Source organism: Uloborus diversus, chromosome 6 (assembly GCF_026930045.1).
Source record: "Uloborus diversus isolate 005 chromosome 6, Udiv.v.3.1, whole genome shotgun sequence".
NCBI lineage: Eukaryota > Metazoa > Arthropoda > Arachnida > Araneae > Uloboridae > Uloborus > Uloborus diversus.
Window position 1 is genome coordinate 129,780,217 of NC_072736.1, and position 72,089 is coordinate 129,852,305.

General features: G+C 34.9%; 1 protein-coding gene across 1 annotated transcript; it reads right to left on the minus strand.

Annotated features, from left to right (window-relative positions):
- Positions 1–6,945: 6,945 nt before the first annotated feature.
- LOC129224980 (uncharacterized) lies at positions 6,946–30,047 on the minus strand. Its single transcript, XM_054859527.1, has 11 exons — positions 29,998–30,047; positions 27,526–27,596; positions 24,450–24,568; positions 22,829–23,010; positions 21,171–21,269; positions 20,400–20,511; positions 12,378–12,462; positions 11,718–11,757; positions 10,401–10,420; positions 7,409–7,478; positions 6,946–7,071 (listed from the first exon to the last, which is right to left on the minus strand). Exons 3-11 carry the CDS (start codon positions 24,487–24,489, stop codon positions 6,946–6,948), a joined length of 774 nt encoding a protein of 257 aa, XP_054715502.1. The 5' UTR covers positions 24,490–24,568; positions 27,526–27,596; positions 29,998–30,047.
- Between the last annotated feature and the right edge of the window lie 42,042 nt (positions 30,048–72,089).

Genomic DNA, 72,089 nt, shown 5'->3' on the forward strand with positions numbered 1-72,089 from the left:
CTCTTGAGACGTAAATTTTTAGATAGGATTACTTGATGAAAGTCCACTGCTCAGTGAAAAAGCTTTGGAACTTCTTCTTCCTTTTTATTCCACTTATCTCTCTGTGAGGCAGCATTTTCAAAATTATGTGTCATCAAGAATAAACACAGAAATAGGTTGCTAAATTTGAATGCTCCTGTGAGACTGGCGTTAACTTCTTTCGAGCCAATTATTGAGAAACTTTCAAGTGAGAAGCAAGACCAAGGGAGTTATTAACGTGTTAATTTGGCGCTATCTATGTCTTTTTATTTTGTTTTTTACATTAATAATATCTATGTAGTCCGCCAAGGATTCTGAAAGGTACAAGTGGTCCTTAGTGGTGAAAAGGTTGAGAACTACTGTTCTATTCGATGTTAGGGGCGCCCCTACGGGAGTTCACGCGAGGTCACTGCACCAAAAATTTCCTTATTCGGCAAATTTAATCTGACAATTCGGCAAAATTGTCATCATTCGGCAGAATTTGGAGTTCTGTTCAAAAATATTATCATCATTCGGCGAAATTTGGAGTTAAATTCGGCAAATTGAGACTTTTAGCCATCACAAAAATTTAAATTCGAGACGCCCCTGTTTGGTGTGAGATCAATCAGAACTAAATCGTTCTTCCAGCTTAGACAAAATGTCACAAATCAATTTGTTCTAGATCAGATAATTATTCTGGTTTAAGTTGAGTCTCAAAGAGCAACAGCGAATTTCCATGTTTGGGGACCGTCGCAATGCATTTTGACGGATCTTTAGATGTGAACAGAGCTAAATAAATTATGTTTTAAGTGCCTTTTTGGATTACCTTCTAGATACCTATGTCGTGGGGCCCTTTGTAATAATCCCAAACTGTCAAACATACATATTTATTATTATAATGTAGCATGGGTCTCCAAGCCGGTTTTTGTTGAATATTAGTCATGCTGAAATCTTCTGGTAGGAGGTAAGTATTTGGTAGATATTTACAAGAAAAATGGAGGGGAAAAGTCTTTTAGTTTGGTATCCTTTTTCATTGATATTCTTTTAGTTTGGATCTTATAGAATCGTGGTTTAATACTTGACCCAATAAACAGATCCATTACTCGAGCATGTAGTTTCGTAACACACTCCCCAACAAATTCATGTGCTCCATATAATTAACTTATAACTTTCTATTCAAAACAAATACATTTTATTGCTTAAAACTGACTTTAATACATTATTTAATTTGTTTTTCACACATCTGGGAACATAATATTACAACGCTATCTTCTAGAAATTAGATCATTTAACTAAATAACTGAAGCTTTAACGCATGCTAAGAAATTTATACTGCTCAAAATATTATAGTTGTATTTGAGATAAATAAAAAAAGATGTGGCCAGAATTAAAAGACTATTTTTATTACTTTCGTTGCAGATTATTTCCTTTTTCTCCCTTTGTTTGTCGTGCTTGGCTACTTATAACTCTGACGCCAACCGAAACCACGGATCTGGATTCAAGCCTATTCTAGAGGGCCAAAAGATTCACGTCGATGACGCCAAGATTCACTTAAATTCACCCAAGATTCTTCTTGACAGGCCAAAGATTCATGTCCAAGATAGCAACCACTCACCACTCCACGAGGATGAACACATCATCTTGGAAAACGAAAGACCACTCTACATCCGCAAGACCTTGCATGGCATTCCTACCTCCCGTGCCATTGGTATTCCTGTCCTTATAAACAGTGCATCGTACGGTGGATACGGAGAGAAAGCTTTGGACCTTGAAGGTAGGTGTCCTGTCTTTCAGTAGAATCTTTTTAAAATGATCTCTGGGGGATAAGCTTGGAGCTCGTTTGTTAAAGTTGGGTTCAAAAAACTAAAGTAGTAGTTGAATGTTGAAATAAATCAATAATTTTTAGAGATTAGTTGAAAATAATTTATGAGTTGCTAGTAAATGAGGTTGAGACATCATTTTGGGGTTAGATTAAAGTAGAAGGTGATGAAATTTGGCCTTTTTTTATTGCTAAATAAGTTCATTAACTTGCTTCGATTACTTAAGGAAAAACTAGATCAGAATGAATTAGTTTGATCTTAATTAAGATTTACAGTTGATTTGTTCAAATTAAATATGAAGGTTTAGGAATATTTTGCGCTTAACTTTTAGAAAGGCAGTTAAAACCCATTCCAGTTTCGAATATTTTATTTAAGTAATCCGAGAATAAAAAGATCAAATCAATGTTCTTCCTTCGCACACTTAATTACAAGTAACATGAGAAGTCTTCTGTTAAAAACTAAAAGTCTCAATCAATTAGCAAGTTTATTTTTCTATTTCCATTTTCCCAATGTCAATGTAATTATGTCTAAGATAACCACTTTTTCGAGTAGTGGTACATTAAAATGTTTATGCAAGACTGGCTTATGAAAAAAATCCTTAAGGTAAATAAATTTTCAATGAGTGCACTTTGTTCGGTTTGGTACCAACTAATCAGAAAGTAGTGAGATCATTAAATTTAGACATTTCAAAATTGATGAGCTTAATAAGAATTATTCTTCCCACAGCATTGGAAAATGTTAAGCGTACCAGCTGCTAGTTTCAGCCGATAAAAAGCCTACCACAACAAAGACATTTTCGAAAAAACGATAACTGTTGATGAATGTTTTTTTTTCCTCTATACCAAAGTAATGTGTTTGGAAGAAAACTAATATAAAACATTTCTTAACAATTTTTCTTCAAATAAAAGAAAATATAAAATTTACACTTATTTAATATTGTTCTATCTAGTTAATTTAAAATATTCACTTTAAATCAATCAAAAACATGTTTAATTAACATGTCGAAAGCAATTACATTTAAACATTAATGAATGCATATTTAATGATATTCATTTTTTTTTAAATTTTTTTTTGTGCAATTCTTCAGTAATAAGTGGGCTTTCGTACAATTTGGTGGATGCGCAATATTACTAACATTAACACATTTTCGTAAATAGACGCAACAGATGAACCTGTAACGATGAGATAATCAACTTGCTCATGATTATTTTAAGCTCTACTAAACACTTTCTTACCTTAGCTCGCGTTGCCATGTGGTCCAATAATTCAAATCTGATCTCAATGCCGAGGTATATCTATGAGTGAAGAGCGTGGAAAAAGAATATAATTCTTGATCTGTAAACATTCAATACTTGCTTGAACAAGTGTTTTAGTAGAAGCCCTTCCCCTTCTTATATTTAAAAACATCATCAGTATTAATATGGAAATTTAATGATTTCTTGTAAGGAAACTTTAAAAGTTATTTTCATGTGAACTTCGACAGTGAAGGCTCTAGATTACATTGATGTCTTTTAGGCAATTTAATAACAATCTGCTTCTTTAGATTCTTCAAATCAAAGTGTCTTCAAAAAACTGGTGCCAACTGATTTTCAAAATAGCTCGTTTTTCTAAAACGCGCAATCAACTTCGTTCCAATTTATACAATTGGTTTCCTGAAATTACAACAAAAATGAACAACTGCATATCGATTCGTATTTGAATGACGTTACTTGTCAAATAAATTACTTATTTCGCTCCCATATATTAGTTTGAATTATATAAAAGCGTCACTGTCTTTTTTTTTTTTTTTGAAATCAAGATTAATAGCAGCACCTGTTAGGTCTACCACTATCATCTCTTACCACAAAACGGGTGGGTGTTTCTCTTATCATTTGCACTAGTATCTCCAAATGTTCAATTTTCTCACTTAATCTCCTTTGTTACTTCCTCAATGATTCTTTGTCACCAATCAACAATAACCCAACAATTGTACTTCTTCCACAGCTCCTGTCGAAGCCGTCAGGGTTGTCCAACATCCCACAGTCATCCACGAGCAACCCATCCTCATCCGAAGACCTGTTGTCGTCACCAGGGATCTTATTGCAACCCAAGACCATCTAGAAAAATCTCACTACGACCAGCTGAGATACGGACAGGCTGGTTTCGTACATGCTGGGTTGGTGCATGGTTTGTCTGGACTCCACGGCCTGCAAGCTATTCCTGTCTCCAAGGGCCTTCATGAGAGAACCTTGATCTATGGAGATCTTGGACATGGATTGACCCATGCTCACGGTTTGACCCACGGAGCCGCCATTCCAGTCTCTGCTTACAATGTACCCCTCATCACTCAACAAAAGTCTCTCGGGGGACACTCAGCCATTCGTTATGGAACAGGAAAAGAAGTCTATAGCAGTGGAAACCTCAAGAAGTACTAAACAAAAGTACTAAACATTGGTAAGTAAAATTTTAGTTCAGATTATTTCGTTTCCTTCGGAAGCAGAATCGGAATTGAATTTTGAATCAACATTCTTTTAAAATAGAAATATTAAAGCTATAGGAAGGGAAGGGGGGGGGGGATTCACAGTCCTCGGTTTTGCGCAGTATTTTCAATCTCAATATGTAAATATTTTAACACCAAGACGATTTTTATGAGCAACTCTCTCTTCCTCCATCCAAAGCAAATTCCGTCACAGAAGTGAATGTTTAAAAGTAATAAATAGATAAAGAAGCTTTTTTTTTCATACAAATCTTGAAGTAATTATCGATGTTTTGAAGAAATGTCAAAAAATTTAGGTCTAAAATATGAGTAACAAAATGTCTCAATATAATTAAAATTCTAAATGAAAATGACAAAAAAAAAAAAAAAAAAAAAAAAGAGACGAAAAATTCGCAAGCAGCCAAAGGCCAACATATCGAATCTTTTCATCAGGTGTAAAACGGAAAGGTTCTCAATAACCCAGAACGGACAAATGAGTCAGATGAGCTGTGATAATAATAATAATAGTAAAATAATAATAAAATAATAATAATAAGGCAACAGAGAGGTAAGTAATATTACAGTTAAGAAGATTAATATAATGTTACAAAATTATGTTAATACAATCGAACAATCGAAAAATTAATCGATGGAATCAAACACCGATCAGTAAAAAACAAAGCAATACAAAGAATCAAACGGCTCAAAATATTATTAAAATTTATTAAACGAAATTGTGATAAAAAAGAAGCTGCAGTCTCTCGAGTTTCCTAACCAGGCTGTTAGTAGATTGCATGTAGTTTTGCCTTAGCCCTGGCGTAGGTGCAGCAAACTACTGCATATGAAATTATGCTTACTAATTAGTGGACAAACAGATGTTGGGTGACATTTTGAATCATATAACAATGTGTCGAACTGCAACTTGTTATTTATTCATTTATTTTTACTTTAACAATACGGTAGCCGTTAGTGTTCACAAAGAATTATTAAAGTTGCATGAAAGTAAAATAAACAAAATTACCGATATTTTGAATATCAAAGATTGAAGGTAATATAAAAGTAGAAAAAAACAAATTACAATAACAAAAAGGTAAATTAAATTAAACAGTCTCGCGTATCTCTCAGATGCAAACAGCAGATGTGGAGACTGCTATTGGTTCTAGACAAACTCTATTGATGATTAAGAGGAGGTCTGTTTAGGATAGGAACAAATAACTGAAGTCAGACGCTCGTAGCACTAACTGGTCTAAAGCTATAAAACGAAATTACCTCTAAGTGTATCTCTCAGACACATGCACCGCTGGAATGCTAGACTAGTGTACACAGCGTTTATACCCCACAGCGTTATTCCCCGCCCCACCCATTCAAATGCCGCGCAGTACCTCACCCCCAGAGCAAGAGCCCTCCCCCCAAATGAGATCAAAGATCTCTGCTAATTTAAACCTCCTTTTAATGGCACAGCTTGCGCCCCCTCCCCCACTGGTGGGTACTCCCTGCCTTTTAATACATTTATCAAACGAAGCGTGCTACCTGGTTATCTGTTCCACATTTTCTTGTAACTTTTTTTATACCAATTAATGTTCTCGAAATTTATTTTTAGCTATGATTAAACGATGTTTCTCTGCAACTAAACATAACATAAACACGCATCCAGTTACATCCCTACGGGTAGTTGAAAACACAACGCCTTAAGTGCAAACAAAACTGAAAAAGACAAACATTTTTTTTTTAATCTCTCACCCAATATTACATCCGAATGTCGGTCAGTCTTATTATTTTTGAAACTTAATTAAGTTTTTTTTTTTTGTGAACTTAGACTGTTTTAGTTCTAGAATTACGATTTTTAGCCGAGTTTAACTGTTTTGTTTCGTTTCAGGAAGCTTCCTAAATCTTCGGGAGATGGCAGCACCATCAGAAACACTCAAGGAAAATTTCTGCATTCCCAACTGGTATCTGTAAACAAGAGCTTAATGTAAATATTCGCGGGTTATCATCTGACTGTAAATACTGTACCGGAAAAATAAACACACAAGTTCACTTAATAACAAGTGTTTTTATGTAACACAATAAAAAAGGAAAACATGATTTGATTCCTTGACTGTCACAGAGAAGGCAGATTAAAAAAAAATTAATTACATATTGCTGAAATATTCGATTCAAATTCAAAATCATGAAATTATTCATCAACAATCAATTTTCATGTCAGTACACGAGAAACATGACCCGTAAAGAAATTCTTTTTGATTTACAGTTAAACTGGAGTATCTCAAAACAAAAATGGAAGTGAAAAGGAGAAAAAAATGTATTAGCCTAAAATTTTTTAAAATTCCACAGAAATGGAGATTTTCAAAATCCCAATTTTTAAAGAAAAACCCATCCCCCCCCTCTTTTTTTTTTTTTTTTAAATCCCTATCCCTCCAAAACCTCCATTTTTTGGGAAACTTTTAAACTGCTTAGATTATTCAGGTTAAACATCTTTTAGCAAGCTTCAATAAACAGTGAAAAACGATAATAGATGTTAAATTGTAACATATTACTGTCGTCGTCGTGAGATTTTAGATTATCAGATGCTTTCTCGCATTGTACTAAAAACATAATGCCTGGGTGGAAAGCCCTCACTAGTCAATATAGTATAATAAATACCATTTTATTTTTTATTTAAGAAGAATTTTATTAAGGTCTGTTAGATTGTTTACAACTTGTTTTAAACAGTGAAAGTAGGAAATCAGCCAGAGAGATCGTACAAAATCCCAGCCAAAATGCTAGATATCCACCAATGCAGCTAACGATTTCAGTCAGCTGAAAGTAAAAACATTTATTTATAACCACTAAATAAATTTATTCGACAATTTATTTTTTGTTTGACAATGTCCACCGCTTATTTAAATCACATTCGTTCTGAAGAGATTTGATTTTAAAATTCGGCTGATTTTATAAACCAGCATATGCACGCTTAAAAAGAAGTTTTAAAGTTTAAATACATTTGAAAGGAAATGAATTACTATGTTTATATTTTTCATAACAGTGTAGGCATTTTAAATAAATGTGAGATATCTATTTTTTTTTACATTTTCACAAAGATCTTCACCCCTCTTTAGTAACTCCCTCTTTAGTGTACCGGTTTATAAACACTTACCTCATACTTCGGCTTGTAAGACATAACAGTGAGTGACGATTCTTTGAGGCGTAAAACAACACCAGTGATTCTACAGGAGAAAAATCAATTAATGATCTGTCAAATACTCATCAGCTTCTCTAGAAGTACTTTTTGTATGCAATTCTCCTAAAAATTAGTCTTACCAGTAAAACCATCAAGTTACCGGATCCAGTTCAGCCTCGTCAAAATAAAGCATTTCCCTGCATGTCAAACATTGCCAAGAGAAATTATCAGATTATCATGCTATGGCGTGAGTTTCATTGTTGGTGACGCCAACGTTACTCGATCAGTCAATTCGCTACTATATATATAAGGATGAGAGGCCCAAAGTAAAGTCAAAACTGCAATCTCTGGATTTTGTAACTCGCTGTTCGGTACTTGAAGACAATTCAGCTCCTATGCTTTGGAGAAGTTGACGGCAGTAGTAAACTGTTATATAGCAATATAGTATATTTTCATTTTGAAGTGTGAGATAATCCAGCATATTTACAAAACGGTTCTATTTTGTCTGAATAAATGTCTCCCAAGAGGCTAGATTTCTTTTTGCTTTCCACAAAACAAGTAAATCGTTGTCAATAGAGAATACAAGGAAAATTCTATGTACATATTACAAAACAAATTTATACATGACTTCCTTTTCCGCCAATTTAATGATATTAGTACCTTGGAGTCAGCAAAGAAACACTTTAAATATTTTCCCCCCGAGTTTGTTGCGAACAAAAGCAAAAAAATGTTTTATACAGATCCCAATATTGGCAATTTTAATGTAATTCAATGGTTAACTCGCTAAATATCGCCAATAGTGGCCAGATTGAAACTAGATTTCAAAAAAAAAAAAAAAACGCGAAGGCGACCAATAAGCATAGCGATATATCACCAAGTGTTTGCCAAATTATAACAAGACTTGTGTTTTCATTGAAATTAACAATCATTTCCCCCGAAAAAAGTGTAAAAGACCCTTTTTTGAACATCCGAATGCAACCAAAAGGGGAGGTGCACAACTAGACCCCACTAGAAGTCTACGTGCCAAATTTCAAATTTCTAGGACATACCATTTTTGAGTTATGCGAGATACATACGCACATACACATGTACATATGGATGTCACGAGAAAACTCGTTGTAATTAACTCAAGGATGGCCAAAATGGATATTTCGGGTGTCTATACATTCTTAGGCACATATCCTCGTGTGATCGGGTTGAAAAAAAAAACTCAATATTCATTCGGGGGGGGGGGGGGGGCTGAGCAAAATGGAAATTAAGGCCAATTTTTCAGTGAACATTTTTTTTGCGAATACTATACTTTCTTTAGTATGTATTTCCGAATCCAACCTGGAACCTTTCTCAAGAATTCAGAAACCTTCCCAATAAAACCCAGCCATGTTTCTGGTATAAATCAAGAACCTTCCCACTTAGATATGTTCATTATAGTAATAGCTTGACACCATCGAGATTTATCAAAAAAGATCCTAAAACAAATACATGAACAAAGCTAAGGCAGAAGACCAGCGACACCAAAGCTAAGACTCCACAATTGCGAACTATTTGCACATTAAACGCCCTGATCCTCAAGAAAACGTGTAAAAATGATCTAAAACGGTATGAATAATTATGTTCTTTTTGTAAAATATAGATATTATACTTTTAGAAAGAGTCATCTTTACTACTTTTAGTATTTTCTATTTGATTTTTTCCTTTCGCAGCATTTTACGTTTTTTAACCCAGTTAACTGAGAAACGCAAAAAACGGGGTTTCATTGTACAGTAAACTCTCGATTATCCGCGAACGGATTTTCCGCGAGTCGATCAACAGTCAGAAACATGTATTTTCGCAGGAAAAAAGCAAACACCAATGACTTCTTTTTTTCGAAAAATTGTAAATTTTTAACTCAATTATTTTTGTTTTATTTATTTATTTACTTTTTAGCTTTCTTCATCGTACATGCACTTGTTCTTTATTTATGTTAAGTTTGGGGTCTTCTAGTCATCGGGTACAAACAAAGAAACAAAGAAACACCGTCACTTATATATATATATATATATATAAAATTAAGCAAACAGAATTACAAATATTAAGCAAATTATAAATAATAAATGATGATAAAAAGGAAAAATGCAAACAGCTATTAAGTAGGAATAGATAAAGAGTGAATCCAGAGCTCATCAGCCGTGGAGGATTCATTAATTATGGTCAAAAGGCCAAAATTTTAACTATGAACTAGAAGAGAATGTTTAAGCTCCAGTATATGTAATATAGAGTAACAGTGGGCAAACGCACCACTTGCTAAGCTAAAAACAATGAACTAGAGCTCAAACCTAAAACTAAAAGCAGGGGGTTTCGCCTCGACTAATTAGGAAAACAAGTTCCGATAATTAGCCTTCCACGGGACAGTACCTGCCTATAACAAAATACTTAACTATAAACTTCTAGTTTATAGTTAAAATTTTGGTCTTTTGACCATAATTAATGAATCCTCCACGGCTGATGAGCTCTGGATTCACTCTTTATCTATTCCTACTTAATAGCTGTTTGCATTTTTCCTTTTTATCATCATTTGTTATTTATAATTTGTTTAATATTTGTAATTCTGTTTGCTTAATTTTATATTTACTTGGCTTTTTAGTTTTGCTGCGTTGCGCATCTATGGGCTCTTGGTGTGGTCTTTTCAATATTTTTCACTTTTATTATATATATATATATATATATATATAGAAAATCCAAATTAATATATATAAATATAAAATATATATATATATATATATAGAAAATCCAAATTAATATATTCGCACCAAAGGATCTCTCCTCGGGGTGTTAAAACTTCTTGGCGACAATATATATACAAGTTTATTTTGATAAAATTAAGAAAAATCAACCTTTTTTTAAAAAAATATTTGTCTTGAATATAGTAGTAATTAAGTAGTTAAAAGTGTTCAAAATACTATACTAATAAATGAAATTAGTTAATACTTACGAATAATCCTCAATGAAAGTCTGTAAAGAAAATATGAATTCATATTTTAAAAGCGAGTCACAGAAAAGAATATTTTCGTCCTGCTAACAAAAATGTGAATTAACAAGATATCTTTTGCATTGAACAAACTATGATTTACTTTCCATTCAGTGGCGCATCCAGAAAATTTTTCTGGGAGGGATTTTCAAAATCGAAAATTGTTGCTTTCTTTCCCATTCATTTACAATGCGTTGTTATTGAATATCAAAGAATTTCTACAGATTAGTAATTATTCATTCAAAGTAACTGCTTAAAAACAATTAGTAATTCGTATTGATATCACTACGAAATGAAGAAAGCGGGGAAAAGCAGAGAATATTTATTATTAGTTTTACTTTAATCATACTTTTTTTTGTGTGAGTGTGTTTCTCTCGAGATCATTTAAAAAACCTCCTCCTCAAATACATTCATGTCTTTATGAATGTCAAATGCTAGCAAATAGAAAATCCGGTGCGGTAGGCTTCCCTCTCTCTAGATGTCCCTGAAAAAGATTTGTGCAGTGATGGAAGTTCTGAGGGACCATGATACCCTGTAGAGCTTTATTGACACCATTTTAGCTATCTTATACCAGTGGGGACGTGGGGTGCTCATCATGAAATACAATTATATAATTTCTTGTAAAAGCATACCAAAACACCAATAAAAGTATTGAAATATTCTTAAAAGTTATTTAAAAGATTGTATGTTTAGTTAGTCTAAAGTAACTTTTCTTTGGTGTTACTTTTGTTAAACAATAGTCTAACGTAGCAAGCAATTGTATCGAAATATACTAACACCAAGGTCAACGAGTATTTCGTTAATCATTTTTATTATTACTATTATTATTATCAGCATTATTATTATTATTATTATTATTATTATTATTATCATTATTTTTATTACTATTATTATCATTATTATTATTATTATTATCATTACTATTATTATTATTATTATTAGTAAACAATAGTATTACTATTACTACTACTACTATCATTATTATTACTATTATAATTATTATTTATTTATTTATTGTTTAATTCATTTTTTTATTTCTTTTTTCAAAGTTTTGTGTTTGAATTCAATTTTTCCTGTTAACGCATTTATTTTCATTCGGGTTTTTTCAGTGTTCCACTAATTTCTTTGAATGGCGCTCCGACCTTCCAAGAAAATAAATTATTTTCACCGGAAAATTTTCTTTTTTTCTTCCTTTCTTTCTTTAGTTCTGATTCTTTATTATTCTTCTGAATTATTTAGAAATCATTACAAAGATGTAACTTAACAAAAAATGTATCTTACCTGCATTCTTTCTACGACATCTGCGTAGTAAACCCATTTCCTGTAAAATTATTTGTTTTAAATATTTAATCGAAGTTAGACGTAAATGTCAAAGAATGAAGTGGTGTCTGAAATGTATTTCAATTTACCTGCAAAATTTTAGTATTAAGCTTTAGCTATCGTATGTTATGTGCTCAAACATATTTTAAGACCGTCATAGTTATATAGAAAGAGTTCGTATTTTACTTTTATAGTGCAGAAACAACAAAAGGTGCAACTACTTTTATATTTGCAACTTTTAAACTACTACTTTAAAAAATATATTAGACAAATCATGTCTTATCTATTTTAAAACATGGTCACTTTGATAATATTTTTAAAATACTAAGAGAATGTATTCAGGGGCGATTTTGGGGAAGTAAAAAATTCCAGTTTTAAGAACATTTTACCGAGCCAATTATCCAAACATGGACGAGCAAATTACGATAACGTGGACTAGCAAATTAACGTAGCAAATTGACGAGAAATTAGTCACCCATTATTTGTGAACATACAGGCGTAGCAATTGACATTTTAATATTCTACTACGGGCAAAACCGTGCGAGTACCACTAGTAAAAAATACAGAAGGAATGTTTGGTTTAGTGTAGACAATTATTTATTTGCAGAATTAGTGACTTACACGCAGTCGTTTTTGCAGCTGAAGTAGCATTTGTCTCTTTCCTCAGTGATCACACTAACATTAGATGAGCATATGTACTCTTCATCTGAAACAGTAAATTATTATAGAAATCAAGGAATCTTGCATTTTTTGCTATTCAGTAACTCAGCTTCTGTTCGATAAAGTTTTAATGTTTCTTCTTTTTGTAATCTTTAAATCCTTATACATATAATAGGCAAAATCACTGATCGAGTAACACACTGACAATAACCAAAAGTGAAACTCACTATAAAATGCATGTACTTATGCCCGTCAATTTCTATCTCAGTACGAAACCATAGGTTATAAATGATTGGCGTGTAGGCATTATTTCATCGTTATTGCACCTAAAATCCGTTTATTTAATTATAAAAAAGTAGTACCCTGAAAACTAGTCGATGCGTCCATTTCCGCCTGTAAACCGGATGTTAACCTTTCCATCTCATCAGTAGTCAGAATGTATGAATAGGTTCCTATTCCGCACTAAACCATAACAATGTAATTTTGTAAAATAAAAAAAATAAAGAAAAGAAGACAAAAGAAAATTAATTTGAATTCTGAAATTTTGAATCCAAATTATGTTTTTCGCAATCACGAACTGAGACAGGACCCTACTCATTGGAGTTATTGTTTCTCGAAACGGCTCCTGTCCCCCCCAAGCCTGCCTCTCCTCCTGGGCGGTTACGTGTACATAGTTGTGTGTGTGCGTAGACCTGTGTGTATGCACGTAGGCGTGTGTGAGTGTATGTGTGTGAAGTCGTGTATGTGTTTGAAAGTGCGTGTGTGTAGGACATGGACGCCTCCGACCAGGAGATCGGATAGCTCAAAACCGGAGCAGCCGCGCCGCGCCACCAGCAGAGGACGGTGGGCGGTGGTGCTGCAAAGGCTTCTGGTCCAAGTTGAAAAAGGCACGGACACCAAAAACGGTCAAATGAGAACAAAGGGCAATCGTGATTGCTCAAAAAAAAAAAACGTTTTTACGCTGTCCCAAAAAAGTAGTGAAAATGTGACTTACGTTAGTCTGGATTTGTGGTACAGACACATTTATTGGAACACATCAAATTTGAAGGTTAGCCTCTCTGATAAAAAGGCAGTTTACCCCGTCATACCATGACGGGTTGTTTTCTAGTAGTCTCATATCTGTCAACAATATCCCTAACGGAAATTGAATACATTATTGTGTGGTGAAATTCATTTAATTACCGAAAATGGGGACTATTCTACACTTTGAAAGATTTCTTTGATTTTTCCGTTTTCTCATGAATGTTTCAAAGTTGAAAAAAGTAGAATGTGCTTAGGAGAAAATTCTAAAAAGGTATTAAGTTTACAGTGCATGCTCCTTTCGTGAGAAGGAAAAAGTTCCTGTTCTCCAAGTGAAAACTCTCTTTGTTTTGTAAGGTAGTCTTACCACCGATGGTTTGGAAAAGTAAACATCCGGTTCAAAGGCGGAAATGGACGCGTCTATTAGTTTACAGGGGTATTAATACGTTGCAGATGTGCGCTTCCGCCTCTCAATCATTTAGACGCAGTTTTGTAAAAATGACAATTTGTTCAAGGCAATATTTTTCATATCTAAACTATATTCGATCTATATTCTCCCTACAAATAATGTTTTATAGTTTTACAACATAATTTTGGGATTACTATTTTGATTTTACATTTCCGGTCGAAATGAAAATATTTTATTTTATTTTGGTTGTTTCCATGAAAACTCTTTTCGTTTCCCCTCATTTTCAACTTAGAGAAATAAATAAATTAAAAAGTCCCTAGTAACCGTGCATCAAAATCTCATCGTTATTTCTCTTCTCCCCTACTAGATTCATCGAGATGGGATCGTCCTAATTAGCAGCTTGCCAAATACTATGCCCTTTGTGGTTAGACTGCAAGTATTCAGTGCTGCTCTAAATCGTCGTCGAGAATAACAGAGTAGTTTCATTCTGCCCTCGTAGTTCCACTCCGTTCTGCCTTCTTTATTAATAAGGAGATCCCTCTTCCCTTATTAATAAGGAGAGTAACTTTGAGCAGCCTAGAACTACATTTTGAGCTCTTAATATATATAATAATTTAAATTGATACTAAATAACATAATGTTTTAGCGATATTTATTATTTAGGATGGTTTTTTACTGCATGATTTACTGAACTAAACAGCGTGATCTTACCACGACCTGCTAAAGGCCTGCAATAGCGCGGATTTTACTCTGATCTCTTTTAGTACTTTGAATATAAGAAATACGTGTAATAAAATCTTTACTAATATTATAAAGAGAGAGGGCGGATTTTTGTGTGTTTATATGTTCGAGGTAATCTCCGGAACCCCTGCACTTATTTGAAAAATTCTTTCACTATATGAAAGGTGCTTTCTTACTGAGCAACATAGGCTATAGTTCGAAAAAATTCGATTAATAGTTCTTTTTTTTAATTCCAATTTAGGCCCAAATTTCACGTAAATTGCCTATTATTGGCTATTAAAGGGGTGAAAAATTACTTGCACATATTAATATTTTATATCGTTGAAAAGGGTAGAATTTTTTGCGTTCCAAGCAATTTGTTTCAATGCTCTAACTTCATTACGACGGGAGTAATTTGCGTTTTTAGCTCGAACTTTTTTAGGCTTAGCTGAAATTTTGGCAATACTTTCTTCATTAAATTTATCAATAAAAAGTGAAGGAATTGTCCCACAGTTTTCTTTTTGACACCGTTGGAAAATGCGACATTTTTTACTCCAGAAATATCTCGACCTGGTCGAAAAAATAATCTTCTATCTCCAAAGGAAAAAAAGTTACAAGCCATTAAAAATAAACTTCGAATAAATCTAATCTCCATTAAAATTGCTGCTGTTTTGTTTTGCATTGCCATGGTTACATCTTTTAGCTTCGCTTCATTTTAATTTCTTAAAGGTCCACAAACTTGGTGCCACGGAATTATAAGCAATGCAGAGCATTTTTTAACATAGGGACTACGCGACACCAATGTCGCGTAGTGAAAAAATTCTGTCGCCTAGAAGATGCAAAATCAAACCACTGGGCGACATAGGAAAATCCAATATTGGTTCACTCATAACTCATTTTTGTAAACGGTTTTCAAATCTTTGTAAAACCTTAGGAAGCCCCTCGTCTTCTTTAAAACCGCTGACTCATACTTGCCGAAAGAAAGTTTTTTTTCCTTGTGGAAAGGCCTTGCCCGTAAACGGGCCACCCAGGGTCACCTCGTACTCGGCGACAGATTAAACAATCGATTAGCACCCCACCTCAGCCGATAAGCTTTTCGCGCTTGTGTAAGGAACGCTGACTTGGGACAGCATAAGTAGTTTGGTTTCAGACCCTGGTTTGGTTTGCTTATCTTTTTCTCAACACCCATGGCTTTCTCCGATCAGTCTGTTCCCCTGAGGGAAGCGCGAAAGTTTCATTCGTCAACAATGATGAGTAGCCATTATAAACCTTTCTCGAAATCGTCCCACTCTCATTTGTAGGAATGGTTTTGAGGGAAGGCCATATCAAGGTCCTGGGCCATATAGCGAAAGGAAAGTGACACGGTGACACCTTGGGATAATCAGGGAAAGGGCTGTCCGCAGCGGAGCCACTGTAGACAGCACCACATTTTTAGATGGTGCCAGGGGCTCCTACAGGAGGCTTGTGAGTCTCTGAGGTTGCACAACGCATATCTATTATTGGTGTCCATAGCAAAATTTTCTTCTTCAAATTAGGGAAAATATTTTTCAAAAAATTGAAATACAGAAAAAAGAAATTCAACGCACTCCAAAACTGATCGGTAGGTTGTATTGAATTTTTTTGAAATGGGTTTTATTTTTGCAATTTTGTACCTTACATCTTATTTTGGTATCCCATCTAAATATAACGTTTAGACAAAAATAGCATCGAATAAATAACATATTGTCATTCTGCACACTCTTTGTGTTTGTGCCGTTTGTCATAGGGTTATTGAGCAATCACGAATAGCATATTATCCTCATTTCAACAAAACTGATGCTGCTCTGGTTTTTCAGATTTCTGTGACGACAATAGTTTTTAATATTTATTTAGAGAGTGAAATTTTCTTCGTCATAGTTACAAATCTTCTGTGGTTTAATTTCATTCATATTTGTTTCAGGCCTTAACTCAAGCAAACTTTATATTTACAACAAAGTTTTTTTTTTTGTGTGTAAAATTATGTTTTTTTCATTAAAAAACGCCTATATAAATTAACTTAAACAGCGAAACGTCATCTAATCGTCTTTAATATTTACAGATTACTAATACCCATCTTTAAGTTTGATAAGAAATTAAAATGCATAACGTTACACGCTGTAAATAATCTTTATGCTTAATGTGCTGGTGGATATCGGCCATAAAAATCTTAATCTTTATTACCGGAACCTAATTACCATTTCTTTTTTTATGGATATGCCTCGTGCTACCTATTGTAAAAAATTACCAGTACCACCACGGGTAAAAACATTGCTTTTAAGTAAGCTACAAATTTTAATCGAGTTATTATGCATTTCTTTTGTTTTTTTGAATTGAATTTTAGAACTTGTTTACTAGGTAACACTCACGACACATATGGTTAAACTTTGTTAAGATGTGCCGTTTCCGTTAATAATCGTGGTTTTTCCAAGAAACTGCTATATGATTTCTTTCATTTCAACTACACATTAAAGAAAAAAAATAATAATAATATTAATTCCATCTTGGAAAAATTAGTGAACGAATCGCGATAATACGTTACTTTGAGTTCGAAACCAGTGAGTGATTTAAATGTATTCTGCCACTCTGGGCATCTGACTCCAGCATTGCTTCTTTAGCAAACAAAACTGCTTTTGTTCAAAATATGCAGTGTGTTTTGTGTTCTTTTTAATTATCTATATCCCTAATCTTACCAAAGATAGTCTAGAATGCGATTTTAAGTTTACAAATTGGAAAATTTTCCTGAGATGGGAAATCTTCTGGGATGGGAGGCCTTTCAATCTCTCCTCCTCTTAAATCACCATAAATCGTTTAAAACAGCATTTTCAGAGTTACAATTTCAAACAATTTTTGAGGGCAGGAACCGACTAACTAAAAGTGAGGCCCAAGGCCCACAATAATTTAGAGGGCCCCTGAAGGCTATTATTTTAAAAATGTGTGTATTTTTTGTATAGTTGCAATGCTATGCATAATTCTTTTAGTAATTCGGGGCACCTTAGGAAGAGGGGGCCCCAGGCCCAGGCGGCCTGTGTGGTAATCAGGCCCTGTCTGAGGGAGCTTCCAAACCTCTTCTCCTCTACCATTACCAAAGATGAATAGAATGCGTTTTTAGGGAGCAAGTTAGAAAAATTTCCTGTTGTGGGGCTTCGAGACTTTCCTTCACGTAATATCATGAAAATATGGTATTAACCTGCGTTTTTAGCACTACAATTTCAAAACAATTCCGTCGGAAAACCCCCGAACCTCCCTCTTCTTTACATAATTGGAGATAATATTTGCGTTTTTAAAAGGTTTCAATTTTGAAAAATGAGCGAGAGAGGAATGGGGGGTGGGTCCTCCGACCCATTAATATTACGAAAGACAGTTAGAATGCATTTCTAAGATTACAAATGAGAAACATTTCTTGGGAAGGGCCTTGAAATCTCTCCATAGACAGGGGAGCGCCACCAAGCCACTTCTCCCCTAACATTACCAAAGATCGTCTAAAATGCGTTTTTAAGACTACAAATTTGAAAATTTTCCGGGGGAGAAACCCCCGGACCCCCTTAATTCAGAGTTAATATTATAAACCAAGATATTCTCTTTTCCCGGTAATCTAATAAGCGAGCTCGACTGCTTACAATCAGATTCTTTTTATCAATATTTAGATCTATTAAAGATTTACTCATAAACCAGAAGCTGAAACTATTCTCTTTGTATATATTTAAGATACGCCTGAAATAACTAAAGGGCCGCCAGTTCCATATGTCACCTATGTTTTTGATCTCACGACGGATATAAGAAGATATATATAGCAACAGTTAGACATTTAATTATTTTTAACTTATGTCGCCTAGTGAAAATTCCTTAAAAAATGCTCTGAAGCAATGGGGAAATGTTTTCGCCAATTCTGCATATTTTACCATCTACGTTATCATAATTCCCCCAGACAATGTAAAAATTGCGGGAAGAGTTTGAAAACTAGGAGTCTTAGCAATTTTCCCAATTGTCGCCAAATTTGTGGACGCCAAAGACCAAGGGCTAATGTACTCCGGCAATGGCCTTGCTGATAGTGACAGAAGCAAATATTTTTATCCCATAATTGACGATAGCGCCAAACCCCCAGTTATCGAAATAACTTCGAAATTACTAATGAAAAGAAACCAGAGCATCGTAAAAGCCGGGAGGATGGAAGTTGTATTTGTGCATGCTTTTACCTTTAATTCTAAAGAAGGAATTTACTATGATTTAGCTTTCGAAACTTAATGATATCCAAACAAAATATCAATGTGAAAAGTAGCCAAGTTCGATCGAAATGAGGTTCTGGATAGACGGTGTCACCGACAAGATTCAGATCTCAACGGATAACAAGTTCCATAGCAGTTCCTCATGGAAATTGGATTGCCCCGTGTTCTTCAATTCATTTTGAAAACAATTTTTTACTTTCTTTGATCCCGGATTTAAACTTGGCAAGTTACTGTATAATTAGAGTGGGCACATGTTTTGGAAATTGTTTTTTGACGACCAAAACTTGCCGCAAGTTTAAAATCCGGAATCCAAGAAAACAAAAAATAAAAAAAATGTTTTCTGAATGACTTGGAAAACATGGGACAGTCCAACTTCTGAGGAACAGCTATGGAACTTGGTACCCGTTTAGATCTGAATTTTTTTATCGGTGACGCCGTCTACCCAGGGCCTCATTTTGATCGAACTTGGCTCTTTTTCACATTTATGTTTTGTTCGGATTAATTTTACAGCGATCCATAGCGTACGGTAATGCCCACAGCCCCGCTATTTTAATTACGATATAGAAAATAATGCCTTTTAGTTCAAAGCAATTTCATGTGTAACGGAAAGACAGTTTTTTTTTTTTTTTTTTAAGTTTTAAGCGATTACAGTGAAATTATTTTCATTTCAGCTGACTTTTTTTCTCTGCACTTCATTGTTAAAATATGAAAAACGAGACAGAGAAGAGAAATTCTATTCCTTTTTCCTCACTGTTTGTGCTCTTTTCTGCTCCGTGTTGAAATGACAATTTTCTGAACCAAGTTTTTGGACTTTTTGGATATTTGTGTGACATTGTGTATTAATTCAATCTTTTAACTGACGAATACTTTCGTGATAGAGAAGTAACAATAAGAAACTGTTAATTTAAATAATTTTTCATGCACTAGGTTGATAAAATTCAAATTTATGCGTTTTGACGGAATAACTGTGGTGGAGTGGCTTTTAAAGTCCATTCATTGCTATAAAAAAGACCTTTTTTCTTAATTAAGTTAAAAATTGTTGCCTTTAACTTATATGACACTACTGTTGTTGTTTACGTGTCCATGGTTAATAACCATGAAAGGATTGAGGGCTATTCCCTCGAGATTTTTGACATTTTTATTTATTCACACATAGACAACATGAGAAAGATTTTCAGCGTTAAGAAAGGAAATACACCACTCAGAGCATCCGAGGTTATCGGACCCACGTTTACCGGCATTGGAAGCAAAGTTTCTACCACAAAGCCACGAAGGCCCCCAACGCATAATGAATGAGGCATAATGAGTGATATAGTTTACAAAATCATTCCAATAAATTAATGAAAAAAAATTCTTTCGAGAGAATTTTGACGGACAGGTGTAATCTTTATATCAGGATTTTTCTTAAAATTACTTTATGGACTATGTTTAGAGCTCAGACAAAATTATGTGTGCACATTTTAACTAACGAAACAGGAATTTCAGAGTGGAAAGAGAAATTTACACTTGCTCTAATTTTTTTTAAATTTAGTTTTATAGCACGAGCAGAGCCGTGCGGGTACTCCTAGTGTTAAATAAAGACGTTACATTTACCAGTTTGGCAAAGTAAATCAAAAGGCAACATTTTCCCGTTGTTAAGCAGCTTCAAAGGAAAGCATCCACATGCATCGAAATATGGCTGAATGTTGCAAAGTTGCAGACAAATCTGAAATGAAGAAGCAGTTCTAGTTAATCTTTAGTGAAAATAACTTGGTGATTGAAAGAACTTATTCATTATCCTGTCCCTTACGTTTGGCAGAAACGAAATTTCCTTCCCCCCTTAACTTTCAATTTTGCCTTTCGGTATATTTAGGAATTTAATGTCGGCGAAACTGTGCGGAAAGTAGGAAAAAATGAAGAAATGAAATTTTGCGTCGGGAAAATGGCTAAAAATCTCTATTTTCTCTTATATTAAGTCTTGGTTTGCCCTTACTATAGGTTTCCTAACTATAGCTAATTTCTCAGTACGAAATCAGGTCACAGATCTGAGTTACGCTCAAAAATGTTACTTTGTATCGTTGCCTACGAGCTTTGAAAATGTATCCACCATTTTCAACTTTTCTCATCTTAAAACATCTCAACTCTGCCTTTGAGGGCTTTACCTCAAACTATGTTACTGCCATTCCAGACTGACCGTCCATAACAAGGGAGAAACAGCAGTCTTTGGATGCCGTAATGAGCTGTTTAGCATTTGTTTGTTGATCCTTCATAATGTCTGGTTGCGGGGCATTAGCTTTAAGTTTGTTACTTTATCTCTGCCCTTCGTAGCTTTGAAAACATAAAAATAATTTATGGATGAGAAGTTCATTAGAAACTTAGGAATACCTGTTTTGACCATGGTCCGGTGAAGTTGTTAGATGCGAATTCATGGAGATAATCTCTGCAATCTGTTGTATAAGGGCTCGAAAGCAATCTATGTTGCTCCTGAAAAAGGGATGCCAATGATAATACCCACACACATGCATACTCGGACATTCATTTCTCCATGCATTTTCATTCAGATGCAACTTTTTCAGAATTTTTTTAAAAATACTTCTCATTCACAAGTGACCATAAAACATTGTATTTAAGTAAAACATGAGACAAAGAATCACTTGGTGCCCGCAACTCAATTTGGAGAAAAAGTGCAGATACGACAATTTGTGCGCTTATCACGGCAGTATACAGCTTTCATGAGAAAATCAAGTGGATTGAGGGTGGTTAAAATTAAACTGACAGTACGTATACATATACTTCAAACTATCAAAGATGATGGAACGACTCCGACATGACATATTTAAGAGCATATTTGTATGCAATTTGATTAATCTTCTTTACTAATAATAAAGCTGAAAGTCTCTCTGTCCGGAGGATGTCTGGATGTCTGGATGTCTGTAGGATGTCTGTAGGATGTCTGTGACGCGCATAGCGCCTAAACCGTTCCTCCGATTTTCCTGAAATTTGGCACAAAGTTAGTATGTAGCATGGGGGTGTGCACCTCGAAGCGATTTTTCGAAAATTCGATGTGGTTCTTTTTCTATTCCAATTTTAGAAAAAAACTATCATAAATTACGAAATTATCATAACGTGGAACCGTAACATGGGCACAAACCAATTGGCGAGATACGAAATTATCATAACGTGAAACTGTAACGTCGGTACAAGCCAATTGGCGAGAAAATTCACCATACATTATTTGTAAATATACAAGCGAACCAAAAGACCTTTAATTTTTCTATTACGGGCGAAGCCGTGCGGGTGCCACTAGTAGTGAATAATGCTCGTGTATATCAAACAAACCTCGTTGACGAATCACTGGGGGTAAAACGAAATTTAGCACTGTGTTAACAACTGGTAACCTTTTCCAAAAACCTTTTCTAAAAAAATTCTGTACGGAGACCTATATCTGCTAACGATCCCACTTTTTTTTTTTTTAATGCTTCTTGTTAATACTATTGATTAATTAAATATTATTATTTTTACATTTAGTGTTTTTTCATGTTTTTATTATTGTAAATTTTATCGTTACGTATTTTTATTTGTCTAATAATTTTCTGTTTAAATTTTCTCAATATGTCTACTGCATCTATCATCCATTCCATCTAAAGTTTTGCGTGAAAGAAGCAGAAAACTAAACATAAGACAGTGGGGCAAGCAAAGGGATGTAAGGGGCAAAGCTAAAAATTTAGAGTTAACCAGTACAAATGGTAGGGGAATCTCTCCTCTGTTGTGGGGGCAAGAGAGAGATAGTACTAGTAGCCCTGGTTGGTGCTGTTATACAGCAAGATTTAGAAAATCTTTTCTATGAAAGCCTACCTAGGACCTTATATTTAAAAGAGTTTTACTCAAATCTTGAAAATACCCACTTACATCCCTTTGCTTTTCACTACCTCATATAAGAGAAAAGAGAGAATAATGCAAATTTAGCTCAGACAAATTTTCGACCTAACTTTAATTAAAAGAACTTACAAGCGAAAATACTAAATAAATACCAAACAACTCACCACTCTAATTTGAACTTCATACTTTTTTCCCAACTCCAATTCAATCTCAGAAAATTGTGCGTCAAATGGAGAGTGAATGCCCAAAATAGTTACTGGAGCAAAATTTGGGTTTAAAATATCCTGTAAGTCATAGCTTATGTAAAATTCAGCTCCAACATCATAATGAGGACTAATGAAAACACCTGAAATGAAATTTAAGTAAAGTATTTTCTCCTTTATTACTCATCCAAACTAAGCTTTAAATAACTAAAAACGTGAGGAATATTTGAGATTTTGCTTAGAATTTTTTGTAATTACTTTTGTGCTTATTTATTCGTTTTTTTTTTTTTTTTCATTCAAAGGGTTTTAAGCTCCTTTAGTCCTGAAGGTAGTTTTGAATAGCAAATTCAGGTGGATTTTTTTTTTTTTTTAATTGTGAGAACGTTAGTCAAATGAAACCAAAAGAAATTAAGCAAAACTTTGAAATGTTTTTAATAACCTACTATTTTAAATTTATTTTGTACTATTTGCTCTTTGTTTTGGTTAAAATCAACACGTCCAAGCAATATGATTTTAAAAAAAATAAACCTCACATTGTCTCAGTGTTACAAAGAGCTCATTCGTGAAAATGAGCCATGTGATCATATAGTTCTGCGTTTAGATACTGAAATCTTGAGTACCCTTGTAGCTCTGAACATGTATGAAATCATAGTGGCTATTTGTACATCGTTGCTATTTTGTAAGTTGTCCTTATCGAGTTCAAATTCAAAGATACGATAGGTAAAAGCAACGATTTCCCAGAACGTTTTTGAGTTTTACACTTCCTGTAGAAAATTATTACTATTATGATTGTTATAAATTATTATTATTGTTATTTATTATTATTATTGTTGTTGTTGTTTATTATTGTTATTATATTATTATTATTATTATTATTATTGTTATTTATTATTATTATTGTTGTTGTTGTTTATTATTGTTATTATATTATTATTATTATTATTATATATTATTATTATTGTTGTTGTTGTTTATTATTGTTATTATTATATTATTATTATTATTGTTGTTATTTATTATTATTGCATTTTATTATTATTATTATTACTATTGTTGTTATCATTAGTATTATTATTGCTATTATAATCATTATTACGTCTGTAGGAACGATACTGGGAGGCAAGAGACCGAATGGGTCGATAGACGTTTTCTACTGTCATTTTTTTGTTATTCCTTGTTGTTTCTTTGTTCATTAGTTAGTTTGTTTTGGATGTCAATATTGTCTTTTGTACCCGCCATTGAAAAAAATCATCACCATTATTATTACTATTATTATTATTATTCTCATTATTATAATTATTATTATTGTTATTATAATTATTATTTTTATTGCTGTTATTACTATTATTAATATTATTGTTATTATTATTACTATCATCATTGTTGTTTTTACTATTCTTAGTATTATTGTTATTATTATTAATGTCATTATTGTTATAAGAATTATTATTTTTGGGAATATTATTATTGTTGTTATTACTGTTATTATTACTGTTATTACTATCATTATTACCATAATTTTTTTATTATACTGAAAAAGGAATTTTAGAAATTGCTGTACATCAACACATTTGCTACTCACTTGTAATTTTTTCTGTTTCTCTACCACCGTATCCATACATGTTTGTAGAAGAACAGGGCAAGTATTCCAGACCTTTGTTATAAACACTATGGATAAATACGGAAGTCTCATTTCCTTGGCTAAAAGGGTAAAATTTTTATTGACAAATTTGTTATGCTTAAATTTAACAATAAAAAATTGAAAAATGAACTTTTCGCTACTTTTTCAAATAAGAAGAAAACAACTTTAAAAGAAGATTTAAAATCTGCATTATTTTCCGGTTTTTTGTTCGACCAATCTTAGGTTCAAATAACAGAATTTTTAAAAAATAATAAGCACTTTTCATAATACACTCAAAAGGATAACATAACTTTTCTGGGTCAGAAAGGACAGTTTCAGTATTTCTGTAGTTTTCAATCATTCCAAGAAAATGATACCACAAACGAAGAAAAGTGCGGTTCAAGTCATGTACAGAATTTTTTTTATCATTATCTAGCTTTCAATTATAAATTTGAGTGTTGAATTATGCATATTTTTCTTAACGGGAAAGTTTGGTTTCAAATGACTTGAGCTGCACTTTTCTTCGTTTGTGGTGTCATTTTCTTGGAATTTTCGAAAACTACAGAAATACTGAAACTGTCCTTTCTGATCCAGAAAAGTTATTTTATCCTTTTGAGTGCATTATGAAAAGTGCTTATTATTTTTTTAAAAATCTGTTATTTTATTCTTTTTAGTGTAAATGTATTTCAGAAATAGAATAATGTTACCAACACGAAATTTCACCTTATTTTTTTCAAACAAATGCTCCTTACTGAAAGAAAACGAATCCTTTATACGTGTCTAAAACTTTAAACAATTGGCCCTAAAAATTTATCCTTGTTCCTCTCTAAGATTTTTTTGTGTGCTAAATTAATTAGAACCATTTAAATATTAAAAGATTTCGCCAAACTATTTTATGTTTCACAACGTGCAAAGTTACTGATAAACATCTTAACAGGATGGATCTCTTGGATGAGGATAAAAATCCTAAGAAAGCAATCATATTGAATAAATTTCATGCTTTCTCCAGAGAAACCTTGATTCAAAATTTTCATTATGATTGATTTTAACCTTAATGTTGCAAGGCAACACAATTTGTGACAATGGGTTTCATATTTAAACATTTAATGGGGATATTCATAGATTAATAATAAGAATAGACCGAGCTATGGCAACCCTTTTGCTGCTCATAAACCAAACCATGTGACTGGTGGATATCCTAAGAATAGCAGGCAGCAGACGATCAACGCCCGCGAGAAATAAAATAAATTGAAATTGATGGAACACGGAAGAATGATCTTTTATGGAGTCCGATTTGTAAATTTGTTATTCTAAGTTGTAAATATTTTGTTAATATAGTGAGTTTTTCGTTTAGATTTTTGTGCATTTTCTTTAGTCAATTTCAATACCTCTCTAAGCAATTAAAGATGCAAGCGCCCAAAACGAATCGGCAAACGGTAAGATTTTTACCTACAATTTCAATTTAAGATACCGATTAGTTCATTTTTGCGTTAACGCAAAGCGTTTACGCCATTACGTTTACGCCAACGCTAACGTAGCAGTTCCGAATGAAATAAAAGTTACTGAAAGCTGTGATCAAAAACTAATTACTAATGTCAAAATAATGCATAACTAAAAGAAAAACAGTTTAATCTCTGCACCTGGAAAAAAATTATAATGAAAACACATTACGTCTTAAAATACATGTCGAGTGCCAAACTATAGATAATGTTGCTATCTAGCAACCATGCTGCCAAAGCTTTCGCCAAGCCTCCCACCAGTCACATGATGTATCCATGAACCAATTTTTTCATCAGCAAGTCTGGGAAAGCTCGGTCTACTCTTATTATTAGTCTATGGTGAAATTACATGAAATTTGCTGTTTTCCATCCTAACCGAAATAATGATTTTATTTCAGAATTTCAATTTTTCAGCGTTAAGTTGTACCTAAAAATTAAGCAAATCATTTAGTGAAGTCCAGAAGTCTCTAAGTGATTTAGTTGCTGAAATATAAGCAAAAGCAAGCCTCAGATTACTCCGTGACAAACAGGTCAAGTATAACAAAAGTGCTTAAACAACAAAATATACAGGTTACACAAATAAAATCCTTTTTTTTCTTTCTCTTTTTTTATATGAATAGGACAATAAAGTTTTCAAAAACGACAGAAGCATCGAGGGAGCACGCGTGAAATTTTGACAGAAAGAATTTTTTTCAAAAAGATGATTACTGGTCACAAGCAATCAATAGCAATTAAACCAAAATAAGCTAGTAATCATCTTTACTAATAATAAAGCTGAAAGGCAGAATAGAAATAAATAAGTAATCTAACAAATGCACTAGCTACCAGTGCAACTGCTTTACTTCAGAACGAGTTGAGAAAAAGGTGTAATGAATATTGCGGTCTCATAAAATTATATGGTGCCCACAGCAGACTTGATTTAGATAAAAGAAACATGTACGGGATATACCGGCATATGACATCCAGAGACTGCAAATTCGTCCTTGTTATGTACTCATCAGTCCGGAGCAGTCAATAATCGAACTGGAGGCAGATGTCATCTCACTGAAACTCAGAGAGCCTACAAAGTGGTAGCTAAAATGAATTCAGCGCACTAGCGAGCGTCATTGTTGCGGTTTTTACTAGTGATTTGAAAGCAAAGTTTCGGTAATAAGCAGTACCGTTAAACACCCGGACTTGTCCCCTCCCCCCCCCCCCCGTTTTTCTTCCAGAATCCAGACTGATGAGTCCATAATAAAAACAAAGCTGCATTCTATAGATGTCATTACCGGGCTGTCGCTATGGTAATGGTAACATACAGTTCAGATTTAGCTCTGGTTTAAGGGCGGTTACTTACTGCTTATTATGAAGATATATCTTTGATTATAGAGTTAGGAGAGCGCGCATGTCTGATTTGTCCTGCCACAAATATCAAATTTTGGTTTTCCGCTTCGTAAAAATTCTCAGAATGCATAAATCATTTCTCAATATGTTTTCATCACATGACATTTTATCTAAATAGATATTTTTACGAATAAACAGTAAAAGTGGATACTTACAAAAAGAGTTCCGGAGGGGTGAAAGCGTTCAAGAAATCTCTCTCACCAAAGTCTTCTCTCGATTGGGGAAACTGAAGAGAAAAATGTAATAATAAATGTATCAAACTTGTTCGGTGTATTAAAACAGACAGGGATCAGTAGGTTCAATATTTTAAAATGATTAGTTAGTTAAACCGTATTTAAGCTCACTTCATCAATGACCAAGAAAGAAGTTTTCGATGCCGAATTTGATTCGGTTAACTACTATCTCACTGATTTAAAAGCTGACTCATAGTCACTTGGGCCAACCTGCCTGGATTATGGAGTAAATTGATCCACGTTACTTATGTAGTGTTCAGATCAGGGCTGCGTAGTCGGAGTCAAAGATTCGGAGTCGGACTGATTTTGGGGTAAAGGAGTCGGAATTGGGAGTAGAGGGCTTAAAGTTCCAAGCGTCGGAGTCTGTCTTTTATCCTCAAAGTCCACAACTGTGCCAGTAATTGTGGAGTCGAACTGATTTTGGGGCAAAGTAGTCAGAGTCGAAAGTTCTAAAATTTCTGGATTCTGAGTCGGTCATTTTCCCTCTGACTCTGCAGCCTTGGTTCTGAAAATTCAGAAGTTGATCAAAAGACACTATTCTGTGCTTAAAATACACCGCCAGCTCAGTTATTCCATCCGAGGACTGCAGTTTCGTACTTTTTAGCACTCATCAGCCCGGAATAGGAATCACATGAGCTGAAGGCGAAAAATCTTTTAAGGGAGTCAAGAGAGCCAAACAAACTGCTAGCTAATGCAGAATTAGCAAACCAGATGAGCGTCCGCAGCAATGGTGCGGTTCAACTCAAAGATTGATTGCAAAGCTAAAGTTAACCTTTAAGGTGCCTTAACCCTGGCTTTAGGGCTGTAACTTACTACAAGACTCCATTCTGTGTTTGGGGAGTCAAGTTTTTAAGCTGTGATATATTTTTCATTTCTTTTCCAAGGTACTCAGAGTTGAGTATTTCAATGAATACATATTCTGAAATGAGAAACCTGAGGGTAAATGTTAAAAGGTTAAGTCTTAAGTACGAAACCATTTCATTTGGATCTTCGTTGAAAAACATAAACAGTTAACAAACTGTTGGCTTCACTTGCTCAAACTAAACCCCCTTCAGTTGCCTAAACTTTGTGTTTCATGTTTAAAGTATCTGTATTAAGACACTTTTATTCTTATAATTCCATTTCAGATCCCAAAAGAATAATGGGGAATATGTAGGGCCTGACTAACTAGAAGAGAGGTCCTAGGCCCACAATAATTTGGATGCCCCTTACAGACTCTACAGCGGAATTTAGAGGTTTGGGGATCGTTGGAATGCATTTCTGGGGGCCTCTTTGTCTATCACATTACTATAATAATCAATTATCATGTGAGTGCATTTATAAATCCCTTTCTGGGCCCCCCATAGTTGTGACAAGGTAAATTTGCTACTGGCAGAATGAAAAAAAAGTTATATGTTAAGGAAGGTTTTTTTTTTTTTAATGTATGTATTTTTCAGATATTGTCATGATATGTTTTTACAATTAGTACTTTGGAGCTCCCTGAGAAAATGTTGTCCCAGTTCCAGGCCAAGTTGGTCTGTGTGATAATCAGTCCCTGGGAGTATTGTAACCGGAGTCCTTTTTGGGGAAAGAAGATGGGTTATGAGGAGGTAAATAATTTTTGATCAATTGAAAAAAGGCTAAAAATATATGCTAAATGTGATTTAATACCTTTTCTAATTTTGTTTATTACTGCGTCAATTTTATTTTTATAAGAGTTACCAACATTTTTAATCAAATTCTCCAAAAGTCAAGTAGAAATATTAGCAAACATAAAGTAATTGTTACATCTTTCAAAACATAGATTTTTATTTATCTATGTATGTGTATATTCATTGTTTATTGATATATTTATTCATCTATCTATCTATCTATTAATATATCTATTTATTTATGTATTTATGTATGTATGTATTTAATTATTTATTTAATTTGATCAAAAACAAAATGAAGGGCCAAATTTTGACTCTTTTCTCTACATGTTTTAAATATTAAAAACACCTACTGCGGATCAACAAAGCAATTTTTTTTTAATTTTATGAAAACTGTTTAGAGGATTTCACGGAACATATTGGCAAGCTCGGCCAACGTGACTCAAGCGAAATAGGCCGACAAACCCTACACCACCATATTCATTTCTCAATAGTGTACTAAATTACTCTTTAAGCATTTAAAAAAAATGATCCTACAATAACTATGAACAATTATCTTAGTCAAACTGAAAATCTAATCTATTACTAAATAAAAATGAATTGTAAAAGACAAAACTTACTAACTTAAAAAAAAAAAATCCAAAATCCTTGCTGGTTTGCTTATAAAGATTGTTTTTTCGATGATGTTTATGTGAAAAAAATGAGGAGTGAGAACTTAGAACAATATTTGTATAATTACTTAACAACTATCAATAAAACTTACCGAAACAGAACTTCCGTTTTCACAAAAATTTGGATTGTTAAGGCAAAACATTTCTCCCTCGAAAGGTTTACAGCGTGATGGTTTTGCGTCACAATATTTCCTTCGGCTTCCACTACAAAGCAAAATGAGAGAATTTTTAAACATAAAAGTAGTTCGGCTAAGGCAAGTTAAAGTCATACCTTGTGAGACTTCATTATTTCGAGATAGTTCAGTGAAATAAGGAATTGTTACTCTTGTGGATTTGAGTTGGACTAGCTTATCAGTACTGTTGCGGAAGTATTCCTAATCAACATCATGCCAATAATCTCTCCCCTTTATCTCTAAGTCCCCAGAGGAAAAATAAACTCTCTCAAGGTAAGACTTTTTCTTATTCGAGCCGAAATGTAGAGCAATGGTTATATAATGTCGCATAAGACTGCTAATTTAATGCAGGCTACATTTGTGATGTTAGTATACTAATGCAGTACTGTAGTTTAATTACCTTAAAAACTTGAAAGACTAGTGAATTAAAATTTTAAAATTAACTATTTTGATGCGAGTAGAAAATTTTAATCTTTATATGAAAGTATTAAACTCAGTTGGTGAAATTATATGAATTGCGATTTCTCAAAACGACATCCGCCTAGGAAACAAAGTTTTGAAAACGACTAAAAAAAATTGATTAGAATGAAAAAGAACAGAAATTTTAGAACGTTTTGAGTCTTAATGATAAGTGGCTTATTAACAAATAAAAAATATTCTAACTGGCAAATAAAAAATATTCTAACTAATAAATTTACTTGCTAGGGGGCCATTCATTAATTACGTAAGGGTCCCGAGGGGGAGGGGAGGGGTGGAAAAATCTCTACATACTCTTACTTTGGGGGGGGGGAGGTTCAACCCCATTCTTACGTAATATTTTTCAAGTCGATATTTTACATTTGAAATCGCGCGGTCAAGTAGTTTCACAGGTATTATATTTCACTTGCGTCTGGAAGGTAAAAAACGTATTAGGATGAGCTGTTTTTTTATTTGTTTTACAAAGAATGAAGTTTGAAATACAATAAAAGAATTGCCCTATCTATGGCATGTTTTATTTTTAATTAGTATCGCAACATATAAAAAAAAGTTGAAAAAACAGGCAGTCTAGATTCCAACTTTTTTGTAAACATTTCTTTACACAAAAAAAAATTTAATTTAATAATAGTGAATTTATTTTCGATTCCAGTGATTATTGATTCGTTATTTTTTTATTTTGAAAAACTAAATGGAATCTTACGTAAGAATAGGGGGAGGGGTTTGAAAAATCGTACCCTTACATGGGGGGAGGGGGTAAAAAATGTCCAAAATCATCCTTACGTAATTAATGAATGGCCCGTAAAACCATTTAATTGTCATTGACTCACGCGCTTTTAACCAAATAGATATTTCGAAAAATTAAAGCTCCTTATTTGAATTTTTTCGATTAAAACCAAAGCTTCTCAAGGGGGACCATATGACCTCCTTGGGGGCCCCAGAACAAACCAAGAAAGCTTGCAGGGGGAAATATGAAAATATGGGAGCTATGAGTCAAGCGAAGGGGTTCTGTGACCTTCCAAAAAGTCCTCACTAACTGCTTTATTAAAAAAAATCGGTAAAAAGTGAAAAAAATGTTCAAGTTTTCTTATTGACACCATTCGAAAAAGTAGTGTAACGGATTCGGTGCGACTTCCACTTTCTTGAAATGAAGACACAGTTCTTGATAAAAACACAGGAAATTTATTTACACTATGTACAGGAAAGATCTTCAACAACTGCTAAATTATTCATCAGCAATTATCACACAACACCGTAAACTCAACGTTTACACGCGTATTTACTTCCAAATACGAAAACAACACAGCGAAATGCCTCGCTATAAACAGAGCAAATACACACGCTCAGTTCGAAATCCTCAATCGAAACTCTCCGTTTATCCATCGCTAACGGCTTTTATAAACATCCAAGAATTTTCCACAACATTCTTTCTGCTTCGAGAAATGCGTAGACCGTTATCAATGAAAAGAAAGAAAATAGGGGTCGTATACTTTAGCCGAATGAAAAATTGGTTGTATATTCATTACGGGAAACTATTTACAGGTTACGTTCCTACAATAATTACTATTTACAGAATTTGTAACATTGCCCCCTTCCTAAGGACTGCACGTCCCGGGCAGTACAATCCCCAGAAAGGGTGCCAAACTTCTATCACAAGTTTACAAATATACACATTAATTAATAACTAACAGATACAGAAAACACAATAATAACAAGAAATGTTACTAAACATTAAAAGCAAAAATTATCTACAACTTTTATGTTATCAACCATGGTTGTTTACGTAATACTCATGAACTATGGCCATAGTATGGGGCTAACCGATCATAATGTACAACCCTAGGCTTTGCATTAGGTGATTTTTGGATCCTCACTACGACGTCATTCAGTCGGTTAAGGACTTTGTAGGGTCCATCCCAATGCGACTGCAATTTGGGTGAAAGACCTTTCCGTCGGATGGGATTCCATAACCAAACCTTGTCGCCTTCGTTGAATTCATGTCCAGTAGACCTTGTGTCGTATCTGGTCTTCATCTTCTCCGCCGCGATGTTGATTCGCTCTCGTGCGAAGTTATGAACGTCTTCCAACCGGGCCTGGAGATCCTGGATGTACTCCTCAGGCGATGAAGGCGCATCCGGAGGACGACCGAAGACGAGATCACAAGGTAGCCGAAGCTCTCGTCCGAAGAGCATCTGAGATGAGGCAAATCCAGTAGTCTCGTGGACAGCACTGCGGTAGGCCAGCAGGAACAAAGGTAGCTTCTTGTCCCAATCCTGTTGATTTCTGGATACCATAAGCGAGAGATTATTTAGGATTGTGCGGTTAAATCTCTCCACCATGCCGTCCGATTGTGGATGTAGTGGTGTTGTCCTAGTTTTCTCAATTCCGAGAATTTGACATAGGCCCTTAAACACAGCAGAGATGAAATTCCTCCCTTGATCGGAATGAATCTGCAAAGGTGTTCCATATCTCGAGATCCAATGTTGGACTAGAGTCTCTGCTACGGTGGAAGCCTCTTGATCTGGAATGGGATATACTTCCGGCCATTTGGTGAAGTAGTCGATGGAAACAAGAATGTATTTGTTCCCATCAGCAGTTCTTGGTAGAGGACCCAGGATGTCGATCCCAATTCGTTCGAAAGGAGCTCCAACGTTGTACAGATGTAGCTTCCCTCTGCTTCTCTTCTTCGGTCCTTTACGAGCAGCACAGGCGTCACAAGAATGGCACCACTTCTCCACGTCATCCTTCGCCTTGCTCCAGAAGAAGCGCTCCCGAACTTTATTGAGGGTTTTCAAGACACGAAAATGTCCTCCAGTCGCACTACTATGTATTTCTTTCAAAACATCTGAAATCCTTGATCGGGGAAGTAGTAACTGCCACCTAGATGTTTTACCGTCGTCAGATTCCCATTTCCGGTGTAGCACGCCGTTCCGTAAATGGAGTGAGTTCCATAAAGCCCAGTATCTTTTTGTTGCAGGACTGAAGATGGAAACGTCCTGCCAGCTAGGGCGTCGACTGTCACTTTCCATGAACTCTAAAATTGGTTTTATGTCGGGGTCTTCAAGTTGATCTTTTCGAACTTGGTCATCACTCCATGGATCAGGTTCTGATGATGTTGGAGTCACTGTCACCTGATAGGCGGTAGGGCTAGTCGTTCCATACTGTTTCTCGATTCGGGAACAATAGTGGCAGTTCTCAGGACAGGGTCTCCTTGATAAAGCGTCAGCATTACCGTGAGATAACCCTTTTCGATGCTTGATCTCCATGTCATATTCCTGGAGCCGCTGTATCCATCTGGCTATCTGGCCTTCCGGATTTTTGAAGTTCAAAAGCCAAGTTAATGAGGCATGATCTGTCCGAAGCAGAAATTTTCGGCCGTAGAGGTAATGATGGAAGTGTTCTACAGCTTTCACTATGGCCAGTAACTCCTTTCTGGTGACGCAGTAATTTCGCTCCGACTTTGATAAGCATTTGCTCCAGTAAGCGATGACATGTTCATTTCCGTCAATTTCTTGGGATAAAACAGCTCCGATGCCCTCGTTGCTCGCATCAGTGTCTAGGATGAAGGATTTTTCAGGCTGAGGATAGGCGAGGATAGGCGTTGATGTTAAAGCCTCCTTCAGTCGTAGAAAGGCATCTTCGCATTCTTTGGACCATTCAAACTTTTGCTTGCTCTCCGTCAGCTTATGCAAAGGTCGTGCAATGTTGGAAAAACCTTTTACAAACTTCCTGTAGTACGTGCAGAGCCCCAGGAAACTTCGCAGCTGATGGATGTTTTCGGGACGACTCCAACTCTTGACCGCAGATACCTTTTCTGGATCGGTTTGTACACCTTCAGAAGAGATGATGTGACCAAGGTAGTTCACTTCCCGGCGGAACAAATTACATTTGGACGGGCTTAACTTCAGATTGGCTTCCTTAAGCTTTTGCAGCACCTTCCTAAGATTTGCCAGATGTTCTTCGAAACTGCGTCCCACGATGATAATATCGTCTAAGTAGACCAGACAGGATTCGTAGGAAAGTCCTCTTAACACTGTCTCCATAAGACGCTCGAACGTAGCTGGTGCATTGCAGAGGCCGAAGGGCATCACTTTAAACTGCCATAAGCCTTGTCCAGTTGTAAATGCTGTCTTTTCTCGGTCATCAGGTTGTATCTCAACCTGCCAGTAGCCGCTCTTCAAGTCCAGGGTCGAAAACCACTTGTGTCCGGAAAGAGTGTCCAAGGTGTCGTCTATCCGTGGAAGAGGGTAACTGTCTTTCTTGGTGATTTCATTCAGCCGTCGGTAATCAACACAAAATCTGGTGGAGCCATCTTTCTTTCGGACCAAGACGATGGGAGAGGCCCAAGGACTGGATGAGGGTTCGATTACATCATTCTCCTTCATCTCTTTCAGGAGGGTCTCAACCTCTTCCTTCTTGGCGAACGGTAGTCGTCTTGGATGCTGTTTAATAGGGGGGTGTTCTCCAGTGTAGATCCTATGCTGTGTTAAATTCGTACGGCCAACATCCTCCGATGTAGATGAAAACAGATGCTTGAAGTCATCCACCAATTGTTCCGCAGCAGTTCTTTGATCTTTCGATAATGGCGCACTCCCAATTAACTTCGATGTCAAGGACTCAGAAGACACAGTCTCGTGGGAATTGATTCTTCTAATGATGCAGTTTACTGGAGTACAAGTTGCCAGCACTTCACCTTTCCGGATATTCCTTGGCCTTTCACTCACGTTGACGACTCGCACAGGAATTACATTTTTAGAAAGGTCCACCAGCGTAGATGCTACCAGCACTCCTTTTGGGCTATTGCTTAAGTTTGGGTATTCAATGAGTCCAAATCGAAAACTATTGCTTTCTTCAATGGAGCCAGGTATTAATGATTCTGACCTTGAGGGAATCGATAAATCTGTTTGGGCTATTATTTGATGAGCGGATTTTACATCACTTTCTGCGGGGAAAACGGCTATGTCTTCTCTCATCGAGTGCAGCTCATTTGTCTTGAAGTCGAGGTTGAAGTCATACTTCTTTAAAAAGTCCAATCCGAGAATGAAGGGGTCTGTGATAGCAGCAACGAATGCCGTATGATGGTAAGTGGCATTTCCAAACACAATTTCTAAGTTTACTTTACCTTCAATCTCGATCTTGTCACCTGTCACAGTTTGGAGGGTAACGCAGGGCGGCGTCCATAGAATGTTGAGTCCAAATTGACGAGCCACATCTGTTCTAATAATTGTAACATTGGCTCCAGTGTCAATAATCAGTTCGCAGGGAAACCCGTTTACGTATGCGTAAACAAACAGTCCATTACTGCCGCCACTCGTCGATGAAATCTGGAAAACTTTAAGATGGGGCTCATTCCAATTTGGCGACCTCCGCCCCGCGAGATTGCCATGGCTTAGTTTTCCTGGACCTGGGAGGGAGAGGTGTTCTTCCCTCTGGTTTCTTGGCGAGCTTCACAGTTTCTACGTAAGTGACCCTCGCCGCCACATTTCCAGCACTTAAGTGATTGTCCATTTTGGTACTTGGGAGCCGAAGTCCTTTTGAGGATTCCTGCAATTTCTTTTATTTGCTTTTCCAGTTCAGCAAAGCGTGACGAAACCGGATCAGGCTCATCAGTTTTCACGCCGCGGATTGAATGGCGATCCTTGCGGGTTGCTTGCTGGGCGGCCTCCAACTTCATCGCATACACAACAGCAGAACTCAGGTCTTTGACATCCGCCATCCGTAGAGCTTTCTGGATTTCCGGATCTCGAACCCCGTCGATGTAGTAGTTGAGTGCCAGGTTGTCTCGAACATCCGCAGGACAGTCGCAAAAAGCAAGATGAGACAGTCTCTCGACGTCCGCCGCTAGCTCTTGTAGGGTTTCCCCGGTTTTCTGGAAACGGGACTTCAACTGGAGTCGGCTGAAATCTTTCTGGCACTTCTCACCGAAGCGAAGCTCCAACGCAGATGTGAGGGCGGCGAAATCCAGGCGCTGGCTGTCCGGAAGGGTCTGAAGAATGTCCGCTGCGTCACCTCTCAGGGATGCTGCAAGATGGCAGGCCTTGGTAGCAGAGTCCCATCCGTTCGCTTCCGCCACTATCATGAATTGGGTTTTGTACACCTGCCACGAACTTTTCCCATCAAATGTGGCCAGTTTAATGGACGGTCGAGCAACAGATGTGGGAGCGCAAAACTGTACAGAGCTGCTTTCCGCGGTCGCCAATCTCCTTTCCATGTCTTTAATTTTCTCATCCACATGATTCTCAACTGTTGCGATACGGTTTTCTACTGTTTCAAATTTTTCATCAAAAGCATCAACTCGATGCTCTATCTCATTAAATTTATTTTCCATCACAGTCTTTACCGAAGTAAGGTCGTTTTTAATTTCCTCTTGGTTAGAAGCTAAATCCTTTTTCAGCACCATTAAATCACTTTTCCATTGTTCTTGATTAGCCGCCATATCATTTTTTAATTGTTCTTGTTTAGCCGCCATATCATTTTTTAATTGTTCTTGATTAGCCGCCATATCATTTTTTAATTGTTCTTGATTAGCCGCCATATCACTCTTCCCAGAGTTGATTGCATCAAGCAGTTGTTTTAATTGTTCATCCATTGCGCGAGTAATCACCATAAAATTAAAGTCCAAATTTAAAAAGTCTTTATGAAAAAATGTCCAAAGTCACACTTACTGCAAGAAAGTCCTGAAGTGGCCCCACGTTGGGCGCCAATTGTAACGGATTCGGTGCGACTTCCACTTTCTTGAAATGAAGACACAGTTCTTGATAAAAACACAGGAAATTTATTTACACTATGTACAGGAAAGATCTTCAACAACTGCTAAATTATTCATCAGCAATTATCACACAACACCGTAAACTCAACGTTTACACACGTATTTACTTCCAAATACGATAACAACACAGCGAAATGCCTCGCTATAAACAGAGCAAATACACACGCTCAGTTCGAAATCCTCAATCGAAACTCTCCGTTTATCCATCGCTAACGGCTTTTATAAACATCCAAGAATTTTCCACAACATTCTTTCTGCTTCGAGAAATGCGTAGACCGTTATCAATGAAAAGAAAGAAAATAGGGGTCGTATACTTTAGCCGAATGAAAAAGGGGTTGTATATTCATTACGGGAAACTATTTACAGGTTACGTTCCTACAATAATTACTATTTACAGAATTTGTAACAGTAGCTTCTTTCATCTCACATCTAATATGATTGATAGAAGCTCAACATGTCTATTTCAATTAGAGAAAAGAGCTATAAAGGGTTTTAATTGAGTTCGAAAATCTTCCCTTTATTCAAGTTATCAACATTTGATTTTGTTGCCATTGTTATAAGTTACGTCATTTTGCTCTTCGTTTGTTTCTTTTTTCTTATTTTTATTTCTTACAAGTATTTTGTTTTACAGCGATCCAAGCCAATCTGTGTTGATTATAACAGGTATAATAATGCCTTTTAGTTCAGAAGCAAATGTTTAACAGATTTGTGAAACTGTTTTCATTAAAACTATCGTTTTTTCTCTCCACTTCATCATTAACAATTAAAATATGAAAAAAAAATTATGGTACCTTTTGCCTTTTGTATTTTTATCACAAGCTCATTTCTTTTACTTTGAAAAGGGCGGTCCTTATACTGCGGAAACACGTGTCTGCGTTTGTGAGCAATTAAACAGTTATTTCTTATTTTACTCTTATTTTACCGATTGACATACTTTGCTGTTTCGGTACCAAAGGACTTGGTGTACTACCACATTAGCATGTAAGTTAGGCATTTTTATTGCATAAACGGCAGGTAATTGTTATTTTGTGACGGAAAAGTGTCATGTAACATAATTGCATAGAATGTGTTTTGTTGATTCTGCTATGAAGTGTTGATCATGGTTTAGAAAACGTGCCAATAATGGTATGAAATCTGAAACCACAATCTATAAAGAGTGACGTCACCAATTTAATTTGCATTTCTGTGAACGAGCTACATCAGAAGGACGACGATGTTTTAGAGGTTTCGTGAGCAATGCAAAAACAAGCAATTACGAATATATTCACCACAAAGAAAAGGAGTACTTACGGACTTCTTGCGCACGTAGTGAACACAGGAAACATTAAATTTCCCACGTCTGTAACAGTTGTTTCAGTATAAACTTCAAATGCGTGGTAAAGAAAGAACTGCAGCATGTGGTAAAAGAATCCCATTATACAGGTTATCAGTACGGTAATTCGTATCAACTTAAATAAGCCACTTTTTTCCTTGCTGATTATCGGAAGTCCAGTAAGTAGAGAATTTTGCAAAGTTTCATCGGTAATGATTGAACAAGTGATTGACCGTTGGTGACGGATGGTTTCAGATTGGGGCAGAGGATATGTTCCCTCCATGTTTCATCTAAGAAAAGAAAAAGAATAATCTAAGCATTTTTACTCGCCATCTTAAAAATTCAGACACGCACAAAGTTGTCAAGTGATTGCGAAGTGTCTTTTATACTACTTTATTTGTCACTGTCACCTGGTAATACATATCTTCGCCTCAGAGCAACCGTAAAACATCTAATTCCTGGTATAACAGGAAGTTATCCAACTGTTGCTTTGAGTCGACGATATATTGTCCGTTTTTCACAAGAAGGAACTTCGCCGTGCCTTCTCCAACGGAGAGTTCTATTTTAAGCGGGGGTGATCCGTAAACGTATCCACGCGTTTCTAAATGAGACAACTAAACAATTTTTAACTTAAAGTATATTTAATGTGCAAAAAAGTCTTAGTGTCTTTTACATCACTTGCTTTTGTTGCTGTTTGTTGCCATTTTAGTTATTCTTACATTTTAAAAACTGCTGCTTTTACAACAAAATGCTATGATCCGAATATACCATCTGCCGAAAACAGCGAAATAGAATCATCGGATACCACGTGATGAAGGAGAAGTCAAGTGCTTTCTCATGGAAAACGGACAATACTTTAACCTTAAGAGAATCATAAGAAACCAAGTGAGTATTGAAAGTAAAATTACACCATCTTCGAGATATATGGATTAGGGTGTATGTGTGTCCCCCCCCCCCAAAAAAAAACCGAAAGTCGATGCTTTAATCACACACCCTCTTATATTTTTCTTTTTAGGTTAAATTAATTGTAAAAAAAAAGTTTCATACAATTTGAACAACGGCAACCCGTGCCGACTTGTACTTGAAAGTGTATATGTACTACGCCGAATTTTTTTTTTTTTTTTTTGGAAGTTTGAAATTTTACGTTGATAAAACGTTGCTCTTATAGCCCCACGTGTACCACAAAAATATTTATCAAAAAAAAAAAAAAAATAGGTGTCCAGCAGGAGGCCTAAGACTTGTAATTTTCTTTAAAAAATTGATTTCTTTCTGTACATTTTTATAAAAAGGTGAGATATATTTTAAGAAGAAAAATATAAACAGTAAACTCGGTAATTAGCACCAAATCGAAACTTCAGCTATATTGCAATATTTAAGTCTCCCACATAGTACTCAAAATGATTTTTTCAAATTTAAGTTAAATTTTTCATTTTAAATACATTATTTATTTATTATTCATTTGCAAATGTTCATTTGAAAATGTGTTCACTAATAATTTTTGAAATTGATATTTTATTGAAATGTATATGTAATTTTTTTAAAGATAAATCGAAAAAAAAATCCATTTTTTGAAGAAAATCATAAATTTAGGCGTCCTCATGGACACCTAATTATTTTTTCATTTTGATAAATATTTTTGTGGTATATGTGGGGCTATAGGGGCAACGTTCAAAATGAAATTTTGAACTTACAAAATATTTCTTTTTAATTCGGCCTTGTTAACAGGGTCGGTTTACACTTTCGGGGGCAAGTCGACACGGGCTGCCCATTGCTCAAATTATATGAAACTTTTTTTACAATTGTTTTGACCTAAAAGGTAAAATATTAGAGGGTGTGCGACTTGAAGCATCGACTTGCGTTTTTTTAAGGACACCATAACATGGATTCCGAAATAGTGATCCGAGGATGAGGGTCGGATATAGACTTAAAGGGGCCCGAAACTATTTCAGGTATGGGACCGATTTTGTAGTCCAGACAACTTAAGTTGACTGTAAAACAGGTCACTTTTTAAGTTATTAGGTTTTTGACTGTGTCATTTTTCTCTGGTACCTTAAGACTTGATTATCAAGAGAGAGAGAGTGGGGTATAGAATATCTTCGAGTCTGGAGGGTCCAAGGGTTTCTCTCACAAGAAAAATTTTTAAATATCTATCCAAACTTCTGCATTTTGTCGCCTTATAAGAGGTAATTGGAACTGCAGAAATATCAGGAAGACAAAAACTTTTAGAGTTATAGATTCTTTCGTAAATTAAGATAAAACGAAATGACAATTGTTTTTGGTTCAACGTTGACAGAAATCGACAGGGAGGAAGAGCAAGGGATGAGAAAAGATAACGCATCGTCCTTTGTTTACTTCCGCTCTCAGTATAGTAGTTAATTTTTTGATCATCAACTCAACTCACCGACACACGCAACACTGAATTAAATAAAAATAATCAATAGTAAATAAAACGCATAAAATGCTTTTAGTTAAATAGTGAAGAGATTTAGAAAATAGGCAACAAGAGAATGACATCCTGGTCATTCGGACAACTCATAGTTTATACACTTGATTAAAAAAACTAAACAAAATTGAACCATAATTTAATAAGTTTAAAGCACCTTTTTATTGTTTTTTTCAATGACTTACTTAAGGCACTTCATTTGCATTTTTATACTTAAATGTGCAGTTTTACAACTTTGTAAGATACACCAATTTTAAGTATAAAAAAAGTAAATCAACTATAGATTTCTCATTACAACATATTTTTTTTTCCAATTACAAGTAGTGCAGAAAACGAAAAAGAGTAGAGGTAGGGTAACATTTTCCTCGCACTAAACACATTGATAGAGGCAGTATAAATAATAAATTCTTCAAAAATACTGAATTTAGAGTCAATCAAATATCAGGATAGAAACATGTGAGTCACAAAAATCCATCTAGTCTTCCCTCACCAACACTTTGATTTACACTTACCATAAAGCAAGAAAACTCTTACCACCAACAGAGTTTGTTTACATTTAGCTCACCTTTCCTTTTACCCTACCTGACACTTTATTATCCAATAGCAAAGAAAATATTGACATACAACCACATACCTCTTTAAAAGCATTCAAAACATCAACTGGGATCTGAATAGGCACCAAGTTGATTCTAAGCACATCTAATAGCTTGATTATAATAACTTTTTGCGTTTTAGGTGAGCTTCATATTCTGTAAATAAATGATATACAAAGTAATTAAACTATGCATTTGCTTTTTGTTTCATTGTTTTTAGTCGTCATTTTGTTAATAACTTCATAAGTTATTTCACTAAGTGCAGAAAGCGTTAAACAAACTGAATGTGTGCTGGGACATTTTTTTCTTCTTTTGATAGCATGAATGGAGAATAATGCATGAAGGTAACAGTTCCACCCATTACATAAGCAAAATAGATTAATTTAAGTAAGTATACTCTTCGTTTATACGAAATTCAAATAAATAATTCTTGAGAGAGTTACAAAATATTTCCTGTAGGATATTAATCACATTTTTACGCCGTTTCATATTTAATAGTGTTTTTTTTTCTTTTTTTGCGTATTTTGCTACTGTTTCTTTCAACTGCAGTTTTTCATACTGAAAATGATGCATTAACCACTACAAGTTGTATCGCTTTTTGCCTCCAGTAAGTAAAGTGTGCTGTATTTTTTCAATTTTGTTTAAAGTTTAACATTCAAATTTATAATTTCACTTTGAGAACTTTTTACATTTTTTCCATTTAAATTCTTTTCAAATCCAAGCTCAGAATTTCCAGACAATTTTTTTTAGTGATTCTTAAATTTTCATTGTTTCAAACATCTGGGGTTTGTATTTTTTCTTAAGCATTCCAAATTCATTAATTGAAGCCGCATATCATACTGCTCTCTCTTCTTGTTATTTGATGCATCACATTTTATACATGTTCGCCCCTCTTCAAATTCTCTCTGTAAAGAGCTGATGTGTGCATCACATGTCTTCCTTTTACTCCAATTTAATGTCATTTCCCCATTATTGGCAATTTTAATGTGATTCAATAGTTTACTCCCTAAATATGTCGCAGTGACCAAATTGAAACCAGACTTAAAATTAAAAAAAAAATTGCTAAATTTATCGCCAAGTTGGCGACAAAGTTTGGCGACCTAAATACTGGCGATATATCGCCAAGTGTCCGACAAATTATAACACCACTTGAGTTTACATCGAAATTAACAATGATTTCCCCCCAAAAGAGGACAAAAGACCCCCTTAGGAACATCCGAATGCAACTCAAAGGAAAGGTGCGCTACTAGGCCCCACTAGGAGTCTACGTACCAAATTTCAACTTTCTAGGACATACCGTTTTTGAGTTATGCGAGATAATTACACACATACACACATACATACGTACGTCACGAGAAAAATCGTTGTAATTAACTCGGGGTCGTCAAAATGGGTATTTCGGGTGCTTGTAGGTTCCTAGCCATATATCCACGTGTGGTCGGGTCGGAAAAAAAACTCAACATTCATTCGGTTGTGAGAAAAATGGAAATTAAGGCCGATTTTTGAGTGAAAATTTTTTTGCGAATACAATACTTCCTTTTTTTGTAAAAGGAAGTAAAAAAGGTGGAAACAAAATAATTTGAGTGCGTTTATTTATTTTTTCCGTGCGGTTTTGCTTATTTATTTATTTTTCAAATGAAACAACGCCCTCACCGTCGACAATAACAGCACTATAGTCCAGGATCTGACAGCACTTCTGTAGGAAAGTTCGAGTAGGGAGAGTTTCTTTTCAAAAATGTTTAGTAGGTGTCCTAGAAAGTATTTTGGACTCGGGTGGACATCCGCCACCTGGTCACTTCTCCTGCTATGACGTCATCAAAGATGGCGGCCGCTCGCTCTCATAAATACTTAGTACTTCGATGGAAAGATTGAGTACGGAGAATTTTGCTTCAAAAATGTTTAGTAGGTGTCCTAAAAAGTATTTAGAGCTTATGTGGACATCTGCCATTTCGTACATTTTTTAGCTATGACGTCATCAAAGATGGCGGGCCCGCACTTTCGTCCCCATATAAGCCCAAATTTATGTTAATAGTACTTAACCAACAAAAATGAAAATTTGGCCAGTAAGTTACAGTTAGTGTTTTTAAGGCGAATAGCAATGTATTTTTACTGCTGCTATTAATAATTATTTTTTTATTTTTTTGTTGCACTTAATAAAATTATATTTAAAAGGGGTTGTTACAAGTTGGTTTCAAACCAAGGGCGCCCATATGCAAAATAGTAGGGGGGAACTCAGATATTTTCCCCATGGGTTAGGAGGGTATTTTCTCCATGGAAACCGATTTAGGACAGATTAGAGTCATTAAAATATTTCATTTTTAATAACTTATTCATTAATGGATGGAGAATAAATGTTTTTACATTTTTGCAAAGCAAAAAGTGCCGAAAAAAAGGAAGTTCTAATTTTAAAGGGAGGGGGGCAAGCCTCCCTTGCCCCCTATGTGGGTGCCCTTGTTGCAAACCCGTACTATTACACTTACAGAAAGAGCAACAGGTTACTTCATTTGCTCTACAAGTACAGGAAGATTTGACACATTTCAAGCAATTGCATGCTTCAATAAAATCGGTTGGAAATCTCTGTAAGTTCTTTTCTGGCATCAAATCATCATCTACCACTGCAAAACCAAATTCACAAGGATCTAAGTCAACAGCAACATCGTCAATACAATGTCGTTGTAGGTATGTGTAAAAATATGATTTTAATAAGTGGCTCTTAGCACTTCTGCTAGTAGGCGGCAAGTTATCAGTGTCAATATTTTTCGCATGATGATACAGCCATAACCTAAGTTCATCTAAAGATTTATAGAATGACCCTTTCCGCAGTACTTGCACTAAGTATTTTTCTGCTGATTTAAGGCTTTGCTCTATATAAATCCAGTCAGATGATATGCCAAAACTCTCCAAATACTCTACACATGCACAATGAAGAGCAGATTTTTTGGTGCGAAATTTACTTGTTTAATTTGATCCAGATAGTGCGTGGATGGCAGGAAGCAACGAACATAAGTTTTCACCTTTTTTCAGTGAATATCATTAACAGATAAGAATCGTGTAAAATCACCAACTCCAGTACGCACCCAAAGTTTCTGAACACCAAATCGTTGAAGAGTAAGATAGTGAAACAAAGTTAACACCATTATATCAGTGTCGGCGCTAGCAATAATGATTTTAGTGAACACACACAGGGATGCATGTTTTGAAGGAATCGACATTCTGACTTCCTCTACTTTCAGACAGTTTAATTCTGGGTTATTTATCTGTTTTCCACTTTGCACAGATGTACAGTTAAATATTACATCATCCTCTTCATCACCATGAAAGGCACTAAAAGTGTGGTTGGTATTATGTGGTGTTTGGAGTCAAAGAAGCTGTCACTGTATCGGCAATGAACTTTTGCAACATCAGTTTGTTTCTTGAAGATCCCCAAAAGCTGCCGAGTCGGACAGGCAATGGAATATATCTTCTGAGATTTTGACCACATCTATAACGATGCTGCTACCTTGTCTTTGCACCCTTTCAGACTTTTTAGGAGAAAATTTGCAATAACTGTAAAAAATGTAATGTACTCTTCCACAGTTCTTGGTGATGCTCCCGATGTATGACAAAAAAGCTGAAATAGCTGTACCAAAAGTTTTATTTTCATTTGTCATAATTTTTCGTGCAGAGTTCATGACGTCAACTATAAAACAGGTTTTATCGTCAGACTTGAACCAGGTATCATCACTGGTGCTACCATGTTTCCAGCTCTTTTAACAATGCACTTTTTTTGTTATTTTACCATTAGCCCTTGGTCATTGAACAATGAACAGTTTTCAGATAGCTCATAACGAAAGAGCTCTTGCATGTCATACGAACGAGCCTGAGCTATTTGTATCATTCGGTGAGATGACTTGTTCGATATCTTTTTAGTAACTTTCCTTGTAGCACCTATACTTTGCGCTTTGGTGCAATGAAATGGTGGCAACATGGCTTTATGGAAGGTGCTTGATATTCTTACTGTTTTGTCCTTGTATCGTGTTTTCTGTAATGTACAATACATCTCTTCGCCGGTCTTAAATAATTTTAATATTTTTTCCTTTGTATCTTGGGAAACCAGTGCTTTTGTTAACAGATTGTGCAATGGATTAGGAAGCATATGCATATAAAACAGATTATCTTTGCTCCTCTTCATGAACATTTCATGCACCTCTGGGGCTGTCTTGGTTAGTCTCCTCATGTCTTCTAAATACAGAGAAAACCATTGCTGATAGTTGACACAGTCAAATACGGCAAATACTGGTTGAAGTTTCTGCACTGTATTTAAATGTAATTCCAAAGACCTTGTCTATCGAACGAATCAAATTTCTGAGAAGTTGGACGAGTTTCATAAAATTGTCCCAGTACAAAAATTGCTCTGACATTTTCCTTCCTCGGCTGACAAATCTCTTAAAGTCCGAGAAGAGTTTTTCCACATTACCATCTACATCTATATGATCTGATTTTTTTCCCAAGTCAAAGAAATATTCTGCTGAATGTTCTGTAAGTTTTCAAACTCTGTAGCGCATGACTCAATGGAACGTTCTTCAAAAAAGATTTCGCTTGCAATCTGAACATGGTTTCTCCCAACATGAACATCCCCTTGACACCTCTCACATAATTCTTTCCATGTAAAACCGATTGTAGCACATTTACTCCAAAGACTAAACATTCAATAAACACATCGGATATTCCACTTCCTCGAAGATATTTACCTAAACAACATAGCACATTTTTAGCCATATGGAATGCACCCAACACCAGTACAATATTTGAAAATTTATCAGGATTGCTAAGTTGCACTTGACGTGCAATAGCGTATACACCTTTGTCACAGGTTACTGGTAAATAATTTATCAGTAACTAGCCATCTTCACCTTTTGATTTTTCCTTCTCATTTTGAAGCTGTAAAAGAGGTTTCTGATGACAGTATTGCTTATAGCATGCATTATTCATATGGTAGTACAACAACTCTTCCTCACTTAACGTGTTCAAACGCTTAGTAACTACGTCATTTCGCAATGGCCCTTATTTTTTCACGACCATTTTCTGTACTTATCACACTCTTGTTGCTTTTATTACATATAATGCAAGTCTTTTCAACTGGTTTAAGGTCTCCTATGCTGTCTTTTGACACTCTCGACAATTTAATAATATCCATATCTCAATTTTATTTCGATAAATCTCGAACAAAAGAATCATTTAGATTAACAGCGTTTCATCATCTCAAAAACCACTCTCAGTCTCACTCATAACACATCATATAATTCAATGGCTGCTAACTTACTACTTCGAAGAATAACAACGCGCTCGAATGTTATCTCTGCGCCGCCTATAGTGGCGCGCTTAAGTGGAGCGACTAATGAACATTCTGATTGATTAGTCACACCAGGTGAAAATGGCAAAAAAAAAAAACATTTTTTTTACGTAAATAGTTTCTGAGTATAATTTTATACGGTTATTCAACGATTGACAGTTAAAAAAAATAATTTTAAAGAATGAATTTTAAAAAAGGAAAATAAATAAAAAACAATAAAATAAATTTTTTTTAAACTACGTTTTCAGGAAAACTTTAACACTGTAACTGAAAAGCAAACTAGTTGGAAAATCCGTATAAAAATGTGCAAGAAGTACGCAAAAAAGTCAAGTATTAAAATAAATATGAGCATTTATGTGATCGAGATGCCGCCATCTTTGATGACGTCATAGCAGGAGAAGTGACCAGGTGGCGGATGTCCACCCGAGTCCAAAACACTTTCTAGGACACCTACTAAGCATTTTTGAAAAGAAACTCTCCCTACTCGAACTTTCCTACAGAAGTGCTGTCAGATCCAGGACTACTACTCAAGAAAAGAAAAATAAAATAAATTTGAGTTTTTGACATCTTGCACTCAAATCTTTTTTTCGTTATCACGGATTGCGATAAGATCCAAGTCGTTGTGTTTCTTGTTTCTAAAAATGGAATGGAATGGAAATGGCAAGAAATTTGCATCCGTCATATTATGACTGGTGATTTTCTGGAATAGGTAATAGGAGGCATATCCATAAAAAAAAAAGAAATATCATTAGGATGCGGTAATAAAGATAAAGGTTTTATGGTCGACATCCACTAGTTAACTCATCATAAAGATTATTTACAGTGTATAACGTTATGTATTTTTATTTCTGATCTATCTTAAATGATGGGAATTAGTAATCGAGAAATTTGTATACATATGTATTTTTGCTATTCGAGTTTATCTATACAGATGTTTTTTCCTAAAAAAGTAATTTTGCACAAAAAAAACCCCTTTTTTTTAATGTAAAGAAATATCAACTAAATCAAGCCACAGACGATTAGTTTCTATGACCACGAAAATTTCGCTCTCTAAATAAATATTTAAAACAACAGCGGACTGGCTCAAAGATACCCTAAATGACTGTATGTTTTTTAGTAGTATTGATTTGTACCACTATTGTAATCTGTAAGTGAAATGATTTTCTTTCACGTCATGTATAATTTTCTGTCCATAAAATAACAAAAGCATCTTCCAGGAATGGGACACTACTAGTCTCAACTTGGAAATGTTGTTGAAGACTACTTGCAAAGATTCTCTCGTCCCTGGACTTTCTAAAACAATCTACGAAGAAGATGGGTGCTGCAAATTCCTACGTGTTTGCATTTTTATAGTTTGCTTGACTGGATTTTCCTATCAGACGTGGCAATTCCTCTCCTTTTACTTTTCGAATCCGACGTACACAGAAACAGTTATTACGGACACTGGAAATCTGATAGTTCCTGCCTTCACTTTCTGCAACAGAAGTCCGTAAGTTCAATCTTTTTAGCTTAGCTCAGAATTTATTGTGAGTTTCACTTCCCGATGCGTGGACATTTTGCATCGAATTTTAACTTGAAACTAACTGCGCCGCGCTGCTTTGTACGGTCTACCTCGAAAATAAAAGTTATGTCAAGTGACGCGTGTTCAACAATCAGGCTTGATAGAAAAAAATCTATAATTTTGCGGCAGATTGCGAAAAAATAACCAAAAAGGAAACATTTTAAATTCCCCGATGACAGGAAAAGTCTCAAAACAAAGGCCAGAATTTTATTTCTTAATATTCGAGAAAAAAATTTTTCAACAGATCTTTCGTCTCAATGATTTTCTTCACGCTATAAATTTTAACTAGCTGCGTCGCCCGGCTTTGCACGGTGCACCTCGAAAATAATAGTTATGTCTAGTGACGCGTGTTAAACAATCAGCTTGAAAAAAAAAATCAGCAAAATTTTGCGGCAGATTGCGGGAAAATAACCAAAAAGTAGACATTTTAAAAACCCCGATTGCAGGAAAAGCCTCAAAACAAAAAACAATTTTTTTTTTTTTTTTGTTTATATTCGAGGAAAAAAATGGCAACAAATCTTTAACACACACACACACATTTAACGATTTTCCTCAAGCTACAACTACAAATTTTAATAAAAGCATTGTTACGGAAAGTTGAGATGAAGCACTGAATAATAATTTGAATGCAGGAAAGCCTTCGAAAAATAGGAATTTTATGTCGAAATCAAAGTGTCATAATTAACAGTTTTTAATTGATATCTCCGCTAATTATTATCGGAGGATTATGTTAAATAGCCAAACATAAGAACGGGAAGATTACAAATAATTCAATACCTGGTTCGATGGTCAGTTCACTGTCGTTCGGGAGAAGAAACTTGAACATAGATACATAGGTACATACGTAAGTATATACATAGATACATACTGTCGAACCACAGATTGCATAGAATTTTCAAATGTCCAGATAAGACGAATCTATGTGAATAAGGGGGAAAAGTAAAAATTTGATGAGCGTATTCCGCAAATTTGAATGAGACTCTGCTTCTGCAAAAGCTGAATCGGTAAAAAATAATAGATTCGTCCATTTCCAGCTGTAAAACGGATGTTTGTCTTTCCATACAATCCGTGGTCAGACAGTGCGCTCAGTTTTTGATTGTATGAGATGAACAAGGGCGGATTTATGGGGGGTCAGAGGGGGGCAATGCCCCCCCCCCAGTTTTGGGAGGACTTTATGTAGTAACAACACATCTTCCAAAAATTAAAAAAAAAACATTATTTTTTTGTTTTTGAATAGTTCAGAAGAGCATGGGTGGATTTATAGGGGGGGGGGCAAAGGGGACAATGCTACCCAGTTTTGGGAAGAGTTTATGTAGTAACAACTTATCTTCCAAAATCTTACAACAAAAAAAAAATCATGATTTTTTTAAATTTTTTGAATAGGAAATTAAAGTTTATTTTTTCTTTTGAACTTAAAATAGCCGTTTCTTGCAAAGATTGAACACTACTGTACAAGTGTATAATCTACTACTTAATTTCAGAGGCTGGAAAGTGCAAATTATTGATAGGTTCTAAAATCCCTGAAAAGAATTGGCGCAGTATAGCCTACAAGGGCTCTTGAATGAAAAACCCAATCTAACCAACCAAACCTTGAAAATAATTGGACAAGTCTTTGAAACTCCTAAGCAAAGTGTGCTTCAATTTTATTTCTTATCAAGTGTATAAATTAAGAATTGTTCAAATGGGTAGTATGTTACTCTCTTGATACCTATTCTCTAAATCTGTGCATCATTTCTTTTAAAGTATTAACTTGCATCACAAAGCACTTTTAAAGCGTATATCTTTAAAAAAAAAATTATTTGCCTATTATTTCCAATTAACCCTTATAAGACTTCAAAATGCAGAATTTTATATCCATTTTAGATAATTTCCTCCGGGGGAATAACCCCCGGGCCCCCCAAAACTGGAGATATTCTATATCCCACTTAAAAGGGAGCACTGCGTTACTCTCTTAATACCAGCCCCCTCTCTTTTAAGGTCAATTTAAAAAGGACAGCATGATTACACACAGTACTGAAAACGACACATAAAAAGTAAGGAATGACCTTACGCATCGCAGAAAACAGACAAAAACATGGGAGGGGGGGAGAATTAAAAATGTTGCTCCAAAAAAAAAATCCTGCCCCCCCAGGAACTCAGTCCTAAATCCGCCTATGGAGATGAAAGGTGCACCGTATATCTTAATATCCTATTTGGTTAATTTTTGAGAAATTTTATACAGCTAAATAAGGCACATTGCCTCACATGTACAGTCATAGAAAAAAAAACGGAACACTCGATCGTATTCAAAGACTATTGACACTAGAGACACGTGTAAGGTGTCATTGTTTCAGGAATAAAAAATTCTACATAATTATGGAAAAAAATTGTTGTTAAAGGGTCGTCTTCATATCAAAACGAGCATCAACTTCAAATTTTTCAATAAGAACCCCCCTTTTTTATCACATATTTGTGATCAGCATCCTTTTTTAACTTTGTACACAAAGTTTTGTTTAATTCGATCCAGCCGTTACTTCAGAATCGAGTTTTGAAAAATTCCTCTCGTAATGTTAAAACGTATTTTGATATTTTTACTCATAACACAAAAACTATATTAGGCACCGCAAAAATTGTTTTTTTATATCAAAATATGAATCGACCCAATAATAAAAACATAATTTACAATACCTAAAATGTAATTTTAGTTTTTTTATGAATTATTTTAATATTTTTTGAAAAAAATATGATCTGAAACCATATTAAATTTTATCAGAAAAACAATCTTGAAGAGCTTTTATGTGGGAATCCAAAATTTTAGCTCGAAATATTCAGTAGTTTTTGCGCTATGCTTAAAAATTCATATTTTCCTACTTTAGGGGACCGTATACTTTTTTAAAACAGAAATTATGAAAGTTGGTTTCTTCGTAAAAAAAAAGAAAAAAATTGTTCAACAAAATAAGCAAACCAATTATAACGTGGATTTTTTACATTATTGTTCGTCTATGAATTTTTTAAATGCATAAATTTATTCGCTGTCTCTGCAGAAGAACAACACAATATTACAACCATCAGTTTTTTTGTGGATATCGTTCAGACGTCAATGTGTAAATAATGCGAAACACTACTTCATTGTCTAATAAAAGAATATTTTATAGAACTTTTTAAATTAAAAGCTACACTTAAAATACTTCTGTTTTTTTTTTTTTTTTTTTTTTTCCTTTCTTTCTGCGTTTAGCCATTGCCTTTTGTAAAACAATAACTCAAATAAATAAATAAATAAATAAATAAACATGCACAATTTTTTCACAGAAACATACAACAAAACCTCATTGTCTTGCTAGTCATGTTGCAATAGACAGTGTAGAATTAATGGCTCTTTTCGGTGATAATTTACTAAAAGGAAAAATTATTGCCTTGCCTAAATCGGGAAAAAGTACTCGAAAAATAGCCGACAGTGTAAAGTTTCGCCTTTAACAGTATCCAGATGGGTCAAAAAGTAATATTTGATCTTAGATAAGTTTGCTGGTTTTTATGATTTTTTTTTTTTTTTTTTTTTTGTATAGTGTTTGAACAATTTTCAATGTGTTAAGATGTGGGAGAGGAAATGTCAGTCGCAATAGTGGGCCGCGTGCTTTGAGCTGTATTCTGCACAAAAGTAGTAGCTGTGACTGATTGTGAACTTTTTTTTTTTTTTGACTTCGTCAAAGATTTAACAAAACATTAATTTGCGTGTTAGATTAAGTTGAGTTTTTGTCTATTCTTAATTATAATTAAAACTTATTTTTCTATTTACTTTCTCGGTCATTGTCCGTGCATTTCCATTAAAATCATTCTTGCAAGAGAAAGATAAAATGTCAAATTATTTTCTTTTTTGAATAACATGGAAAAATATCGACGAAAAAAGAGTTACATAATAAATTATTGTTATCAACTACTAGATGCCTATCTTATTAAATGCATGTTTCTCAGAATACAATTTCTGAATATTCGGCTCCAACTTTATGACACTGGAATTAATTCTACTTTCTGATCTTAATCTTTATGGAAACAACGGGCCACACGCACCAGCTTCTAGGACTCAATGTGGCCCGCGTCTCTACTGTGATATAATTGCGGTTTGATTTTCCTACTCGATGACTGCTGTGATTCCTAATAATGAGCGCAACAGTCTTGAACTAGATTTAACAGAACAATGAAGCAGGTGTGATGTCATTGAAGCTGAGAGTGCCTAAAAACTGGTGGATGAAGAAAATTTATCTGACCAGTGAGATGCCGTAAACATACAGCAGATAAATTTACTTTACCTACCAGTTTATTCAAACTCTCAGCTTCAATAATATGACTTCTGCAACCAGTACGATTAGTTCCGATTCCAGTCTGGAATGTCGACAACGAGGACGAAATTGAAGTCTCTGGATAGATCAATCCGCCTGTCGGGTATGCCGCGTATAGTATTGCTATAGGTGCGCCAGCCTGACACTATAGGAAATGTTAGTTTGCAGGTATATAGTGCGCGAAAAAAAATCAAATAATGCTAAGTTTTGTTTGTAATGTTACAAAATCGGAGAAATGACAAGAAGTCAGATTTCGGTTCACCTTGGTTTAAGCTTAAATAACTTTTATCTTTTTAAATTACGGGTTGGACCATCTCGAATCTCGTTGCTAGAAACAGCATTGAGAAATTACTTTCCTAAATTGCTTTTAAGAGCCATTACATGTTTAACTAAAACCGCCGTTTTTTTTTATAATACCACGCATTATGATCTTTCGCATCAAATTTGGATTTGAAACAAATTCTCTTTTTTTTTAATTAAAAAAGCCGCTAGAACAATTACTGTGTTTGTCCACTGTGTTAATTCAAATAACCAAATTTTTCCCCAATACAGTTCGAGTGTGAACTGTTTGCTCATTAACAGGTATTTATGTTCTCCTGATTCTGTTCTATTTTTTAGATTGATACTTCGTTCATTTTATGCATTCAGAGCAAATTTTCACGGAATAAATTGACCTTGCTTCGCTCGCGTCTCCAATCTATTTAATGCTGCGTCTTCCCACGTAGTGCGGTATATTTTTTATATTTTTGTGTGCGATGACCCAAACTTATGCCGATGTTCTGCGAAATTAAAAATCATTTTACATCAAAAGACTTTCTATTCATTCCAAAATAAACCTGCAACATAAATGCAATACATTTATCAAACATATTCACATCATGATTCTAGGTATCAGGTTGGATATTTACATTTCTATGAGGCTAATTTGCTGAATGATTATCCAATAGGTTCATATTAAAAAAGGCAAAAAGTTCCATTACTTTTAAATTTTCATTATTCGATTTACTAAACAACGATCTATATGATGGACGAGCCAAACCCCATACGTCTTTCTTGGGTTAATCCAGATAAACAAAAATCAGTAAATATTTTTACTCTTTTTTTCAAAAAAAAAAAAAAAAAATTCGACCGTAAATCGCTTTTTGCCGCAACATAATCGGCTAAAAAGTATCGAATTACGGAAAAAAAAAGAGAACTTCAAAAAATCATGAATTGAGATGGATAATCTCGATTTTTTCTTTGTTTACATTCCATTTAAGCCGTGCCCTTGAAAGAAGAGTTTTCAATGTGGTGACGGTCCCTAAAACGTTTTTCGTTAATAACTCCTGTTCTACTGCACGGAATGCAGTGAAATTTCGTACCCTGGCTGTATTTTGCGGTCTAAACATAATTATGTAGCAAAAACTAGGGGTTCCTATTTGAAAATCAATAGTTGGTGCTCGTTTTGCTTTGTATATGGTCCCTTATCAAAATTTTACCTACGAAGTTTTAAAGAAGACTTTAAACCAAGTCGGATGACACCTTTCTTTCCTTTCTAGCATGTTTAATGGCCGAATAATTAAAAGTGTTTCGTTTTTTTTTCTATGACTGTACAGAGGCTCTTACAGATGGACAGAGATATTTTGAAGCCCCTGCACGCATTGAAGGTAGGAAATACGCCTCAAATATTTATTTAAGCACATTTCCACTTAATCCTCGTGTATATAATAGCGAATTCACTGATCGAGTAATGCTGACGCCATCAGCAATGAAACTCGCTCCACGGCAGGATAATTTCATAATATTTTTTGGTAATGCTTGAAATGCAAGAAAATGCTTCATTTTGACAAGGCTGAACTGGATCCGTTAACTTAACTGTTTTACTGGTAAGAATGTCATTTTAGAACAATGAAGAAACGAAAAGTGATCAACAATTAACCCTGTCAACTGGAGTTCATGGCTAATCCACTGGAGTTAGGGTTAAATTTTCAACCATCAAAATCTCACCATATAGGTAACTGATTCGTTCAAATATAGAAGCAATTTTCGCCCGTCATACCTTGATGGGTGATTTTCTAGTAATTTAAAGAAAATTTTATCATCGGGAAAAATAGGGGGGAGCAACTGAATTTTTTTCACATAATTCTTTTTTTTAATTTAATTTAAAATGTCAATCACTCAAAGTGTTAAAAATCAAAATATTACGCATTTCTTCTTTCCCTGTTACTTAGAATTTCATCCTTTAGTTCATCCTCAGAAAGTGAGTTTTCTACGAAACTGTTCATTGATATGCCTTAACTGTTTTCGTGTATTTCGCTCTTCTAAACTTAATTTCAACCCTCTAAAAAATGCAAAGGAGTATTTTCACGACTTGGCAAAAAAAACTAACTCAGGTTTAAAAAAATCAGTAATCCAACGTCATTAAGCACAAAAATTGCAAAAAATTGCAGACACGTTGTTTCTGTGTTACAAGGAACACCTTTTTCAATGCAAAGAGGTGTGAGCTTCTGGATGAAAAGTCATCCGAGAAAAGCAACACGGTGGAACAAGGAGATAGTATAAATATCAAAAAAACGAAATTAAACGAAACAAAAAAGATAAATGACACCTGGAGGCAAAATTTATTATATAATTCCATCAGGAAAAAACCGCTAAGTAATAAATTTTCCAAGAAAACCCATAAACAATGCGAGAATTCCAAAAATGAAACCACTCTGAATAAATTAACAATAAATTTACCAGCGGGAAAAACTATGTATGGAAGCAATGTATGAAATGGAGAAATGCAGGAAAAAACAAAGTGAAGGATAAACATATTGGAATTAATCACAAAAACAAAATAAGCAAGCAAAAAATGAAAACAATAAAAGTAAGAAATGTACGACGTTTACATAAAAATAATAGAAAAACTAAACCAACTTTAACAAAGGAGTCCGCACAGAAGAAAAATAGGGAATTGCAGTAAGATCGTTAACTAAATTAGAACGGTTCCTCAGGATGTGGAAAGATTCCCAAAAATCAAGATCTAACGGATTGGGACATTTTTGGATAATTTGATAAGAGTTAAAATCAAAAGAGTGATTCGATTCCCAACAGTGTTGGGCAATACTGGATTTATTCAGCTGTTGTTTTCTCACATAGCTTTGATGTTCTTTTAACCGAAATTTCAAAGAACGGCGGGTCTGTCCGATGTATCCGAGTCCGCAATTGCAAACAATTTTATAGATCCCACAACAATTAAGAGGTTGAATAGAATCTTTAAGAGAAGAGAAAGAAAGTTTATTAATAGGAGAAAATACCACTTGGAATTGGAATCGCTTCAGAATCTTAGCAACCTGAAAACTAATACCAGGGAAGAAAGGCAGAACAACTAAATTCTTAGTGTTAAAAGTTCTATTAAGAGCAATATTTTGAGATTTTTTGCAAAGTTTTTTATAAATGGAATCAACTAAGGTGGGCGGATAGTATCTATCAACAGCCACAGCTCTTAAATAGTTAAGTTCCGCATTAAGAAGCTCAGGTGAAGAACAAATATTCATTGCACGGTAAACAAATGTGTTGAAAGCTGAATATTTTTGATTAGGAGGGTGAGACGATAATCTATGCGGGGATAATGAAACAGCAAAAGGTTTGCGATAAACTGTAGTTTCAAAACCGGACTCAGTTCGAGAAACGAGAACATCCAGAAATGGAAGGCAATTATTCTGTTCTTTTTCACAAGAGAATTGAATATGAGGATCAATGGAATTTAAAATAGATAAAGCATCATCAATGCTTAGTTGATCGTAATTCATAAGAACAAAACAGTCATCAACATAGCGAACATAGAAATGAAACTGTAGTTTCTGAAACAACTTGAGCTCAAAGTAATGCATGTAAATATCACTAAGGATGGGGCTAAGTGGGTTTCCCATTGCCAAACCATTCGACATTGTATAAAATTTACCATTAAAAACAAAGGAACATTGCTTTAGACAAGTATGAGTAAGGAAAACTAAATCCTCAATTTCCTTAGAGGTAAAATGAAATTCAGACAGTCTACTCTGAAGGCATGATAATGAACCCTCGACCGGAACGTTCGTAAATAATGAGTTCACATCAAAAGAAGCCATAAAAGAATTATTTGGAACGCAATTCTGAATTTTTTTGACAAAATCGATAGAGTTTTTTACAGTGAATACATTATGACTCATAAGAGGAGAAAACACAGAGACTAAATATTTTGCAAGTTTATAAGAAGCCGTACCAATATTGGAAACAATTGGCCTGAATGGAATGCCAGCTACCTTAGGTAGAGCATAAAATCTAGCGCAATTAGCTATAGAAGGAATAACAGAGCGTTTAACATTTAATGGAATAGACTGAACAGACTTGACAGCAGAAGAAATAGCCTTTAACTCATTTTCACCAGGATCTTTAGAAATCTCTAAGTATGGACCAGAAGAAATCAAATCATTAGTTTTGTCAACATAAGATGATTTATCAAGAACAACAATTTGACCACCCTTGTCAGCTTTGGTAACAACAATATCTGAATTTGAAATTAAATTTTTTACAGTACGACTAACAGTATTAGTAAAGACGGGATTGGAAATTCTAGAATTAAAGTCCACATTAGAAGCAATAAGATGCCTAACGCAATCTTTTTGATTGGATGATAAGGCACTAAATTTAAAAGCTTTCTCAATAGGAGCAATAAGCTTAGAAAAAGAAGGTTTGCTGGCCAGAGCAAAGTTATCGTTGCATTTTAGAGCATTAATTTGAGAACTGTTTAAAGGAACACTTGAAATATTAACGACAACATTTTTATTTACCACTGGTAAATTTTCCGAAGAAACAACTTTCGAATTTCTACAAAGTTTACCTAATTTCTTTTTCAAAACAACTTGATGATTCTCCGAAGAACGAAGAGTTCTAGACCAAGAAGTTCTATCAACATAATCAAAATCAGAAATAGAATTTGAAATAGAGAGATGCAAATCATAGAGCTCACGTTCAATTTTCCATTGAAAAAGGTGTTCCTTGTAACACCGAAACACGTGTCTGCAATTTTTTGCAATTTTTGTGCTTAATGACGTTGGATTACTGATTTTTTGAATCTTCAGCACAAAGGTATTTATTCGTTATTAATTCAGGTTTACTTTTTCATTTCTCCAAATTTCTACAAAACATTGGGATTTTTCCACTCTGATTCAGGTAACTGTAAAGTAGAGTGAAGTGAAAGGATAAACTTTATTTTTTCAATTTTTATTCTCAAGGAAGTAACGCCATTTTCATTTGCTATTTTTCTCTTTTGTTCATAAATGATAAAATAAATAATAACGTTATTTTAAATGTAGTGGAAGTCGAGAAAAATATTGTAGAGACAGACCAGAAGATTGTGGAACGCTACATCCTCCATTTTTCTGCAGTTATTATTCGTACTACTGCTACAACTATTCTTCACTTCCGGTAAGTTGAAGAAAATATTAGGTAAATGAAAAATTCAATATAATCTACCTCAGCATTGTCGGCATTCATCCTTGGACGAGTCCACTTCAAAAACCGATTGAAAACAACAGAGCGCAATGAGAAATAAACTTCAACTCAAATTTTGGGCCAACCTCTCTGATTAGGAGCACATTTTTTTCCTGTTGATAAAGATCGCAGGAAGTCTCGGTTTGCCGATCACACTTGCAGCCTTTTCTATTTCCTACGAGTTTGATGTTTTTTACCCTTCCGCTGAGAGCCAACAATGCTGAGGTCTATTGTATTTACACATTTTTACTCCATCAAATTGAAAATGAACAATGTCAATCGACAAGGAGCTACGAAGTTCATGAATATTTTGCTTCCGAACATTATAATATATTTTTGTGGGTGAACAATGTTACGACGACATCCTCTAGCGCAGACAGAAATACCTTCTGGATGAGGTTTTTTGATCAAAAAAACCTTCTAGAGGGGTTTTTTGATCAAAAATACTTTCTGGAGGGTTTTTTTTTTTAAATAAAGATTACCTCCTGGGTGTTTTTTTTAAAATCAAATAAGTCCTTTCATATGCATAAACCACTGTATTAAAATACACATTTATGTTAAAACCAATGCCTCGGGGGGGGGGGTCACCCCCTCCCAATTTCGCTGTGCCAGTGACAAGGGCTGTCCACAAATGCAACAATACAAGGTGAGGGTCATAACTGCCACGACCCTCACTTTGTATCTGTAGATGTGATGGTAAAATTAGTGTCGATGGTAGCAACATTTCTTCCATACACCGTAGTAGCAATGGCATGGTGCGGTGAGCATCGTCCTGTGTTACGGAGATGTATGTTCACAATGGTGATTTTTATGATTATTACTCAGCATGAATTTTGTGGTTCCTACTTGACTGACACGATCCTGTTCGTCTAGAAAAACTATTTAAGTTATGAAAATCACTGTGCGGGTATATTCAGTAAATTACCGCCCTTAGCTACCAGTTTGTTTGGCACTCTTGGCTTCCTTAAGAGGTTTTCCATCTCCAGCTCAGTCACTTTCCTGTGCCGGGCTGATGAGTGCTAATTAGCACGAAACTGCAGCCCTTGGCTGGAAATGACTGAGCTGGCGGTGTATTTCATGTTTTTCACTGTGCGGGATTTTTACATTCTAATCAGAAAATCTCTCGGCGGCTTCATGTTTATGCACTAACAGGGGTTCCCAAACTTTTCCGATTCGCGGCACCCTTTTTTTGCACCTTAGCCTATCTCTAATATCATATTGACACCTTAGGTGCTTCGCGGCACCCCTTACATTTCTCGTAGGCACTCTGCTTTGAGAACCCCTATGCTAGACGTTTTGGATATACCTAATAGATGCTCTCCGACGCAGATTTTCCAGCGTTGTAACGATCTGAGGTCGACCTGGTGTTTTTTTTCCCCCGAGCAATACTTATGGCTCTAAAGTTTGATATCTTAACATGATTTTTTTTTCTATCTTGAACAGTGTAGTGTTTACCAAATTGGAACCAAATATGAAATGCTTGCTGAGCACTAATCAAAAAACCACTATTGAGCACTAATAAATAAAAGAAGCCATTATTGGGCACTAACATATAAAATCAACCATTGAGCACTAATTAATAAAAAAAAAACCACTATCGGGCACTTCTCTAAAAACCACCATTGAACTCTAATAAAAAAACCCACACACTCCTCTACAACACATGACGATGCCCACCTCACCTTGCCATGGCTACTACTATAAATGGCACATATACTGCTATCCATTGATACCACTTTCTCGCCTTATCCCGATCACAATTCACACAGCTCCTCAAAACACGTTAGGTTGATATGCCGCACCATGTATTTCTTGAAATACCGCATTGAACAGTTCAAGTGAAATTCCGTGTATGTGTTTGTCGCCTTGTCTAATGCCCTTTCTAATTTTGAATGCATTACTCACCCTTTTTTTTTTTTTTTTTTTTCGAGTTTCGATTTGACTGTTGCTTCAATATTTTCAATAAGATGAGTCTGTCGTGAATTGGTAGTATTTTCAAACCACGATAAGAAAATTTTCTACTCCTAGGGCAGGGGCGCCGACTTGCAAAAATCATTGGGGGGGCTGGCCCAGTCATCACCGGGGGTTTAGGGGGTTATGTAATCCCATGGAGGTTCCCCACCCCCCAAAATAAAGGTCGATTGTTGTGCATTGAAAATGCCAATTTACATATTTTCTGGTGTGTATAATTTAAAAAACAAACAGAATGTGGTATATGGCGTTTTCAAAGTAAAACAATCCAAAAATTGGTATACAAATTTTTCTGGTTCAACTAGATCATGTCACTTGTCTTAGTAAGAGACATTTTTTTTTGTTCTATTTTATGGGGAGATGCAGTGCCGTAGCTAGGCATGGAAAAGGTAGGGCGCTTGACTTGCATTGAAGGGCACTGCCAGAGACGCCGACTTAAAAAATATCGGGGGAAAGGGGGCATGCCGCAGGAAATTTTCTAAATTTGAGAGGAAAAATAGTGAGTTTTAAAGTTTTTTTAAAATCATATAATCAACATTAGAACCTCGAAAACTCGACAAGCCCGACACATATTTTTTGGCTTCGAAAAACGGAAGAAATAAATACAAACACACACAGTATTTTTGTAAAAAGGAAATTTAATTTACGCATACTTTTTAAGACCAGTTGTTTTTACATTAGTGACATCGGCTAACATATTCAAGTGTAAACGTAGTCTCTCAATGTCTAGGTCATTTTTGAAAAACTCAGTTGATTTTTCAAAATGTTTTCTTCTCTTTCACCTCTGTTTAATAAAAGCAAGCACTCTTGTTCAACTGCAATGACCTGTGTGCGTCCAGTTGATGTAAATCGCCCAATAATGCAAAATTGCACCATTTTACAAATCTCAATTTATATTGCCTTGTAGTATAGTCAACTCCCGTCGTACACGAGGGATGCATTCCAAGACCTCTCGCGTAGGTCAAATTTTCGCGTTGTGGAAAAGGATATCTGTAAAATTTTTTATAAGCGTACCCAATCATTTTAGACACTTGTAAACACCCCCTCAAACTGTTAAAAACCATCTCTTAACTAACTGTACATTACTATCTCTTACATAAAGAACTAAATGTTTACTTGTATTTAAAAAAAACGTTTTATTCAACATAAAATACTGCTACGATGTACAGAATCAATGATTAATGGGAAAGAAAGAAAAAATAAACCGGTATACGGTAGACACAGTATATAGTAAGAAAAGCAAATGCATCTTTAGTTGTACTGTACAGTCGATCAATTAATGATATTCGTACACAATACATGAGCAGTTTCCATTTTCATAAATTTTTGCAAGACACTACTCGGTGAATTTTTACGGATTTCCTTTTCTTGACTTGTAATTGTATGTACGGAAGAATCACTCATACCTAATTCTCGTGCTACCTTCAACGCATTTTTTAGTTGACCATCAGCTTTTCAAGAAGCTCTAGTTTTTCTTTAATTGTCATGAAACTTTTTCTTTTTATCTTCACAAACTTTAGAGGAAACAGCGCTCTTAGGTGTCATTATATTTCATTAACTTTCGCATTTAAAATGAAAAGGGAACTTCTACTCTCAGCGATGGTAAAAGGATAAAGATACATTCATGAAAAAAAAAATTTTAGTAGCCAATAACAAAGCTGATACGAACACACCACGATTCCCTTCCGAGAATTTTCGTGTTGCGGTGAGGAATTCGCGTTAGATCTGAATACTGGAGAAAAAATCGTGTTATAGCTATTTCGCATAAGTAGCGCGAGTCAAATGTTTTCCTTTGGGATTTCGAAAGTGTGCGGTGAGCTGCCTTCATTGTTTTCATACTTCTTTGGTACACGTCGATTCCGAGGAAGGGAAGGATCATCATTTTGTGAAGGTTTTCTTTTAAACACGATTCCCAAAAGTATTCAAAACTATCACGCCTCCCATTTTATATACAAATCAAACTCTCATATATATTTTTCCAGATCAGCAACACTTAGGTGAGCGCGCCGCAGCGCTGCCCACCGGCAACAGACTTGACCCGTAAGTTCGCGCACTGGGACAAATTTTTACAGTACTCGCAGCTAGAGATGAGACGGGCTCAGCCCGGGCCCGACAGCCCGAGCCCGAACCCGGGCCCGAAGCGGGCTCGGGCTCTAGAATCGAAAATAGGTTTCGGGCTCGGGCGGGCTCGGGCTCAAGCACAGATATTCAATCGCCAATCTCCATACAAATTCAAAACAAATAAACATTTTTCTACTGTGAGAAAAGGAAAGGAACATTTAAATCAGTTCAATCAATGTCAAATTTACCTCCCCCCCACACAAAATAAATAAATAAGTAAATTAGCGCTTATTTATAGTGTTTTTTTTTTTTTTTTTTTTTTTTTTTTTTGCGATAACTATTGCAACATGTCATACAGTAATGCATTTGAAGTGGAGCATTTTAAGAAAATTTAGAAACTTATGTTAATGAAGAACATTTGACGTAACATTTTCCATTAACAGAGAGATCATGTCAGACTGTAGAAGGCTCAGTTTTTGATACAAGAAAGTTTCCTTCGGGCTCGGATTTTGGTTCGAGACAATGTCACTCGGTCTCGGGCGGGCTCGGTTACAAATTTTCGGGCTCGGGCGGGCACGGGCTCTCAAAAAGGAGCCCGAACTCATCTCTACTCGCAGCACTGTAACACTATTATCATTCGCACCACTCGTTTTCAGTTAACCTGCTTACACAACCGTAATAATTATTTGTTTTAACTCATTACTGAATATATTTTACAAGGTAAATTATCTTCAAACAATAAGGAAAATAAAAGATAAATTTATGAGTTTAGAAAGCATAATGTAACTTATAATTTTCTTGATTTATTGGGGGGGCTCTGCCCCCTCAAAAATATTTTTGAGGGGGCTCGGGCCCCCTCAAGCCCCATGGAGTCGGCGCCACTGTCCTAGGGAGAAAAACGGATCATTGCAAGTACAATGATTATAACAGTTGGATCGCAGGTTCATTTAAAGATGGTGTTAGTCAACTAGAAGTGTATTGCAAACGGTGTTATTGAACTTTTCTACGCGCACCAAGTTTCTTATTCTACACAATTATCGAACTGAATTACTCTCAGGATCACCTCTCAAACCGAATTTTTCTGAACGAAACTTTCAATCAGAGCAAATTCGTATTCAATTGTTGAAACAAATCTATTCGAATCATAACTAAATATCCTTAAAATTTCATGTTGCAAGAGTAATCTACTTTCTGTCTATATATCAAATCATTTAAAAATTCATTTCAAAAATGCTTTTCTACATTTGAAATATTTTTAACAAGACCTGATCAGAAATGTTTTCATTAACAGATACCGAGAAGAAAACCAAGTCTCCTACAGCGAGAGAATGCTCTTTACTTCTCGTTTCCGGAAGTTTAGTAAGTACATTAAGATAACTATATTTGCTTTACATATTCATTTTCACGTCTTTGAATGAGAAATCTTTAAAATACTTTGCTCAATTTATTTCTCCAAATGAGAAATTTTTACCCATGTACTGGGTTAAACATAAAAGTTTGCCCAACTTTTTAATTTAAGAATTGTTAGAAGGGAGGATGAGAAGCAAGAATTATGGAGGAACATATGGTCGCGAACGCAATGCTGACAAACTACATGCACACACAGCCAGAAACTGATGGATGCAAAACAGGTTAGAAATTTATTACACAAAACCTATTTTACACAACATTTTAGTTTTTAAGAACGTTTAAAGCTGCTTTTTAAACTTGCTGCCGCAGCTACAAACCATGTATCGCAATGACAAAGCACTCACAGTCGCAAACACTAGCCCTTTTCACAAACTTTCACGGATCGTTGCGCCTTTATTGCGTCGCGTGTGTTAGATTTACTACACGCCATAACTTTTAATAATTCCACTAAAAATAATGTTGCGTAAAATTGTCTTCTATATATATAAAAATTAATGTTTGTCTGTATGTCATCCATGAACTCAAAAACTACCCGGCAGATTTGGCTGAAACTTTCACCGTTTGTTATTTTTGGTACTGGGAATGCTTATAGACCAGTTCGAAAAAAATCCGACCGATAGTTCCTTTTTTATTCCAATTTAAGTCACAATCTATTGGATAAATACGAATAAAATTATCGGCTGCAGAAATTAATTCGCGTGAAAGATCTCATTGATAAGAAGTTAGCTGTTGCCATTTTTCTTGAGTTTGAACAAATAAATTCTTTCTTTATTGTTTTATGGCTTTTCATGCAACGAGGGGATTTAAAACTTTTTCTATTTGATATTTTTAGCGATTGATTGATCTTGCAAACTGCGTGAGTACAAAATTTGAGTATAGTCACGGCTTCACTTGACACCTGGACCGATTATTATGAAAATTGCTATATATATGTATTTTTCCACGGAGAAGGTGCATAATATGCTCATTGAGGCCATTCGCCACCAGGTGGCACTGCAGAGTAGCAACTTCTGCCCCGTTCAACCGATTGTCATGAAAATCAGTATAATGATATATTTTTTTGTTGGCGTAGCAACGCGCGTCGGGTACAGCTAGTTGTGTTATAAATTTGGGAACTATTTTGCAACCATCAGTTTTTTGGCTTTGTGTGCATGTAGCATTGCGTTTGTGAGCATATGTGCCGACATGCTTCTGGCTTCTTATCTTCCCCTCTAACACCCCCTTTAACACGAGAAACGAAAAGTACATTGAAATCTCGTTAAAACAAATATCTCTACAACGAAATTTCCATTTCAACGAAATAAATTTTCAGTTCCAATCTAATTTACATTACGTTACTTAAACCACATTACAGCGAAATTCTCGTTACTACGAAGTAAATTTGCGGTCCCTTCAAGACCGTTGTAACGGGATTTCGTTGTATAAATGTTCTAAAAACTGCTGTTACAGTATATTTAAATGCAGAGAAAGAGTGATCGTGATGCGCGCGCGCGTGTGTGTGTGTGTGTGTGGCACTAAACAGTTACCCCTGTCCGATAGTGATGAGACGGGCTCAGCACGGGCCCGAAGCGGGCTCTAGAATTGAAAATAGGTTTCGGGCTCTGGTGGGCTCGGACTCAAGCTAAGATATTCAATCGTCAATCTCCAAACAAATTCAAAGCAAATAAACATTTTCCTACTATAAGAAAAAGAAAGGAACGTTTAAATCAGTTCAATCAGTGTTAAAGTTTAACCAAAAAACAAAAAATAAATTAACGCTTATTTATTATATGTTTTTATTACGATTACTATTGCAAGGTGTCATACAGTAATGCATTTGAAGCAGAGCATTTTGAGAAAATTTAGAAACTTCTGTTAATGAAGAACATTTGGCATAACATTTTTCACGATCATATCCGACTGTAGAAAAGGCTCGGTTTTTAATACAAGAAAGTTTTCTTCGGGATATCGGGCTCGGGCGTGCTCGGATTGTGGTCCGAGACAATATCACCCGGGCTCGGTTACAAGTTTTCGGGCTCGGGCGGACCCGGGATCTCAAAAATGAGCCCGAACTCATCTCTACTGTCAGGAATACTAAAACTCAAATTTAAGCAAATGCAGGACAAACGAAAAAAAAAAAAAGAACTCGACGATGATAACGACGAAATGCTAAAATTTGAAGCTGAACTACTCTCAACAAATTCGATGGATTTGCTGCGCAGAAAAACTTTTTAAAGTCAGGCGTGAAAATGAGGGTTTTTCTTTTGCTATGAATGCATCACAAAACACAATACACAGGAAAGCACTAAGACTAGTTCAAAGCAAATTAATCAACTTCTTCAGCACTGTCCCGAAATAAATAAATTAAAAAAAAAAAAAAAAAAAAAACAAATATTTATGAGTTTTTATGATTTTTTTCTCAAACCCGTTTTTTTACGAGCACTGGGTTATAACGAGCAAATATCGTAATCCCTTCTTGCTCGTTTTAAGCGAGTTCGACTGTTTTACGTAGAGGACCTACAAAGTTTTTTTTTTCGTCTAACTTTCTGTAAGCAGTAGCATTTTTTAAGCCAAATCTCAATTATTCTCGAAGCATTTGTCCAGCGAAACAGACTTTTAACACTATTAAATATTTTTCTTTCTTAAATTTCATGTATAAATCTTTCTATTTAGTTCCGGACAGGAGAAGGTAGAAACTCTGAATTTTACTTACGCAAAGAAATTAGACGAACTCCTGCCCTGTTCTTCAGTCAACTTCCATGGATACTATCCGGAGAAACAACAGCATCTAACCAGTAAGATTTATGTATTCAAGCTATTCTAATAATAAAATATTTCTCTTCAAAAATCTTTATTGCCTTCTAATTTTAAACTCCTAAATCTGAACAAAATTTTGAATTGTTAAGGGTAAAAGTCATACTTCACAATTTTAAATTTTTAAAAGTTTTTTTTTTTTTTCGTACTTACTTTTCCGGTGTTAGTTTGATTGGGTAGAACTAAATTTTTAATCATTGCCAAAAAATTAATAGTCAATGCTAGTTATAAAGACAATTGTTAATAAAGCTAAGAAATTAATTTTGGTTCATTAGGTCTATTGGGTTTTATGGCGCATCACTCCTGATAGGCTCTACTGCTCCTAAATTAATTTTGAAGGTGAAGCATGGAATTCAGAATTTTGTGCTTTTGAAACTCTTCAAACTTTGAACAAATCCAGATTTTTAAAGGCTTTCCACGATTCAAGTCATCAGTTTTCGATAAACTTATTTATTTATTTATTTATTTTTCACTATTTCTTAAATTAAAAGCACATTTAAAAAACTGTCATTTAAAACTGTTCTGACATGAAAGCCTCAGTCAGTCTAGTTTACTGCCTAGTTCAAACTAATTTCTTACTTTGTTATTCAATAACTTCCCGCAGTAGCAAAAATACATAATTAAAAGAAAGGTTTCTAAAGGCTAACTCCGAGCGAAGTCCGAACTCGTTGGTGAGTACAACCGTCAGTCCACCAAACATCTTTGGCGAACTACTGCAGTCAATAAAAGGTTTCAATTAATTTTTTCATTATATAAATCAACTTGCTGCGTTGCCCGGCTTTGCCCGGTCCACCTTGAAAATACAAATTTTGTCAAGTGACGTATATTCAACAATCAGGCTTAAATAAATAAATAAAAAAGACATCATGCAAAGATTCCCTTCCAAACAATGACGACAGATATTAAAATACTTTTAAGAAATTAAATCCAGAAAGATAGATTTAAAATGCGTAACCATGGAAACACAAAATAAAATACGTTTAAGGAATTAAAATGTGAAAGAAAATGGTTCACAATTGGAATGGAATCGAGAATTCTGAAACTTGATTTAAAAAGGCTTGTAACTTTTTTTCCTTTCGAGATAAAAGCTTATTTTTCGACCATAGGTCGTGTTAGATCTGGATTTAAAAAGGTCGCTTTTTCCAATGATGTCAAAAAGAAAGCTGTGGGACAATTCTTTCACTTTTTATTGATTTATTTAATGAAGAAAGTAGTGCCTAAATTTCAGCTAAGACTAAACAAATTCGAGCTAAAAACGCAAATAATTCACGCCGAAATAAAGTTAGAGCATTGAAACAAATTGCGTAGAACGCAGAAAATTCTACCCTTTCTAACGATATGTAATATTAATATATGCAAGTAATTTTTTACCCCATATTTGAGAATTTATGTGAAATTTGGACGTAAATTGGAATAAAAAAAGAACTATTCATCGAATTTTATTCGAACTGGTCTGCAAACCTTTTCAGAACTTTAAGGAACAAACTGTGAAAAATTCAGCGCAATCGGCCGGGTAGTTCTCGAGTTTTGCGAGTTCAAACACACAGACGCTTTTTGGGGACTTCATTTTATACTATGTAGAGATTATGCATTTATAAAATTGTATTATAAAACCTACTATTAGAGTGAAAGATATGTAAAGCGGCTTTATTATTTTTTTATAACATATTAAACATTTAAGTTGACTGTCTCAAAACTAAAGTTTTTAAACTTTGATTCCTGCTTCAAAGCCGAGACATAGTTTTAATAAGTTGAATGTTTGTTTTTGTTATTGAATGCATTTAAAAAAATTCGGAAGGGTTTTAAACTCTAAAAACCTATCCTTTGAATACGGTCCTGAACAGACTTTTAATCTATTATTCTATATTTTGATGAAGAAAATAGATTATAAACAAAGAGAAAACTAAACAAAACTCTAAATACGTTTTTAAATTTTTGTCAAAACAAAGAAAAATTCGCAACTCCAGAGCTCGAATACGCTTCCTTGCGGTGATTCACAACACTAAAGAAAAAGGTAAAACATTCCTTTCCAAGTGTTTTCTTTGTGGTAAATTACAGGATTCAGACAGTTTGTGATGTAATGTAATTTCAGAAGAATCGAAAAGAAAGCTTCTCACAAACACGATAAAAAATTACTGTCATTCGTTAAGCGTCAAAGCAAGTTATAAGTTACGGCGTGTGTTTGTGTTACCTTTTTCATCCGCCATTAGACAGTGGCTGCAGCGCCCCTCATAGTTTATTGGAGTTGCGAATAACACTAATTATAAGTTTTTTGTTAATGAAAGCCAACAATCAATTTCAAGGCAATCTTAAGCAATTTGGATTGCGCTTTTAAACTGATGACTTGACTTGAATTTAAAAAAAATTCAAAAACTTGCATTATTAAAGAGGTTTAAAATGCCTTAAATCCAAAAATGTATGCTTTACGAAACAATATACCTTTCTTCTCTGAATCAATACTAGTATAGTTGGCAATGGGGGCATGATTTTCCCAATATCAAGACTACGATCCCCCATGAAAGAATTGAATGTGATTGAATGGTGAAAAACATTGAAAACCTGTATTATTTTCAAAGTTTCAAAAGTCCAAAATCCATAATTCTATTCTTGCTTACTTTCAGCCTTGAAAATAATTTGCTAATTTTATTGGCAATCAACTCTACAATTGCTATTATTACTTTCTTCTATATCTAATATATAGAAGAATGTATTGGATTCGTGCAAATTTTCGAATTTCGACGGATTTGAACGTTTTGAGGTGTGCTGAGTCCATTTCGACTATTTTTGGAAAATGTCTGTCTGTCTGTGCGTGTGTGTGTGTGTGTGTATGTGTGTGTGTATGTGTGTCACGTCTGTGTGTGACCAGTTTTTTGTGGCCGCTCTACAGCAGAAACTACCGCATGAAATTGAACGAAATTTGGTACACATATGTGCCCCTATGTCAACTTGTGCCCATTGGTTTTTGGCGCGAATTCCTCTAAGGGGGTTGGAGCAATGGGACGTTTTTTGAGTTACGCGTGCTTGCTATTCCTCAGGAAGTAACTGGCGGAATCAAACAAAATTTGGTCCATATGTTGCCCCTAACAGGAACAGGTGCTGATTCAATTTTGGTGTTAATAGCTCAAACGGGGGTTGAGTTATAGAACGTTTTTTGTCGTCAATTGTGACTGCTGTATCTCAAGAAATAACGAACCGAATCAAACAAAATTTGTTTGACAAGTAGCCCTTAGTGGGTATAAGAGCTGATTTCATTTTGGTGCCAACAGCTAAAAAGGGGGTAGCGCATTCGCCCGTTCTTTCTTTCCATTGTGAGTGCCCTATCTCAAGAAGTAATGCTACGTTCTGGTTTGCCATCTTATGTTTGTTAATAAATAAAATATTTGTAATTAATTCAAGTAAGGCTTTTAAAGTAACTTTCAATTTTCGCTCTTTGTTTTGCTTTTACAATAATTCAGACATTGGGATGGTCGTCAAGTTTTTGCATGTGTAATTTTGTTTTTGTTAGGAATATTGCTTCCTCGTCAAGCATGGGGAGGGATCAGAAAAGGAAAAATATAGAAGAAAGTTTCATGATGGCCACAACATACTAGTTTTTATTTTGGTGCGATTAAAAAATTTTCCTACTCATCGAAACTGACAGGACAGAAAAAGTACAATAAAAGCTTTTAAAATTAACAAAAAATACTTTAATCTAACAGGGTGAGCACAAATCATGGACCCGATTTTTAAAAAATCATAGTTTTTGAAACTACAGAACATATTACTATGAGTTAAAGCTCTAGACTAAGAATTCTGAGTAGTAACGACACTGGCTGTGGCTACTAAAGTCACAAAAATTGTAGCTACTTTTTACTTTTGGTAGCCATTTAAAAAAAAAAAAGTATGCACGCAGCGCAAAAAGTAATTATCCTATTTGCTATTAGTAATATTAACAAAAAATTCATCAAGATTCTGATGCGCTACATAAACAACAGACAAAATTTCACTGGATATATTAATTAATATAAAAATATAAGTATGAAACAAAGCAAAAAAAAAAAAAAAAGGAAACAGTTTAAAAATTTCAAAATATAATACAAATGTAGGCAATTGTAATTAAATGAAAGCATGTGCGAACTCATACAGGCTTTGGTTTATTTATTAGTCAGAAAATGTCTGTCACCTAACACGATTACTTTTCAGGGAATTTGGATTCGTGAAAGGTCGTAAACGAAAAAACGAACATCCCCCCCCCCCAAAAAAAAAATTGAACGTTTTTATGTAAATACTAGTAGATGTAAAACCATCAAGAATCGTTAGTTTTGATACTTTAATTAAAAATGTTAGGTCTGAAACGATCGACAAAAAAAAAAAAATATTTGTACAAACTTTAAGATAACACTTACCAGAGGCTCAAATCTAGGGCTCCAACAGGGTTGGAAGAGTGTTGTCGTAAAGCTGTATTATCTTCAACAGAAAAGAAACACGAAATCACCACTTTTGGTGACTGTCACTTGACTCTTGGGTAGCCATTTTCAATAAGATGGTCACCAGTCGGCGACCGGCGACCGCTAATTTAGAACTTAACAATGAATGATACATAAATGTAAGGTTCAACAATAGTAAAGACAAACATACCAAGTTTTTCTTTAGTTGCAAACGTTCGAAGTGTGTGACTCTCTTGTTACATAACAAACATCTAATAAGCGTGTTTAAGGAACTGATTTCTAATCCAGTTCGTTCCACACATCGTGTAATTCCGTTTTATAATGTTGCATCAAAACATTGCTTATCTACCACGATGCCGAAACCACGGCAACTCAACTTCAAGAACTGCAGCAGTACATCCACAAACGCATTACGAATCATCCTAATTGCGATACTACAAGACGTGTGTGGATTGAACTCGGTTGCATATGTAAGATGTTTTATGGTGCAACAAAAGGATCACACATCGAACATTCAAAACTAAAAACACTTGGTACATTTCTCTTTAAAATTTATACATCATTTATTATTATAGTGCAGTACAGTAGAACATCGTTTATCCGGTCAGGTAACAATCCTGTGTAATTTTGTTATAAAGTTTTTTTTTACCCGACTGCGCGTGCGCGACGCAAAGGAGGGTAATGTGTTTATCAGTCTATGTATGTATGTTTGTTCCTATGTGGCGTTCTATAGATTAAACGCCTTGGCCAATTTTGGTAATTCTTACGTCAATCGATTTGTCTTAACCTTTGGAGTGTCACTAAACACATGACAGTAATCAAAATTCACCATATCAACAACCGGTTGCCATATTTTGTTAGTTCGGGATCGTGTCGCACGTTGGGTGTTGCACACTGTTTCGCACGCTATCTGCGTGCGACAAATGCAGATAGTTTTCGCTGCCTGAATTTTTTGTTTACTAAGTCTACTAATTGGGATCTCAGTGGCCGAGTGGTCTAAGCGATTGCTTCTCCCACTTGAGGCGGTGGGTCAAAACACCCTTGCTCCGGATGTAC

Bases quoted from the DNA above. Each gene is read 5' to 3' on its own strand.
- LOC129224980 (XM_054859527.1), bottom strand. From the start codon at position 24,489: ATGTATGGATACGGTGGTAGAGAAACAGAAAAAATTACAA. The intron at 23,011-24,449 runs GTGAGTAGCAAA...ATTTCATTTCAG, and splicing joins AGAAACAGAAAAAATTACAA to GTGTTTTCATTAGTCCTCAT. The intron at 21,270-22,828 runs GTGAGTTGTTTG...TCCCTTTTTCAG, and splicing joins ATGAAGTTCAAATTAGAGTG to GAGCAACATAGATTGCTTTC.